The sequence below is a fragment of the Quercus suber genome, unplaced genomic scaffold, assembly GCF_002906115.3.
Source record: "Quercus suber isolate HL8 unplaced genomic scaffold, Cork oak 2.0 scaffold_14, whole genome shotgun sequence".
Classification (NCBI taxonomy): domain Eukaryota; kingdom Viridiplantae; phylum Streptophyta; class Magnoliopsida; order Fagales; family Fagaceae; genus Quercus; species Quercus suber.
In genome coordinates, this window is record NW_027069479.1 from 298,793 (window position 1) to 370,881 (window position 72,089).

The 72,089-nt window shown below is 34.9% G+C and overlaps 1 protein-coding gene across 7 annotated transcripts; it reads right to left on the bottom strand.

Annotated features, from left to right (window-relative positions):
* Positions 1 to 25,984: 25,984 nt before the first annotated feature.
* Positions 25,985 to 58,831, bottom strand: LOC112035360 (histone-lysine N-methyltransferase ASHH1). 7 transcript variants are annotated; one of them, XM_065780552.1, is made up of 11 exons: positions 58,622 to 58,831; positions 58,031 to 58,104; positions 55,566 to 55,621; positions 47,305 to 47,461; positions 39,921 to 40,007; positions 38,844 to 38,928; positions 38,670 to 38,763; positions 38,362 to 38,562; positions 30,740 to 30,793; positions 28,908 to 29,400; positions 25,985 to 26,534 (listed from the first exon to the last, which is right to left on the bottom strand). In XM_065780552.1, exons 2-11 carry the CDS (start codon positions 58,031 to 58,033, stop codon positions 26,271 to 26,273), a joined length of 1,494 nt encoding a protein of 497 aa, XP_065636624.1. In that variant the 5' UTR covers positions 58,034 to 58,104; positions 58,622 to 58,831; the 3' UTR covers positions 25,985 to 26,270. The 7 variants fall into 7 exon arrangements, with proteins under 7 accessions (XP_065636624.1, XP_065636618.1, XP_065636608.1 ...); XM_065780546.1 differs by having other exon boundaries at positions 55,566 to 55,630; XM_065780536.1 differs by lacking the exons at positions 58,031 to 58,104; positions 58,622 to 58,831 and adding an exon at positions 56,099 to 57,164.
* Between the last annotated feature and the right edge of the window lie 13,258 nt (positions 58,832 to 72,089).

Consider the following 72,089-nt stretch of genomic DNA (forward strand, 5'->3'; position numbering starts at 1 on the left):
GTAGTCAATCTATATCATCTCAATGATACAGATTCTACTAACGAGCATAAGCATAAGTTCAGGTAATCAATCTACATCATCTCAATGATACAGATTCTACTGACTAGCATAAGCTCAAGTAATCAATCAACAATCATTTCAATGATACAGATTCTACTAACAAGCATAAGCTCAAGTAGTCAATCTACACACCATTCCACAATAAACGCGAGCACACGAAAAACGAGGAAGGCAAAGTTTCAAAATTATTCCCGCCTTGTCACATAGACAAAGACAAGAATGAAGGGGGCAACTGATGAGTAGAATAATTACCCTCTTCTTAAAAAAGAAAAGCTAGCTTCGTCCATTAAGCTGGCCCCGTCCATCAAGCTGGCCTCATCCATCAAGCCAACATCGTCCTTCAAACCAGCTTCATCCGAATGACAACGGCACATACTAAATGAATCCTCACGTTTAATACACCAGACAGGTAAAAGTGTAACCGAAGTACCAACGAGCAAAAGACCATTGATTATGATAAATGTCTCTGCATTCAATGCTATTAAGACTATCATTGATCAAGGAAGATGTTGCACATTTATTACGCTCATTAATGATAAAGAGTAATTGACGAAGTAGTAACAAATGAGCTGTACACACCAAACATGAATTTCGTAACATATTAGCCATTAAGCATAAATGCAGGAATTCATTACCCATTAACACAGCAAACAACTATAAAAGGAGAAAGCACCAGAAGCCCAAGGTGCGCCCAATTACACACAAAATACTCTACAAAATCACTCTCCACCCATACCGACTTAAGTATTGGAGCGGTTTAGCTTATGCCACACCCGCGTGTTACTCTTCCACCCAGTCCATTTTGTAGGTTTTCTTCCAATAAAGATGACCCCACTCACAACTTTGTCCTTCCGCTACGATGAGGAGCTCAATTGCTGATTTTTTATATCATCAGTTATAAAACTGAGATGTTAATCAAGGAATGTAATCACACATTAATAAAAAGATATTTTCTAAAAGATAATGGTCTTAAATGCATTATAGACTAAAATATTTCTCATAAAAGATGATAGTAAATCCAATTTGATTTAAATTCCATATTTGAATCTAATTCCTTTTTAACAAGGAAAGTATTAATGGTCTATTTGAAGATTAATATCTTTTCAAGATTGTCACAACATTTTCACAACAGTTGACCCCTCAAAGATCAAAATAAAATAATAAAATATTGGGCCAAGACCCACCATAGTTAAAAATAAAAGTGTTACGAAAATTTTGAGACATTATTTTTTTTGTAGAATTTCTCTAATTTTTTTCTTGTCATTATTTGGACTTTTTTTTTAAGGGGTCAAGGATTATGTTTAGGGTAGCCAATATATATATATATATTTTTTGGAACCAAAATTCTTAAGATTCTCAAATCAAGGTGTATATAATTTTTTTTACAAATATAATTTTTATTTTTGGCTTGTCACCCTGAAGTATTTGTAGAGCCACCATTATTGTTATAGACCTATTTTCCACAAGGGAGTCAATACCGTACCAGAAGCTGTACCGGTTTGGCCAGCGATACGATATATTTCGGATACCGGTCAATACCGGTGTACCATTTCGAGTTTACCGCTATTTTTTATATTTATAAGTAAATATATATATATATATATATGTGTGTGTGTGTGTGTGTGTGTGTGTGTGTGTGTGTGTGTGTGTATGTATGTATGTATGTGTGTGTGTGTGTGTGTGTGTGTGTGTGTATATATAAATATAAAAGTTTACCATAAAACATTTCTTCCATTCAGAACTAATTATTCATGGTTTTAGACTTTAGTATCAGTTAAAAGAAAAAGAAAAAAAACACAATATAAAAAATAGAAAGCTTAAAAGTTACCATTACATACTAAGAAAACAAATAATACTAATAAATTAATGCAAATAAGTTACCATTCTGCCCTAAAAAAATTCAAAAATTACAAAACTTAATAAAAAATATTTTAAAAAAAAAAACTTTTTTTTTGTATCGGCCGGTACGCCAGTACCGACTGGTATTGCCTAAAATTGGCCGGTACAGCTGACATGGCCGGTACGGCCGGTATTTTTTTCGATACGAAACAGAGGGGTTATGTGTACCGTATGCTTGCCGTACGTTATATACCGGCCGGTACGGTAGGAATTGACTCCCTTGATTTTCCATGGTGACCAAAAACTAACTTTATTCACATAGTCTCTTAGGAATTGAATCACTTTAGTTTCATGTCTTTCATTGTTAAGTTGCAATACAACAAAAAATCCTCTTGATTGAGTATTTCTAAAGTCTGAACCTTAGTCCATGAAGTAGAATTCCACTTCATACTAGTTTTTAGCCCTTATATTTTGGTAATATATATCAAGACATTCAAAACAATATTAGATTTGCACCAATAAAAAGAAAAAATATTAGATAAATGAAAAAAAAAATGAAATAGTAAGTTTAATCGAACTCAAAGGCTTGACCATTGAATTCATCCATAGAGACTACACTATCGACGCCTCTTTGTCCTGGCAACCTCCTAAGAACATTAACAATGGGGATTGTAAAAAGTTTTATTTTACCATCTAAAAACCTGTTTTATCTATTATCCCAACTCACTTTACAATACACCCTACATTTTTTTTTTTTTTTTTTTAAAGCTTTTATGATGTCGTGGAAGCCTAAAGAAAGCACACACGATACTATTTTGATGGAACAGAAACTAAACTATTAGTTCCTAGTGGTAAATCTCGAATTCACGAAGGTTTCCCTAAATCTACAAAGAGAATAAAAGTAGAATCCACCAAAGAAATAATTTGAAAAAAGTCTATGTTTATTGATAATAGTTTGATTTTCCTTTGATGGGTACAAAACATATAAATACTGAGAAGAATACCTAAAACTCTAATTCACACTAATTATGCGATTAGGTGACAAAATACCAAAATTTATCAAAATTGGCAAAATTGAGTTAAATGCAGAATCATAAACTACTAACCTTAAGGGTCGTCCCAAAGCAAACAGGACCTTATTCTAACTTTTAAATTAAAAGTTATTAAGGAAAAACAAATATTACTATAAATAGCAAAAACAATGTTTTTGGGGCCTTAATGAAAGAATTTGCCTAAATTTTGTTGACATACATGGCATTTGTCGTGATTCAAGATCAGAACGTTGTTTCCCTAAATCTTGCATTATGACTTCTTGCGCCTCTTCTGCTCCAAGAAGGCATATGTTGTCTGTTCTACATCATTTTAATAATGTGTTTATAAACACCTCATTTCATTCCAACCTATACCTGAGATCCTCAGTCCCAATGACAAGAAATCAAATTGCTAACAAAATGATCAGCGTTGCGTGTGGAGCCCTAAGACTTAATAAAGCCCAAAATATTACCAAGAAACCAAGCTTAAGCCTAAAATCCATTTTCAAGCTTACCATTCATTTTTAAGCTCAATTTCCAAGAGACTTGCAAAAGATGCGTATGCAAGGTTTCAGACGCATACGCACTACCCACCTAATTTGTTACGCATCTTTTTGGATAAAAGCCTAAAACCACTCATTTTCCTTTTTGATAGGATTTTTAGTCAATCAGTCTGTCCAATAGGCTAACTTAAACGTCCCACCAAACCTTAGCCTCCCTTAAGATTATAATTAATACCTCTACTTTCCACCATCCAAAGGATCCCAATTTTCACCTATAATGAAAACTCTAGCAAAATCACTCCAAAATGATTACAAAGTTTCTAATAGTGTAAGAATAGTTTTCATGAGAGCTTGATTGAGTTTTCTAACCTTTGATCGTTGGAAAAATAATATTTTTCTTATGGTTTCTCAATTACACTTGCCATTTTGACGATCCCATCACCAATATTTCATTAGTCTTAGGTTTCTTTAACAAATATTAAAAACTCATCATTTATTCAAGCTGTTGATTCACACATAAGTTGCGATAGCCAATTCCAACAAGGGACAGGTCATCGACATCCCCATAATGGATCTACATGTACTTCATTTTTGTTTTATAAAGATAACATGCATTTGAGAATCTGGTTGAAGTCCAAATTTGTACACTAACATAATGGTGCGTACACATTCATTATGCTACATACGCATTTTTGGGAAAACCCAAATTCCATTTTTTACTTTTTTTTTATTTACTTATTTTATTTTAATAATATTATATAGTTTTTATTCCTTTCTCATGTAATTGTTTGATGTTTGTATGTATATATCTCTTCTTCTTTTTTTCTTTTCTTTTTTTAATTGATATATCTAATATACCAAAAACATTTAGAATTGTGTTGTTAGTCTTCTTTCATTTTTTAATAAAATCCTCATTAATATTTAGGGTTAGTCACATGGTCATTGATGAGGAGAAAAATTACCCTCATCTTAAAAAAGAAAAGCTAGCTTCGTCCATCAAGCTAGCCCCGTCCATCAAGCTGGCCTTGTCCATCAAGCCAGTATCGTCCTTCAAGCCAGCTTCGTTAGAATGATGATGGCACGCACTAAATGAATCCTCCATTAATGACAAGCGTGACGTTTAATACACCAAATAAGAAAAAGTGTAACCGAAGGACCAACGGGCAGAAGACCATTGATTATGATAAATGCCTTTGCATTCAATGCTATTAAGACCGTCATTGATCAAGGAAGACGTTACACATTTATTACACTCATTAATGATAAAGAGTAAGGGACGAAGTAATGGTAACGAATGAGCTGTACACACCAGACATGAATTCCGTAACATATTAGTTGTTAAGCATAAATGTAGGAATTCATTGCCCATTAACGCAGCAAACAACTATAAAAGGAGAAAGCACCAGAAACCCAAGGTATGCCTAATTACACACAAAATGCTCTACAAAATCACTCTCCACTCTTTTTTTCTCTAAAATATTCCTCCCTTACTGACTTAAGCATTGGAGGCGGTTTGGCTAACACCACACTAGCATGTTACTATTCCACCTAGTTCATTTTGCAGATTTCCTTCCAATAGAGACGACCCCACTCACAGCTTCGTCCATCTACTACGACGAGGAGCTCAACTGCTAATTTTTTGCATCATCAATTTGGCGCCACTAGTGTGAAATGCTAATCATTCAAGCCATCTTTTCTAGTGACAAAAGAGTACCTTAAAGTATGAGATGGAGCCAGAAATTGTACAACAGCCAGAAACTGCCCAACAACCAGAAGCTATGCAACAACAACAAATCCAGGCCCTCCTAGCTAATGTGGAAGAGTTGACTTGCCAGAATAAAGAGCTGCAAAAGACAATGAAATCCTAAAACACAGAGCATCGGCGAACAGGTGAAAACCAAAATGAAGAAGAATCAAACTCTCAAGCCAACAGGCGAGACAGGACCTCAGGAGAAGATTCCTCCAAGATGGAGAATGAGTTTTGTAACATGAGGAAGGAGATGGATGAGTTAAAAAGTGCCATGAAGGACAAAGGCAAAGAGAATTTTGATAGGATGATCCGAAGGACGGACTCACCATTCACTACTGAAGTACTGAACCGTCCCTTCTCATCGAAATTTCGTCTCCCACAATTGGAGTCGTATGACGGTTCCAAGGATCCATTGAATCACATTGAATGATTCAAGACATTGATGCAGTTACATATGACCCCAGACGAGGTGATGTGCAAGGCATCCCCAACAAAACTAAAAGGAGCAGCCAGAGTATGGTTCGGCAAGATAGCCCCAAGAACTATTGCGAATTTTGAACAACTTAGCAAGGGTTTTGTTCTTTATTTCATTGGGGGTGATGAGGAGAAAAATTACCCTCATCTTAAAAAAGAAAAGCTAGCTTCATCCACCAAGCTGGCCTCGTCCATCAAGTTCACCTTGTCCTTCAAGCTAGCTTCGTCATTCAGATGAATGTCGACGGCACACACTAAATGAATCCTCCATTAATGACAAGCGTGACGTTTAATACACTAGATAGACAAAAGCGTAACCGAAGAACCAACGAGCAGAAGAACATTGATGATGATAAATGCCTCAACATTCAATACTATTATGACCGTCATTGATCAAAGAAGACGTTCCACATTTATTACGCTCATTAATGATAAAGAGTAACATATGAAGCATCAGTAACGAATGAGCTGTACACACAAGACATAAATTCCATAATGTATTAGCCATTGAGTATAAATGCAGGAATTCATTGCCCATAAATGTAGCAAACAACCATAAAAGGAAAAAGCACTAGAAACCTAAGGTACACCCAATTACACACAAATACTTAACGAAAATCACTCTCTAGTCTATTTCTCTCTAAAATCTTTCTCTCTTATTAACTTAAGCATCGAAGGCAGTTTGGTTGACACCACACTGGCATGTTACTCTTCCACCTTGTTCATTTTGCAAGTTTTCCTCCAACAGAGATGACCACAATCACAGCTTCGTCCATCAATTATGATGAAGAGCTCAATTACTAATTTTCTGCATCATCAGTTTGGCGTCGTCTGTGGAAAACTCTAATCATTCAAGCCATCTTTCTTAGTGACAAAAGAGTTCCTTGGAGTACAAGATGGAGGTTGAAACTACACAACAGTCAGAAGTTGTGCAACAACAACAAATCTAGGTTCTCCTGGTTGTGGAAGAGTTGACTCACTAGAATGAAGAACTACAAAAGACAATGGAATCTCAAAACACAGAACATCAACGAACAGGTGAAAACCAAAATGAAGAAGAATCAAACTCTTAAGTCAACAGGCGAGACAAGACCTCAGGAGAAGATTCCACCAAGGTGGAGAATGAGCTTCGCGACATGAGGAAGGAGATGAACGAACTAAAAGTGTAATGAAGGACAAAGGCAGAGAGAATTTGGATGGGATGATTCAAAAGACGGACTCACCATTTACTACTGAAGTACTGAACCGACCCCTCCCACCAAAATTCCATCTCCCACAATTGGAGTCATATAACGATTCCAAGGATCCCTCGGATCACATTGAATCATTCAAGACATTGATGCCATTGCAGATGACCCCAGACGAGGTGATGTGCAGGGCATTCCCAATGACACTGAAAGGAGAAGCTAGAGTATGGTTTAGCAAGATACACCCAAGAACTATTGTAAAATTTGAACAACTCAGCAAGAGTTTTGTTCGTCATTTCACTGGGGGACAAAGACAAAAGAAGCCAATCGATCATCTTCTCAACATTCAATAGGCAGAAGGAGAATCACTAAGATAGTATGTGACCCGATTCAATAAGGAGCTATTGTAGGTAAACGAAGCTGAAGATTAAGTCATCCTAAAGACTTTCCAAATAGGGTTGTTACTCGGAGCTTTGTTCTTCTCAATCACCAAGAGTCCACCAAAAACAGTCATAGAACTACTCCTAAAAGCTCCAAAGTATATGAATGCAAAAGGTGCAATAGTCACGAAGGAAGAGAGATGAAAGGAACTTATGAAGTTGCACTCACCCACAGGGCATGGAGTATAAAAAGGACTTTTCCTTTGAAATCCCATTTTTAGCATTAAGCATGTTTGCATTTTTGTACTCTTGCTATTGGGCTAATGGGTAGAGATCAAAGGTCTCACGGGGCATAAAGCTAATCCGGATAAGATAGGTAATAGTGAATAAAGTCCCAGCTGAAGTATAGAGCTTAATAAGAAAAGTTGAGACATTGAACAGATTCGTCCTCGAGCGATAGACAAGTGCCTACCCTTCTTCAAAGTCTTGAAGAAGGCGTTTCAGTGGACTGATGAATGCAAAGAAGCCTTGATGAAGCTAAAAGAATACCTAACACAACCCCCATTGTTAAGCCCATCAATAATAGGAGAAAAGTTGCACCTCTATTTGGCAGTATCAAATACAGCAGTAAGTTCAGCACTAATCAGAGAAGATGAGGAGAAGCAGAAGCTGGTGTAATATACTAACCAAACATTCCAAGGAGCTAAAGTGAATTACCCAAGGTTAGAGAAGATCGCCTAAGCCCTAATAGTTGCCTTTAGAAAACTGCGCCACTACTTCCAGGCACATCCCATCATTGTCATGATAGACCCACCGATAAGAAAGACACTGAACAAGATAGATGTAGCAAGGTGCCTCGTCCAATGGGCTATAGAGTTTGGCCAGTTCGACATAGAGTATCGACCTCGGGTACTAATCAAAGTCCAGGTCCTCGCCGATTTCATTGCAGAATTCACTTATCCTTAAGAAGAAAAAGAACCCTAAAAAAGATATGGATGGTCCAGACGGATGGGTCTGTCACCAAGAAGGCCGGAGGAGCAGGTGTGGTCTTCATATCACCAGAAGGAGAAATCCTGAAGTACGCGGTCAGATTGCAGTTCCCAGTAACCAACAATGAAGCCGAGTGTGAAGCACTTCTAACAAGATTGAGTCTTGCAAGAGTCTTCGAAGCCAAGACCCTCATCATCCAATTTCAAAAAAGCCTTCATAGTGTCGATATTTTTCTCCAAAGTTTTTAGATAATCTTTGTCTTTCTTGGCCTCTTCAGCAAGAGCGAAAATTTGGATCATCAGTGACTAATTCTCTGCAAAAAGGGAAGCAATCCCAGATTGAGCCTCAACCAACTTCTTATCATAGTCCAAATACTTTTGAAGATGTATAAGGACTCTCCTAACACCTACAATGACAAATAAGTGACAGTTAAAAAAAAAATGTGTGTGCATAAGAGACAATAACTCATACTTGCATGATTTTATGAACGTGTGACGACATTAGCTCAGAAGGAGGTTTTCCCATCAAAGGCTCTAAATCCTACACGGAGAATTTGTCATGGGCCTTTTGTGTCGCAATCCCTACGTCTTCCCAAAAGGAGGCAATTAAGACCTTGCTCGTGGCTTTAGCCTTAGAGCCACCCCTAAGAGAGACGATCAGCTCCAAGGAAGAAGTAGGCAAAGTCATACGGCGGTCTTGAAACTTGTCCACCGAAGAGGTCACCACAACATCGTCCTTGGACGGTTCATTCTCCCCATGACATTTCCTCAACAGAAAGCCACCTGACAAACCACCTTTGGCTTTATTCTTGAGGCTTCAGTGAGTTTTATCTTGCTAAACCGAGTTGTCATTCCTGAAAAGGAAGGAAGAGTCGATTCCTTAAAAAAAATAAAAAAGGAAACATCATTGGTGTGCTTACTCTTTTTTATGGTCTTGATGTTCTTTCGAACTTTGTTGGAGGGTTTTGGACCAAGAAAGTGGAAAAATAAAGATTGGGGGAAGATCAACTCGTTAAAGTCCTTGATGGTTCCAAATACTCCTTAACCTTTTTTAGACGAGCGTGATATCACCTCTTCAACTTAGGATGAACTTTATCTACACCAAAAAATAGCAAACAACCGATTTAGAAAGCAACAAACACGCGAGCATAGAAACACATAAACACAAGTACGAATAAATGACGTACTAGACATAGGAGTCCCCTAACTATGAGGCAACTTGGATCTTTACTGGGATCCTCACCAAGTATGGTCTCCCAACCTTCACTAGAGATGAAGAAAAATCTCGTCTTCCAAGTTCGAAGAGAAGAAGGGGAATCAAGAATTAGCCTGGAGATTCTATCCCAGGGTTTGAACTCCAATAACCAAGATCCTTGGAGCATCTCAGGCGGTACAAGTGCAAAAATTCATTCGTCCTAATGTTGTCTTTGTCATTAGTTAACATCCACACCACCATACAGCAAATAACTATCCTCCACAAGTTGGTGACTAGTTGGGTAGGAGCAAGCGACAAATGGTTGAAAAGCTCCCTAAGAAAGGGGTGGCTGGGAAAGCAAAGACCACTAGTGAAGTTGGCCTCGTAGAAGCATACCTCGTTAGCGTAAGAATGACAAGCTCTATCATCGCTGTTAGGGACCTTAACCTTGACCAACGAAGGGAATTGAAACCTAGTCCTAATTTTACCCTTGTCTTTCCATTTCAAAACACAACGAACACCCCAAGCTTTATAGGGAGTTGACGAAGAAGCGACCTTAAGAGGCTTACGGTTCTCGAATGAGGACAAACCTGTCTCAAGTTCACTAGACCTAACCTTACCCTCTCCAGAAATTATCAAAGGTTAGGCAAACCACACAGAACGATGAACCAAAGGGAAAAGGAAATGCAAGGCAAACTAAACGAACAATCTCTACCCACAAAAAGCCTAACCTCGGGGCATTGTCTACCTACAACCTTTAGCAAACTACTCAAGTGAGCAAAGAAAAAAGAAATTGAGGGACAATCCAACCGAAACACAGAATAGTCTACCATTAGAAAACAAAAACAGAGAGAGGAAAGTGAGAGACTTACTAGAAAATGAGAAGGGAACGAGTGAGGCTTAATGGAAAAGGGGGCTCTAGTGCAATTGAAATGCCACGAAGAAGGAAAGAATGAAGCAAAAAATGGAAAGAAAAGAAAAGGAGGGAAAAAGGTAGAATACATGGTAGAATGTGCGCGGGAATGCTGAGATGCTGACACGAAGAAGATATCCTGACTGTACATGTGGCACGCAGTAGGCAAGACATTAACACAAAAAATACACTGAACACGGGACATGAAATGACAGACAGTTATGTTCATATCTCGTCTAAAAAATGAGAATATGAACAGGGGGCAGCCGATGAGTCGAAAACAACAGGGATCTTCATTCTATGTCAATGACGACCGAACGAGCATTACACATTTATTGTGCACATTAATATGAAAGTAAGACAGAAGCAATGGTAACAAGTAGCTGTGTACTTCAAAGCTCCATTGATGACATCTAGCGTTGCTCATAAATGTCGGGATTCATTATCCATATAGAGAGGAAAACAACTATAAAAGAAAGGAACAACATAATCCAAAGGTACACACAAATATCACTCAAAAACTGCTCAAAGTCATTTTTTTCTCTAAATGCTTTCTCCCTTTTGACTTAAGCATCGAGTGTTTTTCAAACACCAACGGTGTATTACACTCTTTCCCAAGTTTTCTTGTAGGTTTGGAGGAGACAGACCCACCACGGATCTCCATCAGTGAGACTAGGTCCTCAACTTGGTGATTTTTCGCATTATCAGTTTGGCATCGTCAGTGACCACTTGAAAAGAATTAGGTTTGTAAAGATCACGATACAAGTCCATACGATATCCTAGTATCTGGATTATTCTATTACTTGTCCAGCAATAATGGTATTCCTTGTCTACCAAGAAAAGTATTTTGTATCTACCAAGAATTGTATTCTTTGTCCATTAAGAAATATATATTAAAGTCTTATAAATAGACAATACTGCATAAAAATTTGTGGCTTTGGCCTACGGTCCTCACATGAGTGGAGGGGCTTTGAATTTGTCTGTCAAAAGCTCTCTTCACTTGGTGGTGCAGCAATTTGTATTTGGTTTGGGTAGCGTGACTCTATCATGGGATTGGAGGATGTGGACACCCCATTTTGTGCCTCTCATTTAACCTCACATGTATTACATTGCATATCATTACCATCACACGTCTCCAAGGCAAGACTATAATTTTGGCCATTTGATCTCCAAAAACTTTTCATGAAATAAATCTTGAGATCATAACAATCAAAATGATAGTTCATAAGCATTAATTAAACCACCGGATCAAAAGATATCAAGAAAAAAAGTTTTAATAGTATGTACACTTGCATGAATTAAGTCCGTACCACAGGTGATTATGAACACTTAATTCTAATTGGTTTAATTTTAGTCCAATTTAAATTAAATGATATGTCATAATCCTATTGGCTGAGAGTTTATAGTAAGGTTGCATGCACCCGATTTAATTCGGAGACAAAGCATCTATTGATTCCTTGCAAAATCGCTAAAAATTTATTATTTAATTAATTAATTGAACAAATTTGGAATAGATTTGCTGAGCTTAAGGATCAAGAAAGTCAGAAAATAGATTTGAAAGGAATCAATCACAACTAAAACAGAAGCAGACAGAACCATTTGGACCAAGTGCCGATTGACACTTGGACTAGATCCCCCAGAATCCCTTCCTTTTCGATCCAGTTTTCTCCCCACTCAAGTTGACTTTGCCCCCTACTTTCTTCCCTTAGAAAACCCTATTTTTTAGAGTCTTACATTGCCTAGAGACTCAACCCTAATTCCCCTACTCCTAATATAAATACTCCCCTTTACCAACAGTTCAATGCACCCCAAAATCTCAAAGTTTCCTAGCAAAATGAGAATTCTCTCTCTCCCTCTTAAGTTGTTGCCTTGCTTGTAGAGTTGTGCATGTAGGTAAAGTTTCTAAACCTCCTCTCTCTCTCTCTCTCTCTCTCTCTCTCTCTTTTAAATTTATTTATGCCTTATTTTTCTAGATTCAAGCATGCTTAGTTTCTAGGTTTTTCACATGTTCTTGTCTGTTAACATGTTAGATCTAGGGTGTTTATATTCTTGCATGAATTAAGGTTTTTCAATTTCAATAACATGTTCACATGCTCTTAGAATTAGGGTTTTTCAATTTCAATATCATCTTCACATGCTCTTAGAATAAGGATTTGTCAATCTAAATAACATTTCCGTATGCATTTAGATTAGGGTTTGTAAACATCACACACATATTCACCATGCTTATCAATGTTGGCTTCAATCTTTGCAATCATTTATTCTTGGATGATATAAACTGTTTGAATGATATGATATGATATTGGCCATAAAATTCTAAAGACTGGTTTCACTGGGTAGGTTAGGTGCCTAACACCTTCCTAATTTTGTAAAGTAGCCTCTGAACTTAGATCAAGGGTTAATAGATTAGGCTTCTCCTTGTAATTTTCTTTTAAAGACTGTAATTAGGAATCAAAGCCTTGTGCTTTTGTTTTAGATTGTATTTAGGACCAAAGTCATGTAATTTTCTAATTATTATCAAAGAGGTTTATCTTTTTCAATTCATCAATAAAATGATGTACTTTCAATTTGGTTTTCTTATTTATCCAATTATATAAGTGACAAATCCATTGTAAAACCCTTGACCTATGAGGGAGAATAACAACAATAGGATCCTCTCCACTGTCTCTTGAGAAGCAATAACATGACCCTACCCCATTTGAGTGGGAACATAGCTAAAACTTATAATTTTTTTGATTTTGGCTAGAGATGTGGTCTCTCACAGAGGGTTGCTTCTTGTTTGCGTATGATGCTGTAGCTTGGTATTTTGTGTAGCTCTGGTTTGTTAAATTGAGTTAGAGAGGTATCTCTTTGAGGATGTTTTGTAGCATAAAAAGAAAAAGAAAAAGAAAACTCTTTGTTTTAGGTGCAACCCTTAATCTATGTATTGGTGAGGAAAAGATTTATGGGTGTATTGGGCTTTGGGCTATGCATCTAAGTAGGGATTATGATTAATGATCAATCGAATCATTTAAGGATGTATTGGCTGAGAATTATTTTTATTTTTTATTATTACAGATCAGATATCTTGCAAGATATGTAATTGACATAAGCCTTAGAGCATTACACCCCCGCTAGGTGGCTATTTTACCCTTTAGAACCTTAAAATCATGCACATCCGGGTATGTAAACCCAAGTTTTTTTCTAACCTGCTACAATAAGGTTGCATATATATGCAACCTCATTGTTCATGAGTAATTCTTAGGTACTCTCGGAGTATAGAGAATGGTGCTCCCTCCTCTCATATTCATGGTGGGATTCATTCATTTAATTCATGATAGGGTCCACCATGAATGTGAGAGGAGGGAGCACCATTTCTCCGTGCTCCGAGAGTACTTAAGAATTTTCCATTGTTCACAAGTTGTATACTTAAATTCTATTATTTTATTAACTCTCACTTCTGTCTTTCCTCTGACTCTGACTTTCCCTCTTCTCTCATATTCTTTTTCCCCCTTCTCGGTCTCTCCCTCTCCTCTCATCTCCGTTTCTCTTCTCCACCTTTTCCTCTTTTCTCTTCTCCATTTCCCACTCTTCTCTCTCTATTTCTCTATTATTTTTTCCTCTTCTCAGTCTCTCCCTTTCTCTCTCTGATCGGTGATTGTTGGGTTCAGTGGTGGCGTTTTAGTGGTGAAGTTGAATCGCTGGCCAGGTTTGGTGGTGGGTCGTTTCTGTGCTTGATAGGTCTGTTTGGTGGTGGGTTTAGATGATTGTTGGGTCTGTTTGGTGGTGGGTTTTAGTGCTTGTTGGGTCTGTTTAATGTGGGTTTCGGTGATGGTTGTTTTGGTGGCTGGGTTCAGTGGTGGTTGGGTTCTGTTCGGGGTGGTGGCTAGTGGTTTGGGTGTGATTTTGTGGTTGATTTTGGGTGGTTGTGGGTTTAAAACTTGAATTGGTGGCTGACTCCATGGTGGGTTGAGATTTTGTGGGTTGCTACTAAGTTTTGGGTGGGGGTGTGGTTGTGGTGGCATGGAGGTTGTGGGCTGTGGGTCACATGGTTTATGGGTTTTAGGTCAGTTAATGCTGGTTATGGGTTTTGTGTTGGTGGTAGTTGCAGTGGTGGTGTGGAATAGAGAAAGAGAGGTGGTTGGTTATGGGCTGTAGGGTTTGGTGGGTGTAAGACGGTGGAGATCGGCCTACCTAGTGTAGATTGGCCTGGCACGGTGGTGGAGAGCGAAGATTGGCTTGCTTATGTGGTGGTTTGGTGGGTTTGTTACGATGATCGGTGGTTTTGTAGTGGTGTTTGGTATGGGTTTGTTGGGTTGTTTTGGATTTGCTGGTTGAATATGGTGGTTTGCTTGGTGAATAGTGGTGGTCTATGGTGGTGGTTTGCTAGTGAATAGTGATAGTTTTGGCTGGTAGCAAAGGAAAGAGAAAAGAGAGGAACATATTTTTTATTTAATATTATTTTATTGTGTAGTTATATTATTTTAATAAGTTTTATTTAAAAATAAAAACTGGGATGTAGGGTGTATTGTAAAGTGAGTTGGTATAATAGATAAAACAGGTTTTTAGATGGTAAAATAAAACTTTTTACAATCCCCATTGTTAATGTTCTTAGGAGGTTGCCAGGACAAAGAGGCGTCGATAGTGAGTCTCTATGGATGAATTCAATGGTCAAGCCTTTGAGTTCGATTAAACTTACTATTTCATTTTTTTTTTCATTTATCTAATATTTTTTTCTTTTTATTGGTGCAAATCTAATATTGTTTTGAATGTCTTGATATATATTACCAAAATATAGGGGCTAAAAACTAGTATGAAGTGGAATCTAACTTCATGGACTAAGGTTCAGACTTTAGAAATACCTCAATCAAGAGGATTTTTTGTTGTATTGCAACTTAACAATGAAAGACATGAAACTAAAGTGATTCAATTCCTAAGAGACTATGTGAATAAAGTTAGTTTTTGGTCACCATGGAAATCAAGGGAGTCAATTCCATACCGTACCGGCCGGTATATACCGTATCGGCAAGCATACCGGTACACATAACCCCTCTGTTTTGTACAAGAAAAAATACTGGCCGTACCAGCCATGTACCGGCCAATTTTGGGCAATATCGGCCGGTACCAAAAAAAAAAAGTTTTTTTTTTTAAATTTTTTTTATTAAGTTTTGTAATTTTTGAATTTTTGTTAGGGCAGAATGGTAACTTATTTGCATTAACGTATTAGTATTATTTGTTTTCTTAGTATGTAATGGTAACTTTTAAGCTTTCTATTTTTTATATTGTGTTTTTTTTCTTTTTCTTTTAATTGATACTAAAGTCTAAAACCATGAATAATTAGTTCTGAATTGAAGAAATGTTTTATGGTAAACTTTTATATTTATTATAATACATACACACACACACACACACACACACACACACACACACACACACACACACACACACACATATATATATATATATATATATATTTTATTTATAAATATAAAAAATAGCGGTAAACCCGAAACAGTACACCGGTATTGACCGTATCCGAAATATATCGTATCGTTGGCCAAACCAGTACAGCTTCCGGTACGGTATTGACTCCCTTGTGGAAAATAGGTCTATACCAATAATGGTGGCTCTACATATACTTCAAGGTGACAAGCCAAAAATAAAAATTATATACACCTTGATTTGAGAATCTTAAGAATTTTGGTTCCAAAAGAAAAAAATATATATATTGGCTACCCCAAACATAATCCTTGACCCCTTAAAAAAAGTCCAAATAATGACAAGAAAAAAATTAGAGAAATTCTACAAACAAAATAATGTCTCAACATTTTCGTATCACTTTTATTTTTAACTGTGGTGGGTCTTGGCCCAATATTTTATTTTATTTTGATCTTTGAGGGTCAACTGTAGTGAAAATGTTGTGACAATCTTGAAAAGATATTAATCTTCAAATAGACCATTAAGACTTTCCTTGTTAAAAAAGAATTAGATTCAAATACGGAATTTAAATCAAATTGAATTTACTGTAATCTTTTATGAGAAATATTTTAGTCTATAATGCATTTAAGACCATTATCTTTTAGAAAATATATTTTTATTAATGTGTGATTACATTCCTTGATTAACATTTCAATTTTATAACCGATGATACAAAAAATCAGCAGTTGAGCTCCTTGTCGTAGCGGAAGGACGAAGTTGTGAGTGAGGTCATCTTTATTGGAAGAAAACCTGCAAAATGGACTGGGTGGAAGAGTAACATGCGGGTGTGGCATAAGCTAAACCGCTCCAATGCTTAAGTCAGTAAGGGAGGAAGATTTTAGAGAGAAAAAGAGTGGAGAGTGATTTTGTAGAGTATTTTGGTGTACCTTGGGTGTACCTTGGGTTTTTGGTGCTTTCTCCTTTTATAGTTGTTTGTTGTGTTAATGGGCAATGAATTCCTGCATTTATGCTTAACGGCTAATATGTTACGAAATTCATGTTTGGTGTGTACAGCTCATTTGTTACTACTTCGTCCATTACTCTTTATCATTAATGAGCGTACTAAATGTGTAACGTCTTCCTTGATCAATGATAGTCTTAATAGCATTGAATGCAGAGACATTTATCATAATCAATGGTCTTTTGCTTGTTGGTACTTCGGTTACGCTTTTACCTGTCTGGTGTATTAAACGTCACGCTTGTCATTAATGGAGGATTCATTTAGTGTGTGCCGTTGTCATTCGGATGCAGCTGGTTTGAAGGACGATGTTGGCTTGATGGACGAGGCCAGCTTGATGGACGGGCCAGCTTAATGGATGAAGCTAGCTTTTCATTTTTAAGAAGAGGTAATTATTCTACTCATCAGTTGCCCCCTTCATTCTTGTCTTTGTCTATGTGACAAGGCGGGAATAATTTTGAAACTTTACCTTCCTCATTTTTCGTGTGCTCGCGTTTATTGTGGAATGGTGCGTAGATTGACTACTTGAGCTTATGCTTGTCAGTAGAATCTGTATCATTGAAATGATTGTTGATTGATTACTTGAGCTTATGCTCGTCAGTAGAATCTTTATCATTGAGATGATGTAGATTGATTACCTGAGCTTATGCTTATGCTCGTTAGTAGAATCTGTATCGTTGAGATGATATAGATTGACTACTTGAGCTTACAGTCATTAGTAAAATCTTTATCATTGAGATGATATAGATTGACTACCTAAGCTTATGCTCGTCAATAGAATCTTCATCGTTGAGATGATGTAAATTGAGAAATACACTTAACATGAAAGAGACATATATCTTTTTGCTTTGAGTAAACTTCTTTTCTCACCTTATTTGGGAATGGTAGAAATTCTTACTTCACCTGTGGGAATCTTGGTATCATCTATGTGAATTCTTCTTTCTTACAAACTCCCACAACTTTTTCTGATGAATTAAGGTCTCCATCTACCTTTTTAAATGTCCTGCATTTGTCGGTGCAATGTTCATGATATTGATGAAACCTACAATAATTGCTTATATCTAGGCCATTTACTAGAACCAACATGGGTTAAGGCCATTGTGAAGATGGTCCATCTTTTATATGCATTAACTCTCGTTCAATAGACATGATCAGTAGAGTAAAATTAGTAAAACTTAACCTTAGGTTTTCATCGTGACATTATTAGGCATGATGATGTTGCATTGTGTGAGTTATTCCCACGCTTATGCGTCTTTAGTATTGCACCTTCATTCGTGGATCATAGTGAAGGCAGGAAATGAAGAAGAAAATATATTATGAAAGATATCTGTATATATACATACGTATATGTATATATATATTTTTAGTAAACTTATTTTCTTGCCTTATTTGCGAATGATAGAAATTCTAGCAAGAGTACAAAAATGCAAACATGCTTAATGCTAAAAATGGGATTTCAAAGGAAAAGTCCTTTTTATACTCCATGCCCTGTGGGTGAGTGCAACTTCATAAGTTCCTTTCATCTCTCTTCCTTCGTGACTATTGCACCTTTTGCATTCATATACTTTGGAGCTTTTAGGAGTAGTTCTATGACTGTTTTTGGTGGACTCTTGGTGATTGAGAAGAACAAAGCTCCGAGTAACAACCCTATTTGGAAAGTCTTTAGGATGACTTAATCTTCAGCTTCGTTTACCTACAANAAAAAAAAAAAAAAATTCTAGACCTATAGCAGCGTTTTAAGAGCCTATAGTAATGTTTTAAAGACTATGGTGAGTTTTGTAACTCGACCTCCATGAAATCGAGTTATAGGCAATTTTTATTTTTATTTTTATTTTACCTATAACTCGATTTCATGGAGGTCGAGTTACAAAACGCCACATAGGTCTTTAAAATGTCACTATAGGCTTTTTAAAACGCCGCTATAGGGTCTAACTTGATTTATCTTAAATCGAGTTTAAAAGAGGGATTTCCTTAATTAGTTTGGGAAAAGGACAAAACGCTGCTAGTTTTGGAGAAAAGGCATTTGCCCATTTTGGCTGGAAAAAGTGAGCCCTTTAGAAATCAAGGTAATAGAAGAGAATAAAATTTATGCCTTAGAAGAAACCTTCACTCAATGTGCCAACTGCCACGGCAAAATGACTTTTACCGATGAGCACCTTCTATTGGGGTTCTAAACCATATAATTGGCCACGTTTTTGTCTCTGATTAAGCACGTGGAGAAAGGGTAAGTCGAATCTCATAGATGATGAAGTTTGCTGTGAACGTAATGTTGAAAGCGATAATGAGATGCCTGGGAGTATTGGCAGATGAGCTATCCAAAAGTCACCTGGTCATCCAAGAATTTAATCAAGGGGTTAAAGGACAATCAACATGATTCGTATTTACCTTTGCCATGGCAATTCTCAATATTCACGTCTAGCCGAATCTCACTTTGCCATGATAATTGAGGAGTTTACCTTCTAGTGTTTCGATGGCAAGCAGATAAAAAAGGTTACAATAGCCTTGCAACCATTCGCGGAGGCAGAGTTTCACTTTGGAAAAGTTTTTCATGGATTGTGACATAGAAGGTGATGTCTCATGATAGGAAACTAACGAAAAAGGGAAGGCCTGTTGGAAGGCCTTCAACCTATCTTTGTAATAATGCAAGAGTCTTGTGAAGGGGAGAAAGTTGCAATCCAATCTTATGATACATGCCATTCTCTAAGTAAAAGAAGGTTAATCTCCATTGATTGTGTTGTCACGATCCAAGTCAAGAAGAAAGCCAGAGAGCTACGTGATCGTGATTAGTTGAAAGAATTGAGCTTGTAGAGATCACAATTTAAGTCAAGTTGAGAGTTGAGATAGCTACTTGACCGCGACTGATGAGTCGAAAACAACACGGATCTTCATTCTATGTCAATGACGACCCGAACGAGCATTACACATTTATTGTGCACATTGATAATGAAACGTAATGGACGAAGCAATGGTAACAAGTTAGCTGTGTACTTCAAAGCTCCCATTGATGACGTACTAGCCGTTGCTCATAAATGTCGGGATTCATTATCCATATAGACAGGAAAACAACTATAAAAGAAAGGAACAACATAATCCAAAGGTACACACAAATATTCACTCAAAAACTCTCAAAGTCATTTTTTCTCTCTAAATAGCTTTCTCCTCCTTTTGACTTAAGCATCGGAGTGTTTTTACCAAACACCACACCGGTGTATTACACTTCTTTCCCAAGTTTTCTTGTAGGTTTGGATTGGAGACATGACCCACCACGTGATCGTCCATCCAGTGAGACTAGGTCCTCAACTTGGTGATTTTTCGCATTATCAGTTTGGCATCGTCTGTAGGAACGCTGATCATTCAAGTCATTTTCCTAAGTGACAAAAGAGAACCTCGTAGCACAAAATGGTTGCCGAACAAGTTGCACAACAAATCCAAGCCTTGACAGCTAGCTTGGAAGAAGTGACTCGTCAAAATGAAGAGCTGAGGAGAGACGCTGAATCCTAGAATGAGGAACGACAGTGGATCATGGAGAACTAGAATGAAGAAGAGCATTGGAGGATCAAAGGAAACTATAATGAGGAAGGATCGGATAGCCAGGTGAATAGGAGGATGAGAATACTAGAAGAAAACTCGTCTAGAATGGAGAGCGAGCTTCATAACATAAGGAGGGAGATGGACGAACTCATGAATGCGGTAAAAGACAAAGCCATGGAGAACTAAGACGGAATGATCCGTAGGACGATTCACCATTTACCACAGAAGTATTAAACCGTACACTCCCACCAAAGTTTCGTCTTCCCCAATTGGAGTCCTTTGATAGCTCAAGAGATCCCTTGGATCATAATGAGTCGTTCAAGACTTTGATGCTTTTACAAATAACCCCAGACGAAGTAACGTGTAGGGCCTTCCTAACAATGTTGAAGGGTGCAGCCAGGGTGTGTTTGGCAAGCAGCCCTCAGCACCATTGTAAACTTTGACCAGCTCAGCAAAAGCTTTATACGTCATTTATTGGCAGACAACGACACAAGAAGCCAACTGGGCATCTTCTAACATATGCTAGGCAGAAGGAGAATCGCTGAGGTAATACGTAACGCTCTTCAACAAAGAGTTGCTACAGGTGGACAAAGCGGAAGATCAAGTCATCCTAATGACCTTCCAAGTAGGACTGCTACCAGGAGATCTCTTCTTCTTAATCACCAAGAGTTCGCCGAAAAAGTAGCAGAATTACTTCACAAGACCCAGAAGTATATAAACACAGAGGACGCCGCAATAGCTAAAGGAGTGACAACTAAAAGGAAAAGAGACGAAGGAACTAGTTGCAACCTTGATAGATAGCACATGGTTTTAAAAATCGGTACGGTCAAAGAACCGAAAAATAGACTGGTTATCGATTTTATGGTCCGACCGGAGTCGAACCAGTGGTCGAACCGATGACGTCATAAATAATTTAATTAATAAATTTTAAATTATAAATATATAAAGTGTTGAGTTATGTGTATATTTAACTTTGATAATGTAAATAATTTTTTATAATTTTAATAATGCTAACAATTTACACACAACTTGTCTAATAAATATTTTTTTTTGAAAAAAATCTAGTAAATATTATTTAAATATTAAAAGTAATCTACTGTATGTTCACAAATATTGTTAGAAACCTCCGTTATATATAATAATAGTATATAAGTTGAAACATAATAATACTACTTTCTTGGGATCTACCAGTGCAGCACGTGTCTAAGAAATAAGAATATTTTAAATGAGAAGGCATATTGACAGGTGGATCATTTAATGATTGAACGGTGAGGATTAATCATCTGATAGCTAGGGTTTGATTCATGAATATAAAAGCCAACACTTAGTGCCGCCATTGCCAAATTATATATTGATTTGTTGTTCAATCCCATAATATCATGTTCGTTTAAAGTATTTAGTTTAGCCATCTTTATAAATTATTTGTAATTCAATAAGAAAGGAAATTAAAAAATAATAATTGTTAAAATACAAAAAAAATATATATTGATTTGTTTGTTGAATCCCAAAATATTATATTCATTTGAAGTATTTAGTTTATAATTCAATAAGAAAAAATTTATATATAAAGAAGAAGAAAAAAACAGTTTGTTAATCCACACAAAAAAAAAACAAAAAAACAAAAAAAAAAAACAAAAAACAAAACAAGGGAAGTATTTTTCAAATACCTTTTCCAAAGAAGGCGTATGATCATGTACAAGAAAAAGATTGCATAGATGTATTACACAAACATAGAGTTGTCAAAGAAATTTGGAGGTGGAAGTCATAGGAGTAAAAAGCTTAGTGACATAGCAATGATCGATGATACTGATAGTTGTAATAGAGCAAGACTTAATAGGCCAATGGTACTAAACCTTAACCGTACTCGAGAACGCAGTTCAAATGATAAATGTTTACGATGATCAACCCCTTCACTTATAAATGTTTTTTTCTCACTCGGTTGTTGGGCTTAACGGTAATGTTTTTCTTTTTGCTAAACTAATGGTGATGTTGCTACTACAACTACTATGCAAGAATTTGGGAGACATCTTCCAACAAATGTCAGTGCCTTGGATGAGCATACAATTGAGCTTATAGGTACTAATTTAATAATTGTACTAATTCAGCAATTAGCTTGGTTAGAGTATCTATATGTATGGCTATGACATGCCTAAAAGTGTATTGAATCTTCGCTTAGGCTAAAGTATAGTCACCCTTGATGTACTCATAAAATATGATAGTGATGTACTCATGATAGTGATTAAAAAGAAATATTTTCTTTGACAGAGGTTTGATCAAAATAAATTCTTAAAATTACCCATGTGTTTTTCTTTTTGGTGTTTTGTTAAAGTTACATTAACACTTACAGTTTTTGCAAACTCAACTAACTAGGATTCGCAATTTTGAAGAAGCCCTGTCTACCATATGACTTTTTTTTTTTTTCGACATGCATATCAATATTTGATAGACATAAGAGCACTGATTGGATTTACTTTACTTTTGAAATATGTAGCAACATTTCATATTAGCTTTTTATTTATCTTAACCATGTAAGGAAATAATCAATAAAGGAGGAGCTTATGTTGTATGGTCATAAAAATAATTTCTTATATAATATTTTAAAATAAATTTATATCGTTCCCGTGCATCGCACAGGACATCAGCTAGTATATATTGTTGGGAAATTTAGACCCCAATGATAGAATTAATAAGTTTTAACCCAAGTTGTTAATTAGATTTATTATGAATAAACTTTGTTAAAACAAACAAACATCAATATCATGTCAAAATCATGCAGCAGAAAAAGTAAATAAGATAAGATATGATGACCTAGGAAAACTAATGAAACCAACCAGTTTCACAGTAAAAAATCTGGGGGAAACCTTCCCGAAAAGCAATTCACTATAGTAAAGAGAAGTTTCAAATCTAGTACAAAACCTTTGTCCCTAGACTCTACAATCCCCGTAGATGAACTCACAGCAAAACCTTCTACTGCTTCAGAACCTCTGAACTCTTCAATATATAAACGCCACCCTTTTATGATACACGGATCCCAGTACGTGACTAATTTCTTTGCACGAATCCCAGTACGTGACTCACTCACCAACTTAAGGAAGAAGAATGTTGGCTGCAAAGTTCTTCACTTCATCAACAATGAAAATCAAGAAGCACTTGGTTACAAAACCCTAAGGCGCAAAGACGTAGTAGCTTCTTTCAGAGAGAATAAGGCATCGGTCACCTTTTACATATGTTCTCCTTGTATTCTCTTATGTGACGGCCTCTAAAATAAGCCTTATATAGGTCTAGGATTGTGAAAAAGAAACTACTCAAATACATAAGCCTGGCCCAAAAATAGAAATCTGAATTTCCGTAACCTCAACAGATAACAGGTGTCGAGCAGGTGTCAAGAAGGTGTCGAGGTTTAATGAATCTCAATAGATACAGCTATCGAGAAGGTATCGAGAAGGTGTCAAGGGGACAGAAGTTTTCTCAATCGATCGACCAGCTATCAAGAAGCTATCGAGATTGCGATAAGAATCACCTGAAGAGCTCGACAGATAGCTAGGTGTCGAGCAGCTATCGAGCTTTAAAATTCAGCACTTTCTCATTTGATTCTTGGACAGACTTGCATGGCTTTAATACTTGAACTTGAAACAAGGTTTCTTGAAGTATTAAACACATCCTAGATCTACCAAAATACAAGTAAAGTACCATTTATGTTCAAAGATTATGCCCTAACTACATACAGAGATATGTGAGAAACATGAGGTTTTTTTTACTCGATTTATCACAAATCAAGTTACAAAATAGGAGCATTTTCCTAATTAGTTTTGAAAATGTGGCAAAACGCTGCTTAGTTTGGGAGAAAATGGCATTTGCCCATTCGTCCCACTTTTTCCTCCCTTTTGATAAAGTCATATCAATCATCAATTTTTGTGATAAGATATCATGTAAGTGGTCGTTACAAGGCTCTCTATGAGGTAACCTCTAGGGAAAAACGCTCTGGATGTTTTCTACCAATGAATGCATTAGCAAAGGTTTAGGTTTTTCAGTTGTTTGGATTATGGATAAACAACAATCGTTGTGTTTTAATCTCATAGTCATAGCTCAAGGCGAGGAACTCTAAAAAAGTTTCTCTGAAAAGATCTCACAAAGTGAAACACTCTTGGAAGAGAAATTTACGACTCCTTAGGCTCAAAATAGGCTTGGCACTTAGATTTGATCTTGTATAATATTCTCTCACTCTTTAGGCTTAAAAGATGCAACACAATAAGTTGTTACACCGTTCAGGTAATTTTGGTTCGAGCAAGTGTTGACTGAATATCAAGCAAATATTTTGATTAAGTTTTGGTTAAGCAAGGATTAAGCAAGGGTTTAGCAAACATTTTGTCTGATCTTCACATGAGTGAGAATGATTTTGGTCAAGCGAGTCTTTTGAAGCTTGAATTTTTCAATTTGTATCTTGACTATAGTTAATACAACCATACTTGATTACATTACAACCCCTTACAAATCTTTGTTTTTGACACAAGAATTTAGCAAATCAATCTAAAACTCTAAAATGATGACGACCACCCAAAAAAAAAAAATCTTGAGAGCTTACGTAATTTCAACTCGAGGCAAGAGCCTAAAAGGCTGTATTTCTCATTTATCTTCTTTTATGAACATTTCTAATTCACTTTTTATTAATAGTACATTATAATGTAGGTTCCAGACTTCTAGTTAGCTCAACTAATAAAATCTCTAATGGTTAAATAAGAGATTTGAGGTTCAATCTTCGCCTACACTAAAAACCGATTAGTGTCTTAGTTTGATGACAATAAGTGCAATAATCAAAAGCGAACATCATAGGTTTGAAACTCTCTAAAAAAAAGTACATTATAATAGAATTCATATTATAATTCTGTTTGACTTACACTCTGTTTGTTTTGACATTAAAGTTTTCTAGAAAATAAATTATTTTTCAAAAAAAAAAAAATTTCTAAGAAGCCATCTCATTTCTATGTTTGGTAGCGACTTAAAATGGGTTAGAAAAATATTTTTTAACTTCTCTTATTTAGCTTCGTATAAAGTAGAATTATTTTTCAAAAAAACATTTACAAAAAACAATTATATCTCATGCCAAGCTAAATAAGAGAAATTAAGAAATATTTTTCTTTTGACCTATTTTTATCCAAAACTACCAAATACAGAAAATATGTGGAAAAAAAAAATTATCTATCTTCTTATAAAATTTTCCATTGAAACAAATGGTGCATTAAACTAGACTTACCATAATCAACTAAACTCCCCGAACAAATGCGTGTAATGTAAAACACGCTCATGTTTGGCATGTGACAGCGAAAAGAAAACCCCAAAAAATAATAATAATAAAGAAATAAAAAGGCTATGATTATAGTTCCAATAATTTACGGTTCCAATCAATCTTATGTTGTCAAAGACAACCAAATATCAGTGGAATAATCATCCTGAAAAAGCGGCAGAAAAGACGAAAAAGCATGTGGGAAAGGACCCACTTGCGAATCCCCAAGTCCTAACCTGCTTCTCATACGACTTCAAAGACAAAAAATGAGCCAAATTTTGCCTTCCCTTCGCACTCCTTCACTTCTCCGCATCCAGAACAGACTAATTTGAAGCTTTCAACAACTCCCGTTTGAAACCCTAAGGAATTATGTTAGGAAAGAGTCTCTGCACATACACAAGTAACACAATAGAGCTTTGAGCAAGCAAGCACAACAAAAACAACTGGCATTCGAGCATTCCCATATTCATGATGAACTAAAGTTGGAAGTAGTAATTAGTTAGACACTCTGTATGGGACACACAATGCCACGTCAGCTGAAATTGTGTTTTGAAAACACAAAACACGATTTCACAATTAGTGTGTAGCATGTAGTGTGAAATAAGGAGTGCAGAACAAGATTTAGATATAAAATGGTGTAACTTGTAATAACCCCCCACATTTGACAAACCCCCGAGCTGTTAAAAACAAATGTAAATTTCAGAGTGTGCCTAATAGACAAATTAATTTGTTAAGTACTTAATTCCATTCTCGTTGTCTCCTTCAGCAGGTCTTGCTTCAGCACTTTGGCGATTGCAAGCGAAACCTTTAACAATCGAGAAATGAAAGTCAAAGTCCGCCTTTAATTTTAAGCAGCTGGCTTCTATCCACTTCTCTGCTACACTGGTAGCTACACTGTCTTGGTTGTCCCTCTCATATTCTTCAATGGCAGGTCGTATCTCATTGTATAAGGAATCAAGCCCAGAGTTGGCATCATCCTTAATTTCCTGCATAGAGCCATATCTTTTTCAACATTAATTTCAAAAAATAATTATAAATGACAAAGAGGAATGTAGGAAAAAAATTTAATTTCAATGTTAATTTAATAATAATTATAATTTCCAAATGGTTTCCTAAATCTACTTTGCATGGTATTATAATCCACACTAATGAGGAATGTCAGGTAAAATTCTTTAAAATATTAAAATTTAACACTTCGTTTGTTTTGAAGTAAAATATTTTCAAATGTAAAGTACTTTACATTGAATATGTTTTCAGTAAAATGTTTTCATTGTAAAATATTTTACCGTGCTTAAGCGTACACGAAAATGCTATGAAAATCACTTTCCTATGTTTGGTCCCTTGTAAAAATTTTGAAAAAATTCCTTTAATTAGAAAGGACCTAAACTCAAAATTCTCACCACCCTAAACTGAAATTCTCAAATTCCTTTAATCAGAAACATAACCATGAATCGAAATCTGCAAGGAAAAAAAAAAAAACAAATATGCAAAAAACCCCAACAATCCAGCAAATCCAACACCACAGCAACCCCACAACACCACCAAACTACCACCCCTCCAACAACACCAAAATCAGTGCCGCTGTGAGCCACCGCCCAAAAAACCAAATATGGGGAAAAAAAAAAAAAAAGGAATGAAATCATGAGAAGAGGAAGCTTTCAACTAACAAGATCAGCGAGATTAAAGCAGCAGCAAGCAGCGGAGAAACCAGATTGTCAAAGATCGGCAGAAATCAAAGCAGTGGCAAACAGTGGTGGTGAGATCAGTGACAACTCCAGCTGATCACCATCGTTTTCCCCCAGAGAGAGAGAGAGAGAGAGAGAGAGAGAGAGAGAGAGTAAAAGGGAGAGGGTTTTGTGAGAATGAGGAGGGGGGGGGCGTTTGTTTGGTAAAACATTTTACATTTTTGGCTTGAATTTTACTTGCGATTTAGAGTTGACCGAAATTTTTTTAAAGTTGACTAATATTTTACAACAAAACAAACATCGTAACATTTTACTTCAAAACAAGCAGAGCAAAAGGTACAAATTAAAGCATAATGCTAAAGAGCAAAAACTGGGGAAGAGAAGAAATAACTAGTGGAAACAGAGGTCCTTTTAGATTTGTAACCTTTAGAAATCATGTTTTGTCAAATTTAGCAAATCAAACACATTTAAACATCTAGCAATATTACACATTACCATATTTCTCCCCAAAAAATAAAATTGCTAATGGTCATAATTTGGTCAAGCTTTGTCTAGAATTAGGGAAAGCGTCCTTCCCCTTGTTGACAAATAATATTGAAGGCAGGCAGAAATGGAATGAAGCATGAATAACTTTGCTTTATTTTTTCCACATCAATATTCCAAGTACACGCTCAAAGTCTTGTCATCATAGGACCAGTAATTTCAATAGACTATAATTCATCACAATTAATATATGTTATGATTGCCCAGGTCAAAATACCAAAATCATTCCACTTCCAAGCCAAAAAAGAGTTATGCAGAGAAGATTTCCTTTAATCTAGAACACAACACTAAATTAGGACTGCTTAGGCACTAGTCCATCTGCCATCAACTTTTTCATTTAGCTTTTTAGAATATTTGCTTGGATACAACTTTTTAGAGCCTCAATTTTTCTAGGTACAACCATACTTAACCAACTTTCAGTGAAAAGCAATAAGCAAAAGACCAAATAAGCCAGTGCTAAATAGACAGGCACACATAATAAACTTTGGGGATGTCCAAATTACCCACGTCCAGCACATGTGCATCCACATGCACAAGTTAGATTTTCTATATATGCCAGAATATGAGCAGATGACAACAGCATAACTGATATTTGGCTTAAGCTAATCTCAGTAAGCCTAATTGGGGAACTCATGAGCCTCAGTGATTACAAAACTGTAGTAAATAACCTATAGCATACCACCATGACCTATGTTTTTTTTTTTTTTTTTTTTTTTTTTTTTGGGATAGGTAAGTAGTACAATTTTATTTATCAGAGAAAAATATAAACTTTTGAGTTCACGATGATGAACACAAGGACGAAAAAAAATCACATGGCAGTTCTAAGAGAAGGTAGAAACTCTAGAATGGATGAACATTCAGATGAGCCCCAACACCTTGACCAATCAAAAAGAGTGTTATGAAACACAGATTTTAATTGGTTCAAGGAGCTTCAGTAAACACCATGACTTATAGTTGGCCTCAAGCAAATTTCAGTAATGCAGTACGCCTAATCAGGAAACTTATGAGCCTAAAGGATTAGACTTAAAATTGTAGTTGAGAACCAAAGGCAAGAAAAAAAAAAAAAAAAAAAATCCCCAGCTAAGCTTTGCATGAACCACTCTAAAAATAAACATGAAAAGCAGTTCATACCTCAGATCTTAGGATTTCCTCTTTTGCTTCTTTTGATACTAAAAGTAGGGCAACCAATTTTGCATCAACTTGCTTCTGCGACGAGTGTTTCAACCTTCCATTAGGGTACTGTTTTGATCTTTTGTTTGACAAGGACCCTGGTCCAATGTGATAGTTCCGGCATGCACTATTACTTCGTATACGAGATATCATTGCATTCTTTTGTGAAAAGGCCTGTTGAGTATCTTCTGAATACAGTTTCATTTCCTCACTTGCTTCAGTTTTTATTTCACTGACAACTACATCCTCCATGGGAACTGGATCAGGTGGCTGAACGCTGAGAGCAGTGGATTCAAATTGGTGCTCAGATCCCACACTAACATCCATTGTCATGGAGTATTTATTTTTCACATCAACATTATATTCAGAACTTGAGGAGTTCATGCTTTTAAGTTGCTTAGAGGAAGGTTCATCCTCGGCAGAATCGTAGAGAGGAATTTTCTCAACTGAATACCTGTAACCAAACAGGCATGTCAAATAAGAAGAAAGAATAAATAACAATGACTTAATGCATTAGAAACACAATGGAACAAATGTGTAAGGCCACTGAATTCTTGAAGGTCAAATACTGATACTAGAGTCAAACCATCTTCGCGGGCCATCAAATCAACCTTTTTGAATGATAAAGGCCACATGATCAGGATGCAGAGCAGATGTCTTAACAAAATTTTCATAATGCCATTGAGTACATCTAAATGGGAGATTTTGACCTGAAACAATTGCCAGGATCAAGTCGAGCAAACCAAGCACAAGGAAACACTTATGCCAGAAATTTACATATGACAATCCTTGTGTATCAAACTAAGCTACAAGTTTTAGCTGAATTCTTGGGCTATGAATTCCCATTTTCAACCTAGTTATCAATTTCTTTTCAACTCTAACCAATTCATTCTTTGAACTGATGAAATGTTCCTTTCTTTCAACATTGTCTTAATCAGATTTTATGGAGGTGGCAGTTATCAGTTATCATGTTGGCCATGGCTGAGAGGTGGAAAGTTGAGCTTGACAAAGTATTTTGGGTAAAATACTTTTTAAACCTTAGAATTTTGGATACAACTTTCAAAATGTTCCATTTTAACCTCAAAGTTTTTAGTGTTTCATTTAAACCTCATAGTTTCAGATAGCTTTATTTAAACCTGAGTTTTGGTAACTTTCATTTAAATCTCAAAGTTTGAATAAATTTCATTTAAACCAGCTAGTTATATGTAACAATATTAATAGAAGGAAAAAAAAAATGTGATAGGTCTAAATAAAATATTTTAAAAGTTTAAATTAAACATACTCAAAACTTTCAGGTTTAAAAATTAATTTACCCTTTTTTTAAAATCAATTTGTCACCTTTTTTTTTTTGTTTCTAATACTTAATTTTTTTATTAATATTAAAACAAAGACAAAAAAATAAACATAAAAAATTGAGGTGATATGACAACTTCCATGTCAACTTTAGCAAAATTGAGAAAAATATAGGAGGACCTGATAGCACCAAGTTTAACTTGGGGGCCTTACTGAAAACAGGGTAAAATTTTAGGGACCAAAAAAGTAGTTAAGCCAAAAAAGCAAATAAATAAATAAAAATAAAAGAAAGAAAAGAAACACATTCAAATAAAACCAGCCAGGTGGAGCAAGGCTCAATGACTACAATCCAGACTATACAAAGGATTTGACTTGCTATATATGGAAAAGTTAAAATTTATCACTTGTACATAATACATGATTCAGTACACCCACTACATGGGGACAAAGAAAAGTAGAGTGCGTATAAATGCATCATGAGATCATGAATAAAGCAGTACCTATCATCATCATCTTCCCACAGATAAGTATCCTCCTGTTGAAGAAGTTGGACAACATGCAGAAAGAAACATATTAATTATCAGAACCACAGCAATATAAGAAAACCAACCCCACCACAAAAGCAAAAATGAATAATACATTGAGGGACTATACTGGACAACACTAAAATTAAACAACATATGACCATTGGGAAATGTATCCTACAAGGCAAGAATGCTATATGAATCGAACAACACTGAACAATGTAAGAAGCGGGTAAATTCTACAATAATTTAAGTCTAAACAGATGTGCAACTGCAGTGTCTCTATAGCATTTATAAACCACAACTTGATAATAATTCTAAGGGTTGAAAATTAATTAACTCTAAAACACGTATTATTTATAGGTTTTTTCATTTCCTTTTTCTTTTTCTTTTTTGGTATATTGATAAGATATGTAAAAAAGGATAAATTCAATAACAGCATGATTTTACTAGTCCAAACGCAAGATGCAAACAACTTAAGAGTTATTACTTGTTACCATTACATAGACCTAAGCATCTCCAATAAATAAGGCATTTTTTCACCCAAATTGAAGAGAAAATTTTACTTCTATTTTACCTACCAACGTTTTTAACACACCCTCCAACAATCTCTCTATCCTTTTCACTATTTCCTTAAAATAATATTTTTTTGCTTTTTAAAATTATTTTTCCCTCACTTTTTTTTTATCAGTTACTAATTTCTTCTCCCCAACCAGAGACCCGAGAGAGAAAGAGAATATGATGAGGACAGCACACCTTAATAGATTGGATTTCTTATGTAGTTGGATTAGTATAGGATTCCATTTTTATTTTGAGATTAGATAGGGATTAGTATTTTTGAGTCAGTTAGGATTAGTTTTCATTAGTTGTTATATTTTATCTTTTTATTTCCTGGAAGCTCTAGCTCTGTATAAAGGCTTTAGGTGGTTTATGTTTTAATTAGACGATGGATTAATGAAAATCCAGATTGGAGATTTTCCACTAGTTGGGTGCTAATTCTTAACACCTTGGGTGCTGATTCCTAAGTTTGTTTGCTTGGTGTTGATTCTTTGGGTTTATCTTTTAATTTTCTTGTTCTTTTATTTTCTCTTGATTGACCTGCATCAGAATCACATCAACTCATCAACGCCTCTCCTCCACACACCTGCCTCCTCTACCGCTCCCAGCCTCACCATCCACCATTTCACTCATCCTCCCTCCACCACCACGTCGTCATCCTCATCCCTCCAATCCTCCATCTCCAACACAAGGCAGATCAAGCTTGTGTTGATTTGGGTCTTGACTTTGGGTAAGTTTGTGTTGTTTTTGACTAATTAATTGTTTGCGGATTTGGGTCTCGATCAATTGTTTACTGATGAACTGGGGTTGGGTGAGAAGAGAAACATTTGAAAGAGAGAAGAGCAATAGGGTTGGGTTCGTAGTTGTGAGAGAGACAGAGAGAGAGAGGGAGAGAGAAAGTTGAGTAGAAAGCGAAAGAACAAATATTTTACTTCAGCTTTAGCAATTTTATAAGCCAACAAATTCATTTGCTCACCTACAGTGACTCTCCAGACAGTCACTAAAGATGTGAAAAAAGTCTCTCTATTTTAGAGATACTGTTGGACCTGCATTTTAGGGTGTTACTCTCTAAAATGGAGATGCTCAAGACCTAATTCACAATCATAATCACAAGAAGTGATTAGAAAAACTGCAAAGCAAAAGGAGTCTTGATAGAACGACATCAAATAACAAAAGGGTGTTAATGCATTTGACCTTGATATTAGTTCAAAAATTGAATATTTTGGACAACCATCAAACATGGTCACTTAAAGAATACCACCTAGTTGACAGTAAACAACTACAACGTCAAGAATTTGGCAATAGCATCTATTTATATAACTATTAAAAATTCCAAGCAATGTAAAATACAACATTTATTATCACTTGAGCTATTAGACCTTTTCCCAAAAAAAAAAAAAAAAAAAAAAAAAAAAATTAAAATACAACATTTATTATCAATTGAGCTTTTAAACCTTTTCCCAAAAAAAAAAAAAAAAAAAAACCTTAAGATACTAATGTAATTTCTTTGAAAGATGCATATCTATGATCCTAAAAACTGACTGGCCTTTGTGACAACGTACATGATATAATATTTTTCACCCTCCACATTTCCATTCAACAGCAGTTCAGGTGTTGCTCATTTGTATTCTTTTTCTTTCTTCCTTTCTTTTTTCCCCTAGTAGATACTAATGTAAGAAAAATTGAATAATTTAAATACATGTACTTGCAGATACTTTATGATTAGGAGAGTACCAAATCTAGAATTTAAATCTTTAGGAAGAAGGGTTAGGGTACAAGAATGAATATGGTTTTTGTAGGAAAGAGAACAGTTGATTTAGGGTTGCAAAGAGGTGAGAAGAAATTAAATCAGTGCGCAATCTATGAAAAGTGCTTACGTAGGACAAGGGGGAACAAACAAAACCTGATTTATAACTCTTGGGGCAGATCCGGATAGCTTGGGTTTTGAAGAATTAGGGTTAGGTTTTGGTGGGGAATAGGCTAGAAAATAATAGGGATGATAGGGCTTCCAAAGGGGACAAGGATTAGTAGGGCTTGGGAATGAAAACAAAGGTGAAAATCAAGATTTGGATTGCTGTGAACAGTAATATGAATAGTAACCGTGAATGGTCAAATTAAAGAAAAAAGATAAATTCTAGACATCACACCTAGGGTTCCTTGGCATCACACCTCGGAGAAGATTACATCACACAAACCATAAAGAAAGCTTCATAGCTATTAAATTTTGAAAACATTCATCATCTCAATAGAAAGCATTACAACTCTTTAAATAGAAGTCTAATACCTAATCCTAGTTGAACTAGGATTTCTTAAAACCCTAAGTTTTGGACTTGGACTCCTTAGGCTTTTACTTCTAAGCCCAACTAAATAACCAAAACTTAAAATAAAATAAGACCCAATGGACTATTATTACAACCCATTCTAGAATATTAGGAAATTACAAAATTGCCATTGATACATAAAATCAAATAAAATATAATAAATCTATCTTCTTACGGCCTCCTGCATCATTCTCCCTTGGTTGGAGAAAACTCAACCTTGAGTTTTGAAATGTTGAAGTATAAAGAATCTTGGTTTCTTGTTGTACATCCTTTCCTTTTGTTTCTTCATTTGTGGCAACAATGATGATAATGATACACCCACCAATTTAATTGACCCATTAAACTTTTCAGGAATAACAATATAAATATCTTGAAAAGTTGGTGTAGGCAATAGAACCACACTTTGGGCATGCAACATGAACTTGGGAATAAGATGCTTCGAGTGTTGTAGTCTTCACTTCTACCTTGTAATTTTGATATGTTTCCTTTTCAATTTCAACTACTTCATCAACAGTTTCGATCTCTTTCGAGTCTTGTTGCATTACTTCAAGCTTCCCTTGATCACTTGCATCTATATTCAACTCAGCATCTCCTATGTTGCTCACTAGACAACTTGTACCTTTGACAAAGTCAGTAGAGCACTCATCCATAGGATGTATGGGCTTTGATAAATTTTTCAAAGAGAAATCAGTGCAATCTCTGGACAAATTCTCTGGAATTTGAGGCACTTCTATAGGCTGGTCAGGTTTTGTTTTGGTAGCTTCTGTTGCTAAACCAGAATTTTTACCTTCTAGATCTTTTCCTTCAATAACTTTTGGCCTTGATACTTTAAATTTATCCATCTCGGCTAAGGTCATAGGTTTCAAAACAACCTCCTTCTCACCAAACATTAGAGCATAGGTGGACATTTTGATCAAGGAGACAAGGTTGACCAAGAAGGATATATGTAACTTGCATAGGAATTATATCACACATGATAGAATCACTATAAATACCACAAGAAAAAGAAACAAGGCATCTATGAGTTACCAAAATAGAGGTGTTATCTATCCAAGACACTTTGTATGGCTGAGGATGAGGTTCAACCGAAAGCTTACGGCATTCGGTGGAAGATGACACAACATTCACGCAACTTCCCCATCAATAATAACCTTCTTTGCTTGGTTTCCACAACGAATCAACATCTGGAAAATTGAAGTTCTCCTCCAATCCTCTTCCTCTACTTTAAGGGCTGCTAAAATACGTCACTACAGAAACAAGAGAAGTATCCTCCAAGTCATCCGTAGCAAAAGCACCATAATCAAATGCATCCTCCTTATGATCTTCATCTTGTTCACAAACACTCAATTTCCCCCTAAATGATCTCCCTGATCATGTAGACATGTTGCAAATCCTCACTCTCATACCAAACTGACATAGGACAAGGGGGAACAACAAAATCAGATTTAGAACACCAGGGGCAGACCTGGTATAGCTTGGGTTTTGAGGATTTAGGTTTAGGCTTTGGTGGGGAATAGGCTAGAAAATAATAGGGATTATCAGATTTCTAAAGGGGACAAGGATTAGTAGGGTTTGGGGATGAAACAAAGGAGAACAATCAAGGTTTGAGCGGCTGTTCCTGTGCTGTGAACTGTAATCCGTGAACGGTAAATAAAATAAAAGATAAATTCTAGGCATCACACCTAGACTTCCTAAGCATCACACCTACGGTTCCTTGGCATCACACCTCAGAAAAGGTTGTATCACAGAAACCATAAAAAATACTTCATACCTATTAAATTCTAAAAACATTCCTCTACTCAATAGAAAGCATTACAACTCTTTAAATAGAAGTCTAATACATAATCCTAGTTGAACTAGGGTTTCTTAAAACCCTAATAAGTCTTGGACTTGGACTCCTTAGGCCTTTGCTACTAAGCCGAACTAAATAACCAAACTTAATGCATGAACTAAATAACCAAATAACTGTGTCTTCTCACTGCCTCCTGCATCAAGTGCACATGAATGCATGAACAATAGTGTGAATGTTGATGGAATATTGACAAAATACCAAAGTGAGAGAACAAGGAGAAAGAACTAAGACCAGTGTGCCTCAATAATCAAAAATACTAAAATTTTCTATTAATCAACTCAATATATAGGGAAACTTCATGTACTTAATAGTAAACCACAACTCAAATAAGGTACTCAGGAAATAAACTTGAGGTATTTAGAATATCCTAAAATATATTCTCTTTGTTTTATTTTATTTTATTTTTTTTGTGATTACGTGAAACCTTGCCAAGGTAGGGCCCTTTGGACCCACCGCTAGGGAGGAAACCATGGATACACGACCCCACCTGCTAGAATTGTGTATCATGTAATCTAGGGGAACTCCTACTAGGGATCAAACCCAATACTCTTAATTCTCAGGAATTTCAAAAATTACAGTTCTATTACTGAACACAAATGCAACCATAATTTGTAAAATAAAAATCCAAATTAAAAACTATGTTAACCCCAGAATACTAATAAAACTTTAAAACCATAGACTTTTGCTTCAATTGGACTTCATTCATAGACTCAATAGAGTAAATCTTGAAAGGACAAAATTACAAAGCAGAAACAAATCACTCTTCCATGGCTTCATTAGTTCCTTAATCTAATCATTACAACAAGATGGAGTTGGCAGTGCAGAAAAAACTACCAAGGATGTGTAGTAATGATTTTGCACGACCACACAAAGCCATATTTTGATGAAGAATACACCTGATTTATTATAACAACTAATCCATAAATAACTACACAATTTTTTTTTTTTGGGGGGGGGAGATAAGTAAGAATAATTTTATTGAAATGAGACTATCTCATGAAAATAGATACGAAGTAGTCTAAAGAATTACAATTGGAAAAATATCTGCATACGGATTGACTCTTACTATCTATGACACCCAAAACAAAAGATCACTCATAAAGAGAACTAATGAAGGATGCTTGCAATTGAGCAAACATGCAATCCTCATATTCAAAAGTACGCCAATTTATTTCCTTCCAAATAGTCCGCAACAAACATAAAGGAGTAATATTTCAGATATCTGAATTAGGTTCCCTACTCTGCCACCCACATAATAAATCAAAAACCTTCTCTAGTAATACCCACTGAACCCCAAACATCCTGAATATCAAACTCCACAACCCAAAGGCCACACTACAATGAATAAAGAGGTGGTCCATATTTTTTTTTTTTTTAGTTATTATATATTTTATTTTTGTAATTGGGCCCCCCTTCCAAAACCTTAGGCCCCTTTCTCCACAATCAGCCTAGCTAGCCTAACCCAAATGGCAACTATCCAACTTAAAAACTTAACAAAAACAATAAAAACATTCACAATGGTGATTATATTTTAGCAAAAAAAATATTTTACCACCAAAGAACTAAAAATTCGTGTGTTATTAGAGAAGCTAAAGCTAAATTTTTTGCAACTACAATAAACTGGTATAAATACCAGTTGACTGTAGCAAGTCGTTAAAAATAAAATACAATATTTTATTAAGATTATATCTTTTTCTTCAATTAAAAAACTCAAATTCTCTCTCTTCCTTTATTATTTTAATGAGTTGTTTATATTATTTTAAATGAAGTGATAAAAAAAAAATATAACATTTGATATTAGGTGCATTAGAAAGTAAGGTGGTAAAATAGATAAAATCGCTTTTTGAGGTGTTAAACGCTAAATTTTTTAGCACCACCACTATGAATGCTCTAACTTCAACAAAAATAAATAAAAAATAATCCTAGCAAGCCTAGTATTAAAAAAAAAAAAAACATTATTTTGCTTTTGTTTTTGTCTTTGTTCGTAGATGATTGCATCTTAATGTATTTAAAAACAACGATTTTGTGTATTTATTACTTTTTAATACTATATGGATGCCTATTTAGAGTTTTTTTTTTCTTTATATTCCGGCCCACTTAAAATCCTGGGTCTATCTACAACAGTACATATAACACCGACTCACCATTGAGTAACCCCTTTTGATGAGGTTCTCACAAGCATGAATTTTCTCATGAATTCCACACCAACTCCTCCTCCCCCCTCCTCCTGTCTCTCCAATAATGATTCCACAGAAGCATTCTTATCAACTGCAGTATGAAACAGTAAAGGAAACATCAGCTTCAAAGGCTGATCTCCAAACCATCAATCAAGCCAGATTCGAATTCGATTACCAGAGCATATGTCAAACTAAATGCACTGTAAGAAACAATTTCCCATCATTCTAATACTCTTCTAGAGCCTACAACCATGAGTGCCCCAAACAGGTTTCGAGGAAATGCATCATAGGAAATTCATCTTCCTTTACCCCTCCTTAATGCCAAAATAAATAATAATTCAAGCCCGCACTGTTAAAAATACTGTTCAACCCATTGAGGAACCATCAATGTTAATAAGGAATATACTTAATTCATGCTGAAGCATTCAATAGAGCAAATTATACTTAAAACCTAGCATAATAAATGCATGTTTGTAAAACCATATGAGACTAAGAGACTAACATCACCTAAAAGTGAACTTGCAAATTGATAGAAGTCCTGGATCAATAAGGAAATCAAATAACATCAACATCTGACTCAATAATTTGCATACAACTGAAAGTTTCCCTTCTTTTACTGATTTAGATTCTCTGAGCATAACACATTCTTCAAAATTTGAATTCAGAACTCCACTGAGTTTATTAAAATTTACCTGAAACCCACGAGATTTTGCCCCAAGAAATCCCGAACAGCTTACTGCACCACAGAGGCAACGAACCTTGGCACCGCCATACCATTCAAAATTGTAATCATATCCCAATTCAGTTCCCTTCGATATATCTTCTTTTGCAAATATTCCAACCCTAATTTCCCCCAACACATTCCATTTCCTCGTCTCACAATTCGGTTGGCTGCAAACATTCAAAAATAAATAAATAGTAAGTATCAACTTAACGCACAACAAAATATCTATACAAATATATTGTCTCAACTTAAACTTCTGTCTCAAGTGGCTAACCATGAATGGTTAATAAACCTAGCAAGGCTTCCCTTTTTAGTAGCATCAATAGATTCAGAACCATTGAGAGAAATGATAAATGCATCCTTGAGACCTGCATCAATAAACACAATGTTGAAACTGGTTTTCAAATCAAAATAATATAGACATGCAATTGACAAATTTATGCTCTACCCTGAGTTTCATAAGCATGGGATCTTCGCTTTGCTTCTTTCCAGGAGATAACTTCTCCACAGTATTCAATAATAAACTGTCCTGCCTGAATTGGATAAAATGAATAAATTTTTTAAGACAAATGAAAATTTATAAATCTACTCCACTGAATGCTTTTATAAAATTTATAAGCTCAGGCACACACAAAGTCATGAAAATACAAAATACCAGTTACACATCAACATACATATAACACTAATTTCTCCAGAGATACACTGACCAAGAAAAAAAATGTCACAACTTTGCACATAAACAAAGGAGACTCTTACGAGCTTGTTAAGATCTAGGTTTATGTTGACAAATTACTATTCTAATACATGTTAAAATGAGGGGTGTATGCATTGCAAATTGTTTAAGTACTGAGTCAAATTCAAGAAGACTTGCTCGAGTGATGAGCGAGTCCTGAAGTCGGTCAAGCAACTCTTCAAAGTCAGGCTGAAACTTTTCTTGAGTGAGTTTGCAGAATTTACTGTTGATCTTTCCTAAATACATAACCTAAGCCTTAACTTATATATGAATACCCCTCAATGCACAGTGAGAGAGATAGCCGCTCTAAGACCATTGAGAGAGCCTTAACTCCCTTAAGCCTAAACTGTCAGAAAACCTCTTCCTGTGAGTTTCCCTGAAACCACTGTCAGCTTTCATGCCTCTATCTGTTTGGTAGTATCCCTCCGGAGGGTTCTTTGGAGTGCAGAGTTCTGGATTGTAACAACTATTTCTTCTACAGTGGAAAGATTTCCTGTGGGGTTGGTTACACTTTGCTTGGTTTTTGTTTTAAAGAGCTCTTTAAAAGTTCCACTTGGTCACCAAAACCTATGTATTCTTTTTATTATTTTGGATTGAGGTGATTATTACTATGAGTGTTATTTGTCAAACTATTAGTTCAACATATCAGCAATAATAAATCCATTGCTTAGGTTCGATGGGGTCAATCTAGATTTTTTGAGAGCTAATGAAATAATTTTAGAATAGCAAATAAACCGTAACTGATACATTTATATGATTGCAGAAGTTCATAAAAGGTCTGTAATCTATTACCTTTATATCCTTATCAGCTAAAAGTCCCCACCCTCGGCCTTGAGTTTTAAACAACTTTGTTTCAGCATATGCACATTTCTGAAATCTCTGTTAAAGGGAACATATAAGACATCAAAAAGAGTGAAACATCAATTCCAATATATTTAAACAGGAAACTCAAATGCTCATCAAACTTTCTAAAAGTTGATTTAAAAACAACACTTTCCGAAGTTTGCGAGAAAAACATATTATAATTTTATAAGAATTCCTATTGCATAGCATAGAGTATACGAGACAAAAGAATAACACACGTGCACATTTGTGCTTGTTTCTACTGGAGTGTATGTTATGTGTGAATACAAACCCATGCATTTTATTCCGAAACAATTTCAAGAAAGTTTCTATATGGCCCACGTGTAATAATCATCTTTTGTTATATGATATCATTAACATTCAAGGAATTAGTTTCAATTATATCACATGTCATTAAGAAGGGGAAATATCAAGAGAAATAAATTTTTGAGAATATATATTTATTTAATTAATGTCTTAAGAATTAAACATATTGCTTTAGTGAATTCAGAATATTTTAATGATTTTGGCTAACTTAATTGGACGATTCTCTTTTAAATTCTTGATTGTATGTCTTACTAAAACTTGCTTTTCTTGGATTCACATGAATACTTTTCCTTTCCTCAATTGAACACAAACTACCATCAATGAATATAGAGTGTTGGGTTTGACCACCATCTCTGTAATTTGACAATCAGTTTGGATTCACACGTTGTAAAATGACGTGGTTACACAACTATCAATGTCACTTTAAACATTATAGGATTAAAAAGGTTCTAACTTCATGCTAAATTGAATAATGAGGGCTTTAAGTGCAATTAATATCTACAAAATTAAAGTGCTAAATGTATTTGAAAAAGAAATGTGAAGCTTTGCTTGTCTCTTTTATTTTAATCTACATGACCTCATATCTTATTTTCTAACTTTTAGACAAGACTTTAATTCAAAAGAGGAGAGTTTAAATATACCATGTGTACATTTGAACCACTCCTAAAGAATAACTAACACTTCATTTATTTCAGCAGAAAAATTTTTTTGCATTTTCCAGTATTTGGTATGGTAGAAAACTTTGGCCAAAGGAAAACTTGTAGCCTGGTCAACAAAAAACAATGAATCTTCCTTAAAACAATAGCAACCAAAGCTAAAATATTTTTCACCTTGAGATGTTGAACTATTTTTTATTGTGATGAAGATGGTTTAAATGTTTAACTATTTTATATGGTTGATTTTTTTTTTTTTAATATTTATAAACTAGTAAAGATGTATTAATATGTTGTGAAGGAAAGTTTTTATTTATTCATAAGCTTTGATGTCCAAACTCCCTTGTAATAAGTGGGGCCTAATATACAAGCTTTTATGTGAAGTTGCCTATAACTATGTATTGCAACAAACAAGCAGAAATTCATGTTGCCTTATCCCATGTTCCACGACCAAACTAAGCATATAGAGGTAAATTGTCACCTTGTTTGAGAGAGAATGGAATGTGGTGTAATCGCTACCCCAGATATTTCTATATGAATCCAAATGGCTGATATGTTTACCAAAGCATTATTTAAGACTGGTTTGGATTTATTATGTAACAAGTTAGGTTGTATGATATATACATCACAGCTTGAGGGAGGTCTAATGAGTTTGTATTGAGTCAGGCAAATAGTAATATCATTGTAATCACCCACATATATATAAATAATAATGTGTATTAGGGCAATCTACTTAACAAACCATAAACTCAATTTCTGAGAGCAACAAGGATAGGCATCCTAAAAGAGGAATGAAATAAGCAGGAAGAGAAGCAAACGTACTTTTGGGAGAGAAACTCTTCCGCCACTTGAGAGATTTAACATTTTCCACCCTACAAGCCTTCTACCCATCCTTTCTATATGATGGTATTCCACACTGCTCAAGCTTTGTAAGATGGACCCCCAATGGCAATTCCCAATACTACATAGGTAGAGTAGAAAACTTGCATCCCGGTATTGAGGATAGTTCATATGCATCCACAACTTCTCCCACAAGCACCAGCTTGCTTTACCCAAAATGAATCTCAAGCCCGATATTGCTTTAAAACATCAAAGGACACATCTGAGATAGCAACATCTTCTAACAAATTGGAAAGTTTCTTCCAATGCATGCTACTTCTAGGCAAAATTAAGTGCGGAAACTTAGATTTCTATCTTTCTTCTTATTAGAATAATGATTAAATAATTAAATTCATAATTTCCTAACAATTTAAGATTTTGGGAGAGGTGGTAATTTATCGTGGTATCAAAGCAAGTGGTCCTAAGTTTGAAACCTATCTCCACTCTATCTCCCATTTAAAAAGTTAAAAATCTCACATGTTAGGCCACACTTATTAGTTCTTATAGGGGAGTTTGGACTCCACAAGATGGGGAAGTGTTAGGAAAATGTTCAACTCACCTCATTATAGGAGAGTCTAGGCTCACACATAAAGAGGAATGTTAGAATAATGGTTAAATAATCAAACTCATCATTTTCTAACAGCTTGATCTTTTAGGACAAGTGGTAATTTATCATTTCTTTTTTTTTTTATAAGTTTTATTGATATCAAAAAAGGGACACCCTAGTGCACAAGGAGTGTACAGGGGTCAACAAATCAAGTACAAAAATTACAAGAATCAAGAAAATCAAGAGAATGATTGGTTTCACAAACCAGACAACCAATCCAATAAAGTTCTAAAGAAAAATAACTTGAGGTCTAGCATGAATCTCTCGTTATTTTCAAAACACCTACTATTTCTTTCCTCCCAAAACCACCACATTAAACAATGGGGACCAATTATCCATATATGCTCATTTCGATAATGACCAAGCCGGCCTTGCCAACAAGCTAGGAGCCCCACAACTGACTGTGGCATAACCCAACTTACTCCAAATAAACCCAAAACCATAGACCATAAAATCCATAGCAACCAGACAATGAAGGAGGAGATGCTCAACCGATTCACCATTACACTAGCACATATAACACCAATCCAATATCCAAACATTCCTTTTTCTTAAATAGTCAATTGTCAAGCATTTTCCCAAAGCAGCAATCCACACAAAGAAAGCCACTCGAGAAGGGATCTTCTGCTTCCAGAAGCTTTTCTAGGGGGGGAAAAAAATCATTAGAGCCCACTAGAAGACTATAATAATTTTTAACCATGAACCCCTTATTTCTATCTAGTTTTCAACTCATCTCTTATCCTCCCCAAACCCCCTTACTGAAGAGCCATATATGGTATCCATGAAACTTGACACAGGACACAGCCTCCAAATCCAGAACATGAAAGCCCCTAAAGAAACTTACGTCCCAAAAAAGACCCCATTAGTGAACTTTATAAGCGCAGCCACATTTGCCTTCTAATCTCTCCAAAATCTAAACAATTTAGGATGGCTGACAGCAAGAAGTGTCTCCCCACACCAACGGTCTAGCCAAAATTTCACCCTCGACCCATCACCAATATCATACGAAATATAACGAGAAAAAGAAGGCCATCCCCGACTGATATTTTTACACAAACCAACACCATATGGACCAGAAACTAGACCGAAGCCACGCCATCTACATCCATATTTCACCTCTATCACTTGCCTCCAAAGGGCATCCCTTTCAAGCCCAAATCTCCATAGCCACTTCCCAAGCAAAACTTCATTAAAAAGCCTTTCTTTCCTTATCCCCAAGCCACCTAAAGAAAGAGGAGTACAAACAATAGCCCATTTAACCAGGTGAAATTTGGGTTCATCCCCTAACCCACCCCATAAGAAATTCCGCTAAAGTTTTGCAATTCAGTTAGCCACAGCAGTAGGGATCATAAATAAATATAGAAAATAAGTAGGTAAATTTGATAGAGTGCTTTTAATTAAAGTGACTCTACCTCCCTTTGCGAGATCAAAGGAGGAATATCCAAATTTTCTTAGGACAATCAAAGAGGAGGCAAAGGAAAAAGGAAATGATGTACATGATGTTGCTTGGGGATTGAATGATGTGGATTGGGAAATTTCTTAAAATTTTCTATGATGCAACCTTGCGGTTTTCAAGTGCTAATTATGTCACTAGCAATTCTATATTTTTTTTTTTTTGGAGTTCATGTCAATTCATGACACAATTGACTTGAGGAGTATGAAAAAGAAGGCTATTTGTTGAAAAAAATGGCAGAGTACATGAAGTCCAAATTTGATAAGTATTGGGGAAACTTTGATAATATGAATCATTTGTTGTATGTTGGGTTGCTTCTTGATCCTCGATACAAGTTGCGGTATCTTGAATATCGTTTTGACACTTTGTATGAGTAGCGAAAGGCTACTTATATGACAGATAGAGTAACGGATGTATTGTTGAGTTTGTACGATGCTTATACTCAAAATCCATTGGGGAGTAGTCCTGCTACTGCTGTTGCACAAGCACAAGTTCAAAAACCAAGTGGATCAATGAAGAGAGATGATTATAATGTGGTTGTGGATGTGAGGGCAATGAGGATGATGGAATTTAAGAAGCACTTGAAAGGTATTGATTCTTCAAATAACAAATCAGAGGTTGATGAATACTTAGTAGAGATTTTGAAGATGTCTTTGGCTACAAACTGTGACATATACTGTTGACAGTTTGTATTTTAATAAATATAGGTTATGTATTGGTTATTCATTAATCTTGTTTGTAAGGAATGGGTATCTGTATGGTATTTTTTATTTGAGATATGTACTATTGTGGTTGTATTTTAATGAATAATAGAAGCAAGTTATGTAAGATTTTTTTTTTTTTTTTTTTTTTGGGAACAAAAGCAGGTTATGTAAACCAAGTGGATCAATGAAGAGAGATGATTCTAGTGTGGTTGTGGATGTGAGGGCAATGAGGATGATGGGATTTAAGAAGCACTTGAAAGGCATTGATTCTTCAGATAACAAATCAGAGGTTGATAAATACTTAGCAGAGATTTTGAAGATGTCTTTGGCTACAAACTGTGACATATACTGTTGACTGTTTGTATTTTAATAAATATAGGTTATGTATTGGTTATTCATTAATCTTGTTTGTAAGGAATGGCTATGTGTATGGTATTTTTTATTTGGGATATGTACTGTTGTGGTTGTATATTAATAAATAATAGAAGCAGATTATGTAATATATATATATATATTTTTTGAGCAAAAGCAAGTTATGTAAGATTAATTTCAAAAAGAAGCAGGTTATGAGATAGAAGCAGGTTGTGAAAAATTAATTTGTAATAAATTTGAAATGGAAGCAGATTAGAAGCAGATCCTGGTTCAGGACCTTCAGGTTGTATTTTAATAAAAAGCAGATTATGAATAATTTCAAAATGGCCAAAACATGTTTCTAAATGACAAAATTTAGCTACAAATTTGATTGTAGCCTTACTCAATATTTTTTTATTGGAGGTGAATTTTTACAAATCCATTATTGGATTACATTTTCTTCTTATAACCTCCATGCTTGCAAAATTTCTAGAAAATTAAATATTAATAGCTACGTCATCAATTAATTATTTAAATTGCAAATTTTTGTAGTTTAAAATTATTCATAAAAAATAAAATCTAAAAGATCTCATGGTAAATAATATCCAATTGATACAAAATTTAACATGTGTATTAAGAGTGTAAAGAACATGCAATTCAATGAATTAAATTTTCAAAATATGCAGTAATGTTAATGATATTGAGTACGGTTGAGTAATTTTAATGATATTGAGTAAGGTTGTAGCCTTTGACTACAACCAATTTTATAGCTAAACTTTGTCCTTTTAAGAAAGGCCCAATGACAAAAAGGCCTAATACTACAATTTTTTGAAAAAAAAAAAAGGCCCAAACAGCAATTTTTTGAAAAAAAAAAAAAAAACCAAGGCCCAACTGGCCCAAACAATTTTTTATTTTTTAAAAATTATGGGCAAAAACCGAAAACCAACCAAATCTGATATACCCTGAAATCAATTGATTTTCAACCATTTCAGCTGGTTTCAGTTAAGATTTTTAAAAACTGACCAATTTGGTTCAGTCCAAAAAACACTCAAAACCGACCGAACTGAACCAATTACACCCCTACTTTCTTGCCTCCACCACCATCTCTCCGATCGCCCTCCGCCACAGCCAACAGAAAAGATTTGGGAATTTTCTGTCAGAACTTCTGCAATACGAATGGTTTCAACACAGAATGTGATGGCGGTTTGGGCTGCAAGTGTCTCAGGAGCAATAGCCTTTTGTAGATGAAATCCAAACCCCCTCCAACCACTACCCAATTTTCCTTCTGGCACCACAATGACATCACAATGAAGCCTTTCCAACAGCCATGAACAAGTTCTGAGATCATTACAAAACTGCCATGTGCATTGGCGCCCAATTGCAGAATAAAACTTTATCACCATTAAAGATTCGTGCAAAACTTCCAGGAGTTGCATTGGACATGAGATCCTCCACAATAGTTAACAAGCGTTTTGCACTCTCTTTTCCCATGAACACTGACTGAAGAGAATCCCTGTATCTCTCATATAAACGTAACATGTAAAAAGTACCTCCCTCCTCAACCAAAAATTCGTAAGTTTTTGATTCAACAAAAAAGAAAATGAAACTCCCATGACAACAAAGAAAAAAACCAAAAACTTTGTGACTAATCCGAGGTAGCCAAGCCTCTAAGTTGTAGATGATGATTCTGACTCATCCCTGAGACTCTAGAAATCTAATGAAACAATACTTCCAATCAATAATGAAAAAAAAGAAACTAAAAAGAAGTTTACTGAGAGTATTGACTGTCCTATCATCTCTAAGGCCTGGTGCTGATCTAGACAACCTAGGTTTTTTATCTTTTTATGTTCTTTTTGTTTCCCATACACACCCTTTGAAAGTTCATTGTTCTGCGTTGGTAGGACCATATCCAAGCAAGCCCACCCAGAACCTGACCACAACTAGGTAATGAACCTTTTATTCATTCGTACACGTATATTTAAATATAAAAAAGAAATGTGTAAAATGTACATATTTATGCTTATATGTATATAACTTTTCTTGCTATATTTATGGTAGATAATGAATTTTTCTAATACATAGATAACACCTAGAACTATAAAAAAAATACACAAAAAATAAGAATGAAATTTCATATTCACAACAAAATTATATGAAATGGCAAATACAAATTCCTCCAAAAAATTAAACAGTCAACTCAAGATTCCAATCAAATTAATTGAAATTCATAATATGAAACTAAGGGCACGACTGCAACAAAAAGATTAATGAACGTTTAGAAACGGACATAAAAGAATAAAAGTAAGTGGAAAGGATACAAACACACAGACAGAGAGGAGCAGGAAATCCCATAATTTACCTGATTCTTGCAGTAAACACCACAAGGGCAGTAATTAGGAGTGCATTCTGTGCTGGTTAGTACATTCAAGCACCTCTCCCCACATGCACTATCAGGATCATTGGCATTATATTTGCATTCGCAGATGGCAATATCTTCCTCCTTTTGCTTCTTGTGCCTAGAAACAAGCAGAAAAAAAGTCAATATCGAAAAAGAATTTATACAGGCAAGTCATTAGATAATTATTTGAATTCTAAATCCTCTTTTTCAAGAAGATATCTTTACTTATAGAAAAAATCATTTGAATAATAAATACTTATATATATATATATATACACACATATATATGGGTCAAGTTACACCTGGGAGTCCCCTACTCTGTTTTTGCATAGCAAGTTTTTATTAGTGTTAGTGGCTTAGGAGACTTGTAATAGATGGCGTCTGTTATGTTTCTTGATGTATTTTGATAAAATTTATGCTTGCTGTTATGTTTCTTGATGCGTTTTGATAAAATTTATGCTTGCTTAACAAAAAGAATCTAAAAAATCTTTTCAAAATTTTTTTCTACAAAATCCATTTAGAGTAGAAGTATGGGGAAGGACACCCATATGCTCTGTTTGGACTACATCAAAAGACTAAGTACCCATTTAGCATTCCTTTCAAAAATGCACCTTTTTTGTTTTTTGATAAGTAATGGAAAATAGATTCTCTAAAAGGCCCAATAATGTCGTAAGTCCATATTGGGCTAACGCTAGCTTCCATTCTCTATATATACCCGTTTAAGGGTTCACTACTAAGTTGCACTGACACGGACACGGCCACACGGGTACAGATACAACACGGGTACGGATACGGGGGTACGGCAATTTTTGAAAAATAAGGATACAACACGGCGTGAGTACTGCAATTAAATAATTAATTAAATTTTATATTTAGGCATATTTTTTAATATTTTTAGACATAAAATACATTTATGTCTAGAATTAAAATTATGTAAGAACTACAAATAAATAAACTAACATCCAAAGTAGTACAATAATACACATAAAATGTTTAGAGTACAAACCAAAAGTTTAAATAGGCTACATCCAAATACTAATACTAATACTAAAAAATAATAGTCAAAATAATAATATTAATTATTTTCATTTGGACTAATGGCATATCAATGTCATCAAGGCACTGACATATGGTACTCAATAGTTAAAATTTGAAATTGAAAGTTTGAAAGTGACTTTCACGTGGGGTTGGCAGAAGACACACAAAACAAAGAGGAAATATAAAAAAAAGTACTAGAAAAGTTAAAATGAACTAGACTAGAAGACAAAAGGCATCTGGGTGAGAGAGTGAAGAAAAAGAAAACCAAAAAGAAGCTGAAGCTCGCCAAAACCTAAGCTAACTGGCAACATGAAGGCAAAATGGTGGTGGCAACGTCAATGTGTCGGAGCCGTGTCGGAGAAGCGAGAAAAAAAAAAAGGGACACCACTCGAACATCGGAGTCCAGCGAGTCTTACCGGTTTCGGTGTCCGACAAATGTCGAACACCGGTACTTTGCCAAAAATGGCATGTCGGTGCAACCTAGATTCACTATAATCAATGACTTTGAGTACACAATAAAGTGTAGCAACTAGGGCTTTATTCTATGTAAGCCGTTGGCCAAACTACGTAATCCCTTGTGTTCTTCTCTCTTTCTTGCTTCCACTTCTCTATATTATTTTATTCTCGTCTTTAACATGGTATCAGAGTGGGAGGTCCTGAGTTTGATCTCTGTCTCCTCCACTCTACCCCCCTTTTAAATTCCCACATGTTGGGACTCACCTATTAAAAAGGTAGTTTTGGCCCACACGTGAGAAAGTGTTAAAAGTATATGATTAAATTATTAGATTTACCATATCCCAATAGCTTAAACTTTCGGGATAATCGGTAATTTAACATGGTATCAGAGCCGATGGTTGTCAGTGGTTGTTAGCTTGTGCAACCTTCATATCTACGTTTGTTGGTTGTTCTCAGTAGTTGTTGATTGATTGCTTTTGTTGTGATTATAGTTGCTGGTGTTTGTAGTTGTTGGTTTTTGTTTTCCACATATTGGTTGTTGTTGCTGCTGTTGTTGCTGCTGGTTTTTTTTTTTTTTTTTGATAGGTAATTAAAGATTTATTTCATAAAAAGGACATCATGTTCACAATAGTGAACACTCAGAACTTAAAACGAATACAAGTACCTCAAGAAGAGATACGAATAGAAAGAAGAAATTTAGAAATAGAAATACATTGTGTAAAACCCCAAATTCTACCCCACTAAAAAAAAAATAAAAAATAAAAAATAATGCTGGAACCTTATTCCAAAAGATCTATTGATCTCGCAATATCTTCAAAAGTACAATTATTACGCTCCCACCAAATTAACCACATCAAACAAGCTAGAACCATATTCCAAATATTAGAGGAATGCTTCCCCGGCCAATTCCACCAGCCAAAAAGAAGGGAGGCTACTGTCTTCGACATCACCCATTGGATTACAAATATCAAAAAAACTTCACTCCACAAGGCATAAGCAAACTTACAATGGAGTAGAAGATGATCCACAGTTTCCTCGTCACAATGGCACATGCAACACTAATTAACCAGTGGTAAACGCCTAAGAACCAGATTATCAATGGTAAGAATACCACCCCTAGCTGCTGGTTGTTGTTGTTGTTCTTGGCTTGTTGTCTTGTTGCTGTCGCTAGTGGTTGTTGCCAGTTGCTTTCGTTGGTGTTGTGGATCCAACCTATAGACACAAATCTGACCACAACCCAACTTGGTAGATCTTGGCGGTTGGCCTCTATTTTTGTTATCGCCGGCATGTTCTAGAGCCACCAGTGTTGGTTGTTGGTCAGAGTAGATATGGAAATCCTTTATTTGCTTGTTTGGTGGATTTTTGTTGTTTGGGTATAGGTTTTGGCTATCCCTAATCCATGATAAGGGTAACCAAACCCCTATAAAACTTATGTTTGTTTTTGTTTGATAATTGAACAACTTCAGCCGATTCATCTCTTGTTTTTTTTTAAAAAAAAAAAAAAAAAACGATTCAGCTTCAATTTTGGCCTGTTCACTTCGTTTTCAACCTCCTCGAGCAAGTTGGTAGTTGTGTGTTACAAGCTGGATCTATATGCTCTAACTTGAGGGGGGGTGTTAAAGTGTTGGATTTATGTTGATGTAATGGCCTAAGAGGCCTAATTATGTTGTAAGCCCGTACTGGGCTAACCCTAGCTTCCATTCTCTATATATACCCCATTAAGGGTTCATTGTAATCGTTGACATTGAGTATACAATAAAGATGTAGCCACTAGGGCTTTATTGTGTGGATGTAACCCGTTGGCCGAATCACGTAATCCCTTGTGTTCTTCTTTCTTTCTTGCTTCCGCTTCTCTATATTATTTTATTCTCATCTTTAACAACACCAATCCAAAAACCAAACATTTTTTCTTCGTTAATTTTTCAATCGTCAAAATTTTCAGTTGCAATCCAAACAAAGAAAGCAACTCTAAAAGGAATCTTGGGGTTCCATGTACTTTTCCAAGGAAAAGATTGGTCCAAGAAAAACCCAATAGTAACCACTTACTGTAAATCTCTTTTTCTTCTCTGGTCTCCAACACAGTTTATCCTCCCCACTTCCTTTTACTGATGCCCATAGATCACATCCATGAAATTTGACAAAGTCTCCAACTCCTAATCCCGTACCACTCAATTGAAATTTACATCCCAATGACGGACACCGTTAGTGCATCGCATAAGATCTGCCACACTTGTCTCCTTGTCATGGAAAATCCTAAATAACTTAGGAAAGCACATAGCAAGAGAGTTTTCCTCCACACCATCAATCTTGCCAAAATTTCACTCCAGAACCTTCCCTTATATCATACTGGAGATAGCCGAACAGAGTAGGCCAGCCCCTTTAAATAAAATTCCATAAACTCATCCCATATGAACTAGACACTATGTTGGAGCACCAGCCTCTCTAGACACAACCATACTTCACCTTGCAAGTGCTTCCTAGGCCATAACACATCTTTCTCAAGTCCAAACCTCCACAACCACTTCCCCAATAATGCTTCATTCTTAAACTCCTAATAGCCAATCCACCAAATCCCAATTAACCAGATGAAATTTGGTCTCATTCCCTAACCCTTCCACTAAGAAATTTTTCTAAAGCTGCTCAATCCAGTTAGCCACATCAGCAAGAATAGGGAATATAGAGCAGAAATAGGTAGGCAAATTGAAGAGAGTACATTGAAGAAGAGAGACTCTACCTCGCTTCGACATGAATAGTCATTTCCAACCTACTAGTCTATTTTCCACCTTTTCTAAAATTGGATTCCATATTGCCTTCTCCTTGAATATAGCACCTAAGGGGAGGCCTAAATATTTCATAGAAAGTGATCTAAATTTACAGCCTAAAACATCCACCAACAGGTCTATATTAGGAACCTCACCCACAAGTACCAATTCAAACTTGGAACAATTTAATTAAACCTGACTCTGCCTCAAACCAAAGAAGCACCAATCAAATAACCAATAGCTGATCAAGATCAACATCACAGAGGAGCAAAGTATCATCAACAAAGAGTAGATGAGATATCATCAAAGTATTCCCCTCCAAATTACCTACCCTGAAACCTAACAGACGACCTTCACGAAAAGCTTTATCCAACATTCTACTAAAGACATCCATGACTAAGGCAAACAGCAAAGGAAAGAAATGATCACCTTGTCTTAATTCCTTGGAATTCCAAAAAAAACCACAAGGAAAGCCTAAATAATGGTGGAGAATCAAACTGTAGAAAAACAAAAATAGTCAAATGCCTTATCCACATCCAACTTACATAATAATCTAGGCAAACCAGTCTTCAATCTACCATCAAGGCATTCATTAACAATTAACACAGAGTCAAAAATCTGCCTGTCCAAGACAAAAGCATTTTGAGATGCTAAGATGATGGCTATCCTCTAATATCCTAGGAAACTCCAAAACATTTAGAAAGGCCTATTGACCCGCTGCTTAGTATATAAGGACTTATAAAATTGAATGATGCTCTCAGCAATCCTTTCCTGATTGGAAGATAACACCCCATCACCCAATAGACTCTTAATGCTTCTTCTATTAGAATTGGCCATACGAAGAAATAATTTTGTATTATTGTCCCCCTCCCTCAGCCAAAGGACCCTAGACTTTTGTCTCCAACTGATTTCTTCTAGCAACATGGTCTTCTCGATTTCAATGCAAAGCTTGTCCTTTTCTAATTTCTCCACACCAAATCTAAACAGGATTCGACCCTTATGATGCTTTCCACCCTCCAAAAGATCTTCGAGAATTGTAGGAAACCTTCTTTTGATGGTATTAGGAAAGTGCTCCTCCCAATGATGCAAAAAACCTATCTATTCTCAATCCTAAAGAAGAATTATACCATGTGTATTGACCACCCTCTAAGGGAATGTCTACTAAACCGTGCATGGAAATGAAATTAGAAAAGTCATGCCTAGCCTGAGAAAAATATTCACCCTCCAACCTCTCTCATGGGAATTGAAATACGTTAAAATCTCCTCCCACACTCCACAGTATATTCCACAAACTATAAATCCCTGCCAATTTCCCCCATAACAACTCTAGTTCCCTGTCCAAATTAGGACTATAAACCCCAATGAAAGCCCACTCAAAACGATCTTCCACATTTTTAAATCAACAAGATACTGGAAAATCGCCCACTGCTTTCTCCACTTTTTCTACCACTCGTCTGTCCCATATGATCAAAATTCCACCTAAAGCACCCTCCCAAACCCAAGTACAACCAATTGGCAACCCCATAAACTTCTCACTAGACCTCTGATAATACACTCCAATTCAATCTCTTGCAAACAGATGATATATGCCCTCCAAGATCGGATCAGATTCCATATTTGGAGTCCCTTATCCCTCTCACTCAAGCCTCTAACATTCCATGATAAAATCTTTAGGTTCATTGGTGAACAATCAAAGCCCTATCCCTACTGCTAGTTCGACTCTATAGAGGAAGCATAATAGTTAATAGTGCTGAAAAGGTTTCTCGATTCCCTTAGCCCTCGTACCCTAGCCCTAGTAACTTGCTTCTAGGCGCTCTCCTCAGCTGCTCTCTGTTTTATCTTAGCTTCAATGTACAGTTGTTTTAAGCCTCACTTTTATCAATGTACAACTTTTTTAAACATCCAATTTTCAAAAAGCTAAAAAAAGATAAGTTGTACTAAATGGACATTTAGACTAAAGACTATGATAATTGTTCGAAAAGGAACTACGGTGATGCTTTCGTAATTGACAAGCTTCATTTAAACTAGACACATGACTTAATGAAGGAATTGCTAACTTGAGTTTGGCCAAGAACAAGTGACCCAAATGAAAATGCATTTAGGGAGAAGAGATGGTAGCACTCCATACTAATGAAATGAGGGAGAAGGAGCTATCAGCTTTGACGCAACACATATCCCTAAAATGCATGGAATCACTCAACCATGATGCTACACAGATCTTTTAGGTGGGAACAGAAATTACATTTTGAAAATCCAAATAGAGGTAGAAAAGTTAAAGGAGACAATTCACCAAGAAAGAACTAGCCATAGGTAGAGATCAAATAAAATCATCCACACTAACAAGTGACCCAAACGAAAATGCATTTAGGGAGAAGAGATGGTAGCACTCCATCCTAATGAAATGAGGGAGAAAGAGCTATCAGCTTTGACGCAACACATATCCCTAAAATGCATGGAATCACTCACAACCATGATGCTACACAGATCTTTTAGGTGGGAACAGAAATTACATTTTGAAAATCCAAATAGAGGTAGAAAGGTTGAAGGAGACAATTCACCAAGAAAGAACTAGCTATAGGTAGAGATCAAATAAAATCATCCACACTAAACTCGCACCATGGAACTTATAACATCAAGTTTTGAATCATCTTTGTACCATACTTCTTGAAAGCTCCAAGGTATTAGATTTTTTTCCCCTCCGGGATAAGTACAAATTTTATTTCTAAAGGAGTGTGATGAAGACATGGAAGATTAATTTGCTATTACTTTGCAAATTCGCCTATTCAAGAATTATTTTATTGGGTCCTCTTGTGAAGTCCAATTAAAGTGAAAGTCATGTCATTTTAATATTCTGAGTCTTTTAGGATTAAAAAAAAGTTTTTAATTTGGGTTTTGTTTTATTAGTTATGGTCAATTTTATATTCAGGGGCAAATTTGTAAATTCCGCAATTCCTACAAATTAAAGAGTTTTGGTAATTTAGTTGAGTCTAGGATCTTCTAAGGTATTCTAAGTATCTTAGGTTTATTTTATGTGGGTCCAAGTTAGGTATTTATTAGTTTTTTTTTTTTTGCTAGTCAAACTAGTAGTACTATTACTAGTAGGAATCCTATTACTATTAGTACAAGAGTCTTTATAATATATTGTGCTCAATGTATTCAAAAGGTAGATTGAGTTGATTAATAAAATTGAATGTTTTAAGCAATAGGCACATTGGCCTTTGTTGGTTCATTCTCCTTCTATTTCTTTCTTTCTTCTCTTCTTTCGTTCTAAAGTTACTGTTCACACAGCCCTTAAACAGCCCTATCTTCTCTCTAATTATTCTTCTTTCCTAACCCTAAACCCACCATGAACAAACTTAGACAAATTCAGTAATTTGTCCTACATCAAGGTGCAACCCTAGTACATAGAAAATATATAAAAATAAATAAAGCCCTGAGAAAACACTCATATTTGTTTCAAATCATTACTGGATATATATATATATATATTTGGAGGGAACGTTGTCGGTGGATTTTTGAGGACATGGACAAATCTGATGACTAGCTACATGCTTCATTTAGCGGTTCTCTTTTTGATTGGTCTTAGGCTTGGGGACTCACATCTAGTGATTTTTATCCCTGTGTCCCTTAGCTCTCTCTTTGTAATTAATTTTCTTTTTTAGTTTTTGTTTTTCTCTTTGTTGTACTCTTTGGTTTGCTTTATGCTTTTCCTGCATGAAGCAGTTTTTTGAATATATAACTTTCTTACTTATCAAAAAATAAAAATTATATATATAAATTCTTTACTTTCACGTTATCCTCACAAGCGAAGCATCATACATATAGAGATATCTGTGCTTCACTTGTGAAGAGATAACCTGTAAGAAAAGAATTGGTCAATGAGATATTTTCAACAAAGAAAAACTTTAAGAGAAAAAGAGCATAGATAACAACAATGACCAAAACAAAATGATTGAGAAATCTTACTTTCGGTATGAGAAATCATTTTGATTGATATGTATGTATTCTGGTAGTTCTTCAATCTGTTGATCCTTCATACAAAGCATTGTCATGTTACACATAATTTCTCAAAATATGCTACAAATAAAAAGAAAATTTAATATCTTGTGAAGTTAATTTCAGAGAGCACAAATGATAATAACATAAATAAAAAGATGTACAGAGAAATCATTTTGATTGATATGTATGTATTATGGTAGTTCTTCAATCCGTTGATCCTTCATACAAAACATTGTCATGTTACACATAATTTCTCAAAATATGCTACAAATAAAAAGAAAAATTAATATCTTATGAAGTTAATTTCAAGAGCATGAATGATAATAACACAAATAAAAAGATATAAAGACTAACATTAAGTTCAAATATAATCTCACACAATAGACAATCATCCTTGCTTCCAAGAAATAAAATAGACAACCATCCTTGAATCCCCATAAACAAAAATGTATGAACCAATAACCTAAATTATCTTCACTTATAATCCTGATGTGTATTACCTTGCATACGAAAGGGAACTGTGCATACTCCTTACTCATGATCACAGATCCACCTGGTATCTTGACTTCTAGCTTTTGTCATCTGGTCATGGGCGGTTGACCTCCAGTCATGATGGAAGGGTCCAAGAATTTGAGTACTTCCGGTGTCAATCAAAAGTTCCACCTAATGCCTTTTAATATGCCCCAAAAGGCTCATGGTTATAGGATTAGAACTTCCTATCAGGGCATTTAAGGAAATTTCTAGCAACTCCATGGTGTTTTTTACTCCTTCCTGCAGATTTTCCATCCCTTATTCATCCAATTCTTCTGGGTGAACTTCTTGTTTTTCTTCCTGGAATAGCTGCAATCCTTCCATTCAAAACAACTGAGGTTTTGCACAATCCCTTCTCATCACAGTAGTAGCATAACCCCTTCTTTCTTATTTCTTCCATTTGAGCTGGAGAAATTTTCATACTAAAATTCTTGGTTTCTTATCAATCTTTGGCAGGCCTAAATGGACGGCCTACCCCTTATTCAGTTAATGGCTTCATTGTCATTCTATTGCTCAGGATATACTCTTGTTGAATCTTGCCCAGCCCAAAAGTTGTGTTCAAGAATGTGAGGTTAAAATTATAACTGCTAATCTCATCTCTCAACTCACTCAAACAACAAATTAGTTTGTGCTTTCAAATAAGCCTTTCAGCCTATTGGACAGACTCTCAAATTGAGCCTAGCATACTACTACAGTAGATGTTTGTCTGAGGCTTGTGGAGGCTCCCATTGGATTATCATAGGAAGTAGGGTCAAATATAGTCTGTAATGCTCCCACGAAGGCTTCCCAAGTAGTGATAACTCATGATTCTTATGCATCTTATAACCACACTAAGGCTTCATTTTTCCATGTGCAACATTAGAATTTTCTGATGGGCAGGAGTATTATAGTAGTTGAAGTATCGATTTGCATTGTATATATAAATAGAAGGATTTTCCCCTCCAAATTTGGAAAATCCCAGTTCCATTGCCTTATGATGATGCCTCCATTTCCTGTTGGTGCCTCTATTTCCTCATTGAGTTCTTGACCCCCATTTTGAGTTTCAGTAAGGGATTTTAAGACTCTCTGTAAGATAGTTAATCTGCTGTATTAGCCCTTCTAGGACCTTTTGTTAATAATCTTGCTGTTACTTCATGCAAACAATGGATTCAGTTAACTGAGACAATTAAGTTCCTTCATCCATTCTAGGTCAATGCTCTGATACCAAATGTAACGTTTAAATTGTAGACTTGTGTCAGGTGGAATCTAATTGATTAAAGTATTAACTTAGATGAGGTAGTCACCCTTAAAAGAGAAGAGAATGAGAGGAAGTAGAGAGAAGAAGTTCATGATTGGTTTCTTAATGATATTCCTCACTTATGCCAAGTATTAATATAGGCTGGTTTTGAGGTCAGTTGGATCGTGTAACTAATTTGAATGTAACAACTAACTCATTAACAACTCCTAAACATAATCAACACCCAACCAACTAAATGTAACAAAGGCTTGACAATGTCATAAACTTTTAATTGCATACACAAACAATTAGAAGTACAATCGAAAATACGCTCTGGTTCATTCCATTTTACTACCGGGCTCTGTTACTTCTTGAAAGTTGAAAGTTGAAACAGACCATCAATGTGTCAAACATGATTCACAAAAGTTTGTGATGGGCAACAGAAATTCCTCAGGGATCCCCTTCCATGTATGAAAACGCACAATACTATATGCTAAAATTATGCCCATACCCCATATTCACAAGCTGAACCTGGATAGCTTAAGACTAACAAACTCACACACAGCATTTTCCAACTGGATTAAGGGGAATAAAAGTTTTTTTTTTTTTAACTAGAAATAAAATTATGTGAAATTTGAACAAAGTTACAATCATATAATGAAAAGGAGGAACATAAATACCATACCATGAAGATTCTATACAAAATTTTTTGAGAAAATGCAGAACTCCAGGCCCTTCAGTGAATGCCTTGCCTGCCACCTGAAAACCAAAAAACACAAATTATTTGAACATACACTTTTGATTATCCAATTAAGGAGAAGATATAAATGAGAGAAATTTTAAATAACATATGATGCTTGCAATTATTTCAAGTTAAAAGAAAATTTTAGTTTGAATAGACAATTGAAAATTTAGCAACAATACAAACAAAAACTGAAAATACATGAATAATGCTGCAGTCATATCCAGCACAAAAATTATACAATTATTATAGGTTTCATAAAATAATCTCAAAAGGAACAATTAAAGTCAAAACAAAGCTCAAGTGCCAAGCAATAATCAATTCATACACATATGTGTAAACACACACACCAACTAAATTTATTATTAAGTACCAAAAAAAAACTCTCTCGCTCTGGGTCAGTTTATAAAGTCATAAAAATTTTCTCCTTTTCCTAGCTTCCAAAACCCAACAACGCAAACAAAAGAAAAAGAGAATTTCAATGTATTCAAATAATTTCTCTTCTCTGAATTTTAGTTTCTTAGGGGTACTTACCAAAAACAATTTCTGGTTTTCAATGTGTACGCGCAAAGGAGATCGGTATATAAGATTTTGTGGCGGCCAATGACGAGTACTTGAGCAGCGGCGAGATAGAGAAGAGTGAGAGTCGATGGTACTCGTTCAGAGGGAGAGAGGGAGGTGCGAATGTGCTATAGAGACGAACAGAGAGAGATAAAGAATTAAAGATTAAAGCGTACAGGAAATTTTAAAATATTTTGATGAATAGTAGCTTTAAAATTACTTTTTAGCTCTGTTTGTTCGGATAAATCCTTGTTGGATAAATCCCTATCTAAAGATTTTTTTTTTTTTGTTTTTTTAGTGATTTGTAGCATAAAGAAAATTAGTAAAAATATGTGGCTTGCTTTTAGAAATTGTTTTTTACTGATTTTTAAAAAAATAATTTTATTTAATAATAAATTAAATAAGAAAAGTTAAAAAATTATTTTTCAACTTATTTAATATTGTTCCCAAATATAAGAAAATGAAATAGTTTTATAGAAAATATTTTTTAGAAAATAACTTATTTTCTATAAAATATTATCGCTGAAATAAACAGTGCGGCAAATCCTAGACAATTAAATTGTAAATTATTTTAGATCAACAAAAAAAAAAATTGTAACTTGTTCTAATTTAAACTAACCTTTAAAAAACTATCTCAAAACAAAAAAAAAAAAACCTTAAAATTACTTTTTTTACCTAATATTAACAGTCAATAACAACTTATTACTTAGAATTTGATTTGAAAGTGTTGTCAAATGAAAAGTTTATGTAAATAACATTTCTCTTTCGCACTTGCAATGAGGCTATTTTTTTTTTTCTTTTTTTGGTTTAATGTCATAATTTTTCATTCATTCCAATTTTTTGATTATAACACTAAGTGGTTTTTCCAAATAATAACTATATGCATATAAGGGAGTTGAGAGGTGTATAGTGGTTACACACATATAAATCCTTTATTTTGAGACAATGATAATTGCTTTAGAAAAAGTGTTTAAATTTGAATTTGTTTATTGTTAGTGAGGTTATAGGGGAAGAGATTTTGAAGAACCTAAAATATAGGATTTTAAAAATGAGTAAACTGCGGAATTTAGTGACGTGTGTGAGATATATCTAAATAGAGAGTGTGCTAACTTTTAGGAAAAAAAAAGTTTGTATTTGTCTAGTGGAAAGATAAAAAGGGAGATTTTTCATTTTTGAATTTTGTTGAATTATGATTTTAACCGCAATTTATTTTTTATTTTTTTGGGAATAACGACTATCTAATTAGATTAAGGGTATTTTTGACATTTTCTAAAGTGATAACTAGCTTTCCGAATCTCTTAATATATAGAGATACCATGATACTTTAGGATGGCGTTTGGTATGGGGAATCCAGATTACTCCTATCCAGATTAATAGGAATGTGATATCTTGCAATCTAAATGCCTAGAAATGTAGCTATTCCTATATTTTGTTTAATTGAAAATCTAATAAGATTCATAGGAATGTGAGATTATAATATTTAGTTTATTCATAAGAATCTTAAATGAATTATTTATTTTTCTCATTCTATCCTTAGATTTGTAAATCCAACATTAAGACTTTTTTATTTTTTAAATCTTCTTCTAAATAAATAATGACAAACAAAATATAAACTATAAATTATGACAAATTCATTAAAACTATAGTCTAACATTTCAAAATGACAAGTGTAATACAAAAATAACTATTTAAATTCTTATTCTCTATTCTTAATAATAATTTTAAAAAAAGCTTAATCCATAACAAACCAACCTAATAACGTTTCGATCTATAAAACCATAGAAATTGCAATAAAAATAAAAGTAGTTCATCAATAATTAAACAAATGCGATTTATTACATATATAATGTATTCACCCCTACATCTATGAGCACTTGAATAACATAGTCATACCTAACGTCCTAAGCAATGAGTAAAACTAATCACATTTACGAGTATTAGCCATAAGCAATTCTTCAGCTTTGATTCTTTCTAATATAGAAAGTCATTCGATTTTCAATAGCTCATTAAATACTTTCATTCTTCTCTTAGCTTCCTCTAACTCAATTTTAACGCAAGATTTGAGATAATAATAGATACATCAACAAATTCCCATGAAAATAGATCCATTAATAATTTGTTGAGCAAAACACACAACAATAAAAGTAAATACTTGACAATAATGGAGGGTCCCTTCAAACTTTTTTTTTCCACACGTGAAACCTGAATAGAACTTTGTTAATGAATATTGATGAATCCTTGGAAATCAGTGGGCTGAAAGTCTCCGGGCGTTGATGATCTTGAAGGGTAAGTCCTGAAAAATCAAAGAAGATCAGAGAGACCAGTGGTGGCCGGTTTTGAATCCTCCGATGGTAAAGTCAGTGGGTTGAAGTAGAAAAGAAAACACTTCTAAGACTTTACTATTTTTTCAGAAAATAAAATGTCTCTCCTTTACCTCTACGTAGACGGGCATTTATATAGTGTTAGCCTGACAGTTATTTTTTCTACCGTCGTAGAGTTTGGAGAATTCGGAGATAACTTCTATAACTGCCATGGAAGTTACCTCATCGGGACTTGTGTTCAACAGTTAACAGAAGGCTTGGTTTGCAACAACATAACTTTTGACTTTTGGAAGAGTTTGTCATCATCAGATAAACCTCGTCCGTCCATCACTAAAGACGGACGAGATTCGCTGCTAGTACCAGTCCCCCAATGGACGAGTGAATGAGGGACGAGTGCAAGAGGATGGGTAAAAGAGGGACGGGTGCAAGAGCCCCTCATTCCCTACTTTGTACTTTGTCATGGACGGCCCATATGGACGAGACAAAACTAAACGCGTTTTCTTTACACCATCAAGAGATATTGATTATTTGTTTTATGTTTTATCTCCATTGCTTAAATAATAAGGGAAAATGGTTAAAATTTTCAATTTATAAAAAATACAATTTATCTTAAGCTTAAGAATCTGGATATCCACCAATTTTAAAAAGGAAATCAAAATTCTTACAAAAAGCGGGGAATCAGACTCCCCTGACATCTGATTCCCTAGTGTGATTTGCAACCAAATATGAGAACCTTTAAGAGGCTGTTTGGCGCCATTTTTTTCATCACTCAATTTTCATCACTCATCACTCTAAATTACTAAGGCTATTTGGCACCATCACTCAATTTTCATCACTTAATATTTTTCACACTGTTTGTAGGCCCCATATCTGTCACTGGTGCAACTTTTTTTTTTTTTAGATACCCACAAACCTTAACCAACTGAAAGAAGAACGAGGGGAAAAAAAAAGTTCAGAGAACCCAAACCTAGTGAAGTTTTTTTTTTTTTTTTTTGAACAGGGGAGACTGAACCTAAGAGAAGAAAGGGAAAAAAAAAGAAGAAGGAAGGGGAGATTGAACCCAAGAGAAGAAAGGGGGAAAAAAAAGGGAAGAACAGGGGAGACCGAACCCAGGAGAAGAAGGGGGAAAAAAAAAAAGAGGATGAACACGGGGAGACCAAACCCAGGAGAAGAAAGGAAAAAAAGAAAAGAAAAGAAGGAAGAGTTGTTTTGGTCAAAAGGTGCGGCTTAGTTATGATTAGTGGGTCTCTCATGTGTATTTAATTACAAAAATGCCATTGAGTTATGAGTTATGGAAACTGAAAATAGTCAAAATGTGTTTTCAGTTTTCATAACTCATAACTCAAAAATTAGAGAATTGAGTGATAGAAACAGAGTTATGAAAACAGAGAATTGGTGCAGCCAAACAGACTTTTTGCTATAGGTCCTACCATTTTTGAGAATTGAGTTATGAAAACAAATAATTGAGTTATGGAAACAGGCTAACAAAATAGCCTCTAAACATTCCTGAAAATGCTAAAACATTACCTCGTTCCAAACAACACATATGAGTAGTATTTATGTTATTGTTATTGTTATTTCTACCAAGGCAAATGAAGAGAAGAAAAATATAACAACTCTGAATTATGATGAATGGAAATTAATATTTAGGAGGAAGAAATAAATAACAAAATTAATTAAGTTACAAGTAAAAGAATCTTAGTATCTTAAACCAACCTACAGTCCTATAGTTGAACCCTTACTCCAATACTCAATTGGACTTATTCTGTAGTGACAATCTCTCATTTTCAATGCATAGCTCCCAGTACGTGACTAACCAATAGATGCGCGAATTCCAATACGCGACTTAATCACCAACTTGAGAAAAAATGTTGGCTGCAAAGCTCTTTAGTTCATCACACGATGAAGATCACAAAACTCCTTGGTCACAAAACCCTAAGATATAAAAACACAACAACTTCTTCAATAGAAAAATGAACTATGGAAACTTTTGTCTCCGGTCACAATTTGCATAAACACAACTTTGCTTCACACTCGTGCAACTATGCCACTTTTGACGACCCTTAAATAAATCCTTATATATGTTTAGGGTTGTGAGAAAAGAAAGCTTAAATACATACTCACGGATTGAATGCAAAACATAACTGAAAATCTGTTTTTCATAAACTTCGACAGATAGGGTATCTATCGAGCTAGCTATCGAGTTCCAGGCTTCACAGCTTTTTAAATCTCATAGATGCTAAGTGTCGAGCTAGTTGTCGAGATTTAAAATGTAACATTTTTTTACTTGTTTCTTGGATATACTTGAATGACTTTAATATTTGAACTTGAAATCTTGTTCCTTGGAGTATTAAACACATCTTAGATTTATCCAATTACAAGTAAAGTGCGTTTTGTCAAAGGATTAGCCAATTACATAAAATATTAACATATGTTTTTAACATGATTCACATATGTCCTAACAATCTCCTCATTTAGCAATTTGTGACAAAACCACAACAACAGATGAACATGTGAGAGAAGGCATAAATTACTCAACTTATATTCACTTGTTGAATATAATAAAATCTATTCTAACACAAACTCTTGAAAAAATTTTCAAGAAGAGAGTTTATGGCAAATAAACTTTGACAACCTCTATTTCTGAAACGTTTTAAACAAAACTCATCAAAGCATCATAATGTGAAACAGAAATATAAGATTGCATACAATAAATAAGAAACATGTGTATAAAAAGAAAAAAGAAACAACAAATGAAAAGATAAGTGAATAACATACAAACATATATATATATATATACCAAATATAAGTACAATATATGTCAAGTGGTCACAAGACGTTTCCATTGTGGTGAGAAATGTCATTTAGAGTTGCCAAAAATAAGGGTATGAAATGTTCATTCCTTCTTGAAATATGTTTAGTACAAAATCTCATGAATTTCTGGTGTTTGGATTCAAGTTGTACTAAGCATATTTGCAATTCTTTGCAGGGGTTCCAAGAAACCAAAAAATTGAATAAAGGAGAATTGTTTCTTACTTTGACTAATGGGAGTAGGATTCCAGTTGTAGCTGTTGGAGTGTTTAATTTATGCTTTGATTATAAAGTTTTAATATTGGAAGTGTGTTTATATGTACCTAATGTTCGTAAGAATTTAATTTCTGCAACTTATTTAGGTAAGCATGGATATTGTGTTATCCTAAAAGACAATGTTGTAATAAAGAATGATAAAGTGTTTATCTATTTTGGCAATACTGTGGATGGTTTTTATATTTTAACTCTTGGTAAGCATGAATTATACAATTTTAAATTTGATAATGACTCTCATGTAAAATCATTAAAGAAAAAGTTTCCTTCTACTAATGATGCATATCTTTGGTACTTACATTTGGGTCATATTAATCCAAACAGAATTCAAAGACTGATAAAAGATGGACTTTTAAAACCATTGGATTTTGATTTTTAGTTTGTGAATCTTGTTTGGAGGGTAAAATGATCAAACGATCTTTTAATGTAAAAGGTAGAAGAGTTCAAGAGTTGCTTGAATTAGTTCATACGAATGTATGAGGTCTTATGTCAACTCAAGCAAAAGAAGGTTATAAGTACTTCATTACTTTTACGGATGATTACTCAAGATATGGTTATGTGTACCTAATGAAATGGAAATCCGAAGTTTTTGAAAAATTCAAAGAGTTTAGGGTTGAAGTTGTGAATCAATTGGGTAAATGCATAAAGGTCATTCAATATGATTGAGGTAGTGAATACCTTTTTGGGGATTTCAAGGATTACTTAACTCAAAATGAGATTGTATCTCAATTGACTGCACCTGGAACTCCCCAACAAAATGGTGTAGTTGAAAGAAGGAATATGATTCTTTTGGAAATGGTTAGGTCTATGACAAATCATTTTGATTGTTAAGACTTTTTATTCTTAATTAAACTATTATCCATAGAATGTTTGAAATGCCCTTACATTGTAAATTACTCATTTATCTTTCAATTTACGTTAAAAAAAAGGTGCAACATTGATCCGAGAGGCTTAAAATTTAAACCCTCTAGGCTTGAATATTAGGACACCAGATCCTTTGCGAGTAAACTTGGCTTAAGCCACGGACCCATGCAAGGGGTTATGGGTCTATTAAAGTAAATATACAATTCTTCTTATGAAAAACATATATATTGTGAAAAAACCTAAGGTATTGTACATCTTTTTTTGATTAGGATCATCAAACTCACAAGACAAGTGGTGTATAGAGGGGGAGACATTCCAAAATTGTAGCATTAGCATCAGGTGTGCCAAATGACATTTGACACACTAGACACCAAAAAAGCTCCCACATCACATGTTTCAAATTCCAAAATTTTTTAGAATAGGTGAATAGTACAGTTCCAAATTTGGAATAGTATGAATGAAATGCTATAATTTTTTTTTTATCCTCTCTCTCTCTCTCTCTCTCTTTCTCTCTCTCTCGTGTTGCCTTTCAGCTTCTCTCTTTCTCACCTCTATTCCTCTCTCACCCTCAAACACCACCGCTGCCAATCTCCCCCAGCCATGTTTGATCTCACTAGTTGTCGTAAAGTCTGCCTTGAGGCCAATCTCACCCACAGATTCATCTCAATTTGTTTTTGTTTTTGTTTTAGGGTTTTATTTTGGAAGTTTTGGGTGGTGGTGGCAGCTAATGAGTTGTGGGTGGTGGAGAGTTTATAGTGGTGGTGGTGGTGGCTGCAAGTTCTGTGTGCGGTGGTGGGTTGATTTTAAAGTTTTATTATGATAGTTTTGAGTGGTTTTTGTTGGTTGTGGCGATTGTGGTTGGTTGGTGGCTGCTGCCCATTGGGTGGTGGCTGTTGGTTGTGGTAGTAATGGTTGGTTGAGTTAATATAATTTTAATGTATTGTATATATTATTTTAATGTATTGAATTATAGAATAAAACAAGTGATGTAGAGTGTATTGTAAAATGATGTGTTAAAAAAAAAAGTAATAACTTTTTGATGTGTAAAAATAGCATTTTTATTATTATTTGATGCTAGTTCTCTTAAGGGGGTTATTACCAAATCTTAGACCATGGTCACCCTTATTTAGCCTTGTCTTCCCGGACTCAAAAGTCTCTTTGCTTGTGTATGGTACGCGCTACATGGAATGCTGTTGTGATGCACATCAGTCTTTGTTGGACTACTATGACTAAAATAGGGCAAAACCCTGCTAGATGTTTGTCATGAAAATCTGGTTCGGGTAATGTGTGACTGAGGGGAAACAAACCTAGAACAAGCTGAAGCTAGAATGAATATAAGCCGCAATAAGGCAGACTGCATTAGGTGTAGAGTTTTGCACCCTCGAGATAATAAGACTTTTTTTTTTTTTTTTTGGATGAATGAGATAATAAGATATAAATCATATGGGCCTAAATTAATAACATGTACGATTGTGATGCCAACAACACCACCTTCCTAAAATGGCAAAATGCATTTTTAAGGAAAAAGAGATACAAGCTAATAAATTTTTTTTTTTTGTTTTGTAGCTAGGAGGAAGTCATAAAAAGAAAGTGGTTACTCTTTTATACAGAAATTTATCCTGATATTGCTAGCAATTAGCAAAAGCATGAATGGGTTTTTTTTTTTTTTTTTTTTTTTTTTTTTTTTTGGGGAGAAAAAAAGCATGAATGGGTTGAACTATCTGGAAGTGATTAATTAATATACAAAACATAACATTGAAACTAGTAGTATAGAGTAGACAATAGGAAAGGAATAATATTTGCTTACACGCAGGCAGCAAACACCATCTGTACCTGTAGAACGAATGCCTAGTTGAGGTATCTTTCAAAAGAATCTCGCAGAGTCCCAGTCGAGCTAGGCTGGCCTGTTAATTTTCTTTTTCCACCTGGAAATTTAAAATAAAAAGCAAGGGTGGCTTTTTTTTTTTTTTTTTGGGGAACTGTGGTCTATGTTAGACCAAAAATCATTCATTCATTGATTCCTCCATTATATCCAGAAAGAAAGCGTACTACCAGCCGAGAACCAATCTGACGTTGCCACGTCCGCAATTTTGATGACGTGGCAAGAAAACAAAAGTGAACTAGGGGGTAAATTAGACCATTTGGGAGAATTTTACTGATTCACTCAATCAAAATCTCACTTTGTTTAAAGTGACGTGAGGAAAAGAAGAGGTGAACTGGTCCATGGAATTTCGTTTACTTGTATATCCGTGGTGTATTATAAGATTTTCCTTTTCGCCTACAATTTACAAATACTAATAAACAGTCCCACTACTTCCACGAAAAAAGAAAAGAGAAAAAAAGCACATTTGCAAAACAAAATTCCACACTCAAACGAGATTTCAATTATCAACGCCTCTCTTTCTTTTCAAAACCCTTAATAATAGTGTTTTGAGTGAGTGCGCCCCCAAAATCAAAATCAAAATAAAAAATCAGTGTGGATTTTCATTTGGGGTTTGTGTGTGTGTGTGTGTGTGAGAGAGAGAGAGAGAGAGTATTCAAATGAGAGTGAAATGAACAGCCACAAGTTCCAAGTCTTTGACTCCGTTCCTGCGTGAGTGTAAAAGTAAGTAAAGTAACTAAGTAAGTACAGAGCTTTGTGCGATTCTCTCATGGCAAAGCGCGTGTACGAAGCCTGGAAAGGAAGTAATGTAAGCCCAATTTTTTTACTTCTCAATTTGAAAAACCGATGCATGCTTCTATTTTTGCTCTAGATTTGCTGGGCTTTTGTTTGAATGAATCTGAAAAAATTGTGGGTTTTGAATGATTTTGTGATTTGTTTGGTTATCCGTCTGCCAATTAGGTTTTTAGGTTAATTTGACTTAATTTCCCTGTCTTTTTTTGTTTGTTTGTTTGCTTTATTTATAAATTGTTAGCTTTTTTTTTTTGGGGTTTCTGGATTTATGAAACGATGAACTCATGTCTTATTCTTAGCTGAGTGGGGTTTTTGCTATCTGGGTCTTGAGTTGAGTTGTGGTAATAATGGAAGAACTTGGAACTATAATTCAGCAATATTTTATTTTTAATATTTCATACACCTTCTCGTATAAAATGAGTGTAGCTGATTGATAATGCTAAGACAGGTAATTTGAAACACGAGGAAAGATAGGATTCAAAATGAGGAAAGTTGCTTAAATTTACAGGTGACCACCTATTTGATGAAAAGTTGGTTTGGTCATGTTCAAAGGAGAGAGATTGATGTACCCGTGAGTTATATGAATTAATTCTAGTTGAGGGAACGGAAGAAGGTAGAAAAAGACAAAAAAATAACATTAGTAGGAGTCGTAAAAAAAGACATGTTAATTAAGGAAGTAATTGAGTATGACTCCAAAAAAAAAATAGAGTGATGGAAAAGAATACAAATGGCTGACCACGGCTAATCTACTGAGGATCCAAAGTTGATCCTACAATTTGGGATCAAGGTTTTCTTCTTGTTGTTACACATTATTATCAAACTATTGGAGGTGCTAGTGTTGGTTTGGAGAAAGAGGTTGTTGAACATGAAAATCATTGAAGATACTTATTTTTTGACTGATTTTCTTTTGTTGATTTTTTGTACAATGTGATATGGGCTCAAGTGGGGTTTTGTGGTCAAATTACACAATTATGTGATATACTTTTTTTTTTTTTTGACAAGTAAGAATGATATACACTGTGTGTCAAATATCAGGTTTACTGTTCCTAAATTAAAAAGGCATAGAGTAATTGAGGACCAATAGAAAGCTGCATGGTAAGATTGCAACTCACTTCAAGCTACAAAGTTCAAACAATAGCAGATTCACAAAATTGAAAAATAATAATAATAAATAAATAAATAGCAGTAACAGATTTTCAAGTAAGAAATTGAAAGCTCAAATTAAACTCTGCATCAGAATGGGGGATCCCAAATTTCACTTGATTAGCTGGGATAAAATGTGCAATCCATTCCGCTGTTTTTAGATTCCCTTTCTTCTTGTACATAACTTTTTGTTTTCCTTTTGTTGTCCGTACATATTTTTTCTGGCTACTTCATTTTTCAAATGAAGTAGTTTTCTCTTAATAAAATTTTTCTTGCCTATCAAAATAAATAAATAAGCAAGCCTTATCAAAATGGTAGGCTGACAGTAAGAAAAGTTAAGAGTCTGTAGTGATGCTTTTTGGGGAAATGGCTTTGGAGATTTGGATTGGAGAGGGAGTCATTAATGAGACAGGTTGTGGAAGTGAAGTATGGTTCTATGGAAGGGGTTGGTGAACAAAACTTTCCAATGGGCCATATGGGCTTTGGAGATGGTACCAGAGTCAAATTTTGGCTGGATGTGCGGTGTGGGGACATGTCTCTTAAGGAGTCTTTTCCTAAACTGTATCTAGTGATAGAGGCGCCTTTGTCGCAGACCACATGAGGCAAAGAAATAATTCGACTTTCTGGGATATGAATTTTATTTGGGCTGTTCAGGATTGGGAGTTGGAATCTCTATCGATTTTTTTGGACACTCTATACTCTGGTAAGGCAGCTGGTGTTGGCATGGACAAGCTTTACTGGAAGCCATCTTTTCAGAAGGATTTTGAGGTTCGATCTAATCATAAATCATTAACTCCATCGCGAGGTAACAGATTCCCTTGGAGAAGTATATGGAAGCCAAAAGTCCCATCTAAAGTGTCTTTTTAATATGGGTGGCTTCCTGGGGAACATTCTGACAGTGGAGAATTTGAGAAAGTGTAAGATAATTTTGGTAAGTTGGTGTTGTATGCGAAAGAGGGCCGAGGAGACAATGAAGCATTTGTTGTTGCACTTTACTATGGCTAGAGAATTGTGGGACATGGTTTTCACTCTCTTCGGAATTCAGTGGGTGATGCCAAGAAGGGTTGTTGATTTATTGGATTGTTGGCAACGCCGTTTTGAGCATCATCAGTGCATTGAAATCTGGAAGGCTATTGCTCACTGTTTGATGTGGTGTATTTGAAGGGAAAGAAATACAAGAAGGTTTGATGGGAGTGAGCAGAACATGTTGGAGCTAAAAGCTCTTTTATGAAGACGCTTCCTGAGTGGATGATAGCTCCAGGGATGTTTTCCTTTTCTAATTTATCTAAGCTTATTGATATCTGTAATTTTAAAATTTAGCTTATTATGTCGCTAGTATACATCCAGTGTACTTGCTTTCTTAATTATTAATAAAGTTTATTATCTATCATTGAACAATTTTTTTTTTTAATTAAAAACATGAAAAAAAATTGAATGAATAATAATAAATAGGATTGAATCCAACAACACAAGAACTCAATAGTCAACTCAAGTCATAAAGAGTTAGCAGATCTTAGATAAGAACATCTAAGAACTGCTATGCATAAAATATAACTAATACTCTCTACTTCTTCCATTGTACTCTGCCATACACCCATTCCAACTGCTAGAATTGTTGGCATATCTTAGCCTAACTCTTGTGCCAACCATTCTAGCCACAGTAGCACAATCCATAGATTCCATACCATGCAGCTTCATTTTCCTTACAACACATACTTCATCAGATTGTAAAAGTTAATTAATGCAGCCAACAAAGAGATCAAGAAAAAACAAAATCATATACCAATACATTCTAGGTTGTTGGTCTAGTTTCAATGTGTGAACTTCTTGACATCTTTCATAAGCTACTTTAATAGTTATTGAGTCTTAGCATTAAGTTTCCGTAGGTTGGAAAATTGTTGGTTTGGTTTTTATAAAGTTCTACTAACTAGGGGTAGTTTGGTAATTTCCAGATTTTCTGGAACGGGCCTTAATGGGCAGTTCCAAAGGCCAATGGTGTGGGCGCCAGATGCAGGCCACCAATCACATGGTTGGACAATAGAGGCCACCACCCACTGAGCCTGAGCATGATAAATTGATTAGACCTTATTTAAATTTTCCATAATTATACTTAATGTGATTGATTACTAGCTAATTATTTCATGAAATTGATCATAGGTTATAGCCTTTACTTAAAGGCTCCAGATAATTTTTTTGACAATGCGAATTTGATGAATGAAAATTGAAGATGTTTAATTTAGTTTGATGGTCATTCTAGGTCTAAGTGATGAAGCCTAAGGTTGTTCTGTTTGCCTTTGTTTCTTACTCTTGCAACCCCATGCTGCATCACCCACGAATATTATTTTTAAGCCCATTTTCTATTTGGTTTATGAGTTATGACAACAACCAAGCCTTTGGTACCATAATTGTGGAATCGGCTATGGGACCTCAAAAAACTATCAGTCCATTTTCTATTTTGTTTAGAAGATCTTAATTACTTTTCTTTGTTAATTAGAAGTCCTAATCTAACAAAAATCAGACAGCTTATTTCAAGCTTTGAAGGTGCAATTTTCTTCTCCTACTGAAGTGCGATAGACCCTTAAATATCAAACCCCATTCAATAATCCTTCAAGAACTAATCAAGAATCCCAATTTAGTGCTGATTTAAATCCTACATCAAAATTGGTATCAAAACCACAGAAAGCTTGTGTCCAAAGCACACTAAGCAAACATGAACAGACTCTATGATTTGGTAGCTATAATCTAAGTAGGGACCCAACCCATCAGCCTTAACTGCCACATTGCATGCCATGTATCCTAGCATAGTTCGGTTTAATTCTTGCCCAATAAAAATTGCAATGACTTTCAGTAGAAATACTGTCATTCTAAGTTGTAAAATACCTGCCCAAGCCTATTCTAATTTAATATTTTAATATAAAGTAAGAAGTATAACAACCTGTGCAGAAGTAGAAATTTCCTCTAGCATACTTAGCACCAACAAATACAATTGGATAAACAAACAAATTACTTACTTCACTATATAGTTTTCTAATTGAACATCTTTGTAAATGCAAAAATAAGCAAACATATGTCTTACTGAGAGACAAAGTAAACATTTTTTAATAAGTATTTAAAAAAATTGCAACTTCATTAGTTGTAACTCCAGATAACAACTATTTGACTTTAGAATAATAAACATAATACTTAAAATATGGCTTCCAATTCATTTCCTCCATTTTTTAAACAACCAAGCAGAGAGTATATGACATAAGGGCTGCATTTTCTCCGTATATTGGGAGCCAATACTCCTCCAATGGATGTTGGAGACCGGATGAGATGGAAGTTGAAGCCTAATGGGGATTTTGACATCCGGTCG

Bases quoted from the DNA above. Each gene is read 5' to 3' on its own strand.
- LOC112035360 (XM_065780536.1), bottom strand. From the start codon at position 56,137: ATGAGTAAGGAGTATGCACAGTTCCCTTTCGTATGCAAG. The intron at 55,622-56,098 runs GTAATACACATC...AAGGATCAACAG, and splicing joins AGTTCCCTTTCGTATGCAAG to ATTGAAGAACTACCAGAATA. The intron at 40,008-47,304 runs GTAAATTATGGG...TCCCTTTAACAG, and splicing joins GTGTTTACTGCAAGAATCAG to AGATTTCAGAAATGTGCATA.